The 67737-nt window shown below is 60.9% G+C and overlaps 3 protein-coding genes across 4 annotated transcripts; 1 reads left to right on the forward strand and 2 right to left on the reverse strand.

Annotated features, from left to right (window-relative positions):
• Positions 1-2417: 2417 nt before the first annotated feature.
• On the reverse strand, positions 2418-18695 carry MRGPRD (MAS related GPR family member D). The gene is made up of 8 exons (XM_066252859.1): positions 18606-18695; positions 18276-18439; positions 14359-14439; positions 13939-14017; positions 11773-11904; positions 10781-11026; positions 9533-9549; positions 2418-3372 (listed from the first exon to the last, which is right to left on the reverse strand). Exons 1-8 carry the CDS (start codon positions 18693-18695, stop codon positions 2418-2420), a joined length of 1764 nt encoding a protein of 587 aa, XP_066108956.1.
• MRGPRF (MAS related GPR family member F) lies at positions 18221-26718 on the reverse strand. The gene is made up of 3 exons (XM_066254079.1): positions 26472-26718; positions 23196-23309; positions 18221-20107 (listed from the first exon to the last, which is right to left on the reverse strand). Exons 2-3 carry the CDS (start codon positions 23241-23243, stop codon positions 19124-19126), a joined length of 1032 nt encoding a protein of 343 aa, XP_066110176.1. The 5' UTR covers positions 23244-23309; positions 26472-26718; the 3' UTR covers positions 18221-19123.
• A 13143-nt stretch (positions 26719-39861) lies between these two features.
• TPCN2 (two pore segment channel 2) lies at positions 39862-65715 on the forward strand. Of its 2 annotated transcripts, none has more exons than XM_066252267.1 (25): positions 39862-40035; positions 43053-43117; positions 43867-43943; positions 44336-44513; positions 45822-45938; positions 49578-49684; positions 50255-50327; positions 50774-50876; positions 51985-52050; positions 52436-52500; positions 52960-53057; positions 53582-53663; positions 54189-54275; positions 56522-56641; positions 56782-56841; positions 57082-57210; positions 58349-58398; positions 59956-60055; positions 61633-61704; positions 62796-62872; positions 63298-63379; positions 63455-63537; positions 63921-64002; positions 64390-64487; positions 65097-65715. In XM_066252267.1, the coding sequence occupies exons 1-25, from the start codon at positions 39936-39938 to the stop codon at positions 65173-65175; spliced, it is 2250 nt and encodes a 749-aa protein (XP_066108364.1). In that variant the 5' UTR covers positions 39862-39935; the 3' UTR covers positions 65176-65715. The 2 variants fall into 2 exon arrangements, with proteins under 2 accessions (XP_066108364.1, XP_066108365.1); XM_066252268.1 differs by having other exon boundaries at positions 50777-50876.
• The last annotated feature ends 2022 nt before the right edge of the window (positions 65716-67737 follow it).

Genomic DNA, 67737 nt, shown 5'->3' on the forward strand with positions numbered 1-67737 from the left:
CCCTGCACCTGTTGTAATATCTTCTGCAGAGAAAACAAAGGTAACTTGGTCTTTCCTCAGGGACCAGATTTATCTCTCCGTACTGGTAGGTGGGAGGCATAGACATGCAGCCTCAGGAACAACAGGATGTCTGATACATCGTATTTTCTGCCCAGCAAGCAAACAAATAAAAGTCTAGCATGTTTTATGTACACTCTGCAACATGGAGTGTGGCCCTAACAGAGGTGTCCGGCCAGCACCCGGAACCGGGGGGAACTCCGAGACGAGGTCTGGTTCTGTGCGTTCCAGACCTCATTTCTTCCCCGCCCTGCCCCCCACAGCTGCATGGTGTGCCCCCTCCATACAGCCTCCAGCCCTGCCCAGTGTTTGCTTCCAGGATGCCCGGTGAGTTAGCACAGCGAGTGATGGGGACATTATACGCAAAAGTGACTGTGAACCTCACAGAGCCCAAACTACAGCTCCTACCAACTCGACTTTCCCTTTGCAGACCACCTCCCAGACACCTGTGCCACCTGGCTGAGGTGGGGGGAGACGGAGGGCAAGTTGAAGTAGAAGCAGACCATGGTCTCAACTGAGGTCTGATACCGTCAACTGTATCCAAGCAGAACTGTGTCAATAATTTCTAGGGATCCTCCCAACAGTCTGCTTTGGTCTGGCACTTTGTCTCTGCCCAGGCTGGAGAAGGTGCCGCGGTGCACGGCTTGTGGTAAAAAGGTAGGGGTTGAATCCTAGCCTCTCTCTTTGCTGGCTGTGTGGCGCTGGACAAAACGTTGGCCACTCTGAACCTCACTGCTGTAAAGCAGTATGCAGCCCTCAGTTATTCTTAGAGGCCAAATGAGCAACAATTAAGTGCTCATGGGAGGCCAGGCCAGTGGTGCTCCATCAGACCCTGAGAACTGATCAAGAGCCTGGACCCCGCGTGCCTCTCTGGGACTCCCACACCCGGGGTCTGAGCTGAGATGGGAAGGCAGGTGGTTGGTAAACTGAGGGCACTCGGAGCGTACCTTCTCCTTCCAGGGCTGCACAGCCTGGCTCAGGTCAGTCTAAGACCATGGGGGGAGCCAGGACAGTGGGCTCCAGGTCCGGGCACACGAGTTCCCAGGACTCCCTGCTGCCCACTGCCACTCCCACCTGCAGGCCGGGGGCGGGGGACTGCTGCCTCGGGCTAGCATTTTTTTTTTTTTTTTTTTTAATAATTTATTTATTTATTTATTTTAGAGAGGAGAGGGAGAGACAGAGACAGAGAGAGAGAGAGAGAGAGAGAGAGAGAGAGGAGAGAAGGAGCTGGAAGCATCAACTCCCATATGTGCCCTGACCAGGCTAGCATTTTATAGACGACTCGACTCGTGGGCTTTTCTCGCTCTCTCTGAGGGCCTGACCTTTGCCCCAGATGGCTAGAAGCCTCCCTCTTTCGGGATAAGATCGGGAGGTGCCGACAGGAAGAACAGGCACCCTTCAGCTTCTGACAGGCCTAATAGGATTACACAGCAAGATGCCAGACTGCTGGGCCAGGCTGTGGTCTGGAGAGTGGATCTTTCCACCTCAGCCTTTCCTGCCCCCTCCTCGATGTCCAGGGCAGGCTCCCCGGGGACCTCCTGTCAGGTGCCCCTCCGCGGGAGCCCCCAGCACCAGACAGCAGCAAAGCGCCAGAAGCGTCCACTCCTTGTTCCAACCCAGGAAGGACAGCACAGCGCTGCCCCACATCTCCCTCTGGGCTTTGTCCCCAGAGAGGGAGGAGAGTCTGGGGCAAGCTGAGGGGACCGCCACCTGCACCTCACCTAGTTGCGCGGGTCTCTGGGCGCAAGTCACCTTCAGGTGCTGTCCTGGCTCAGTCCCCGTCCCATCACAGTCAGCTGAGCATCTCCAGGGAGGTCAGGCAGGCGCTCTCCGGGTTCCAGTGTGACCTCTGGGGTGGGGGCTGGGGACGAACTGGCTGCCATGGGTGCAGGGGTGGTATATATAAGTGACCCGAAGGCAAAGGCCAGTGGCCGAGGACCAGGCAGTCTCATGGCCTGCAGCCAGCGACAGCCGAGTCAGGAACGGAGGCATGGTTGACCCACTGCAGACAACGGGTGTGGAGGGCGTCAGCAGGACTCTGGTGGAAGGTGGCCCCGGGGCACTGCGCTTGGGGCCTGCTGGCGCTGCCAGCACGTGCCCAAAGACCAGTGTCGGGCCACACAGTCACAGGAACCACGTTTTAGGGAAAAGAGCTAAGAGAATCTTCTAGGCCAGGGCTGCAAGCTAACCTTGTCCTCTAACCTGGAGGTCCTCCACAAACAAAGAAATCACATTTCTCCTTCCAGCTGAGTGGCCTCGTGAGATCGGGACACGCGTGCAGGGGGAAGATGCAAAGTCCCTGGGGCACCCGCAGCAGGCCAGCCAGGCGCTGGGCTGGGGGGGGGGCAAGCGGGTGGCCCTCAGCCCCCCACCTCGCTGGTGCAGATGGAGGCCTCCCTCCCGTCCGCCTCGGGCGTGTCCCGCAGCGCCCTGCGCAGCACGGCCCCCAGCGGCTCCCGCGCGCCCCGGCGGCTGCCCACCAGGAAGTAGATGAGCGGGTTGGCGCTGCTGCTCATGGCGGAGGACAGGCGCGACAGGCCGCTGTACAGCAGCACCACCTGCTCCTGCAGGCGCAGCCAGAAGAGGAGGAACCAGTAGAGGCCGAGGGGCAGGGCGCAGACCAGGAACACCAGGACCGAGGCCAAGATGACCACGTACAGCCGCGTGGGCCGCCGCCGCCAGCGCTGCGAGCTCCTCCGCACGCGCACGAACAGGATCAAGCTGGATGCGGTCATCACGGGGGTGAAGATGCCCATGATGAGGGCGCTGAGGACCAGGTCCACCGTGAAGCAGGGCGTCCTGGGCGCCTGCCAGAGGTTGGAACAGAAGATGGAGGCCAGCGTGTTGGTCACGAGAGCCAGCGCCCAGAGCCCCGCGCACACGCAGGTCGACAGGCACTGCGTATGGTGGCTCCTGTACCAGACGGGGAAGAGGACGGAGAGGCAGCGCAGCGTGCTGATGGCCGTCAGCAGGCTCAGGCCGGAGGTGTAGGCAAAGTACTTCACCCGCCGCAGCACCTCGTAGGCGACGGACTGCGCGCGCACCTGCGGGAGGGTCTCCAGACAGAGCAGGGAGGCCATGCAGAGCAGGAAGAGGAGGTCGGCCGCCGCCAGGTGGACCACGTAGGTGGTGCAGGGGGTCCTCCGCACGCGGCAGCCCAGCAGCCACACCACCAGGCCGTTGCCTGTGATGCCACACACGCAGCTGAACATGGCCAGGGCGCTCAGGACCCAGTAGGCCACGTCCAGCGTGCTCGTCCCAGGGCTGCTCGAGGTTGATGCCGGGGTCTGGCTGTCGTTCAGAGTCTGGGTCATCCTGTGGGAGGAAGATGGACCAGTCTGAGATTCTGGGCGGCGTGGGCCGGGGGGCTTCTGGGAGTCCCCAACACCGAGTGTCCTGCTTCAGGGCTCTCACACTTTTGGCAACAGGCCACACCCAGGAGGCCCGACCCTTTCCCCTCGCCTGGTGACTCCCATCCCTCCTGAACCTGCCACAAGGTCCTCCATTGCTTGGCAACTGAGCTATTTTAATGCCTGAGGCAAGGCCATGGAGCCATCCTCAGTGCCTGGGGCCAACTTGCTCCAACCCATTGAGCCATGGCTGCAGGAGGAGAAAAGAGAAATATATATAGAGAGAGAAGGGAGGAGGGAAGGGTGGAGAAGCAGATGGTCATTTATCCTGTGTCCCCTGACCCTGAATCGAACCCGGAAGGTTCATACGCTGGGCCGAAACTCGACCACTGAGCCAGCTGGCCAGAGGTTCTCTATTTTGAGTTTAGTTTTTCAATCACAAGGAGGCATTGATTGATTTTTATCAAAGGCTTTTCCAACATCTATTAATATCAATAGTATCATTTTTCACCTATAAATCGTCAAATCCTGTGAATTCTTTTAACAGTGAACTTCAGGGTGCAAAGAGTGGAATTAATTACCCCCTCACTTTGTGGCACTCCAGGATTATCAGGCTGAAGTAAAATAAAATCATTTCTGATTCTTCCTTCATCTCCATCCCAAGGCCTACCCCCCCCCCCCCATGGCATTTGCCTGGGAGTGTTTTAATTTACATAAATGTTGTGAATTAGAATTCTTGCTTTTTTTCCTTTAGTCAACAGTATGTTTTTATGCCCTGGCCTGGTAGTTCAGTGGTCAGAGCATTGTCCAGACATGCTGAGGTCGCAAGTTTGATCCCTGGTCAGGGCGCATACAAGATTCAACCAGTGAATGCATAAATAAGTGGAACAACAAGTCAGTGTTTTTCTCTCTCTCTCTCTGTCTCTCCTTCTTCCTTCTCTCATATCAATCAATAAAAATTAAATAGAAAACAGCCTGACTGGGCGATGGTGCAGTGGATAGAGCGTCTGCCTGGGATGCTGAGGACCCAGGTTTGCTACCTGCTCAATTTTGGTATAACCAACTTCCCTACATTTTTCACCCCAAAATGTGCCTTTTTTTTTCTTTTACAGAGAGAGAGAGTCAGAGAGAGGGATAGACAGGGACAGAGAGATGAGAAGCATCAATCTATTAGTTTTTTGTTGCGTGTCGCAACACCTTAGTTGTTCATTGATTGCTTTTTTTTTTTTTTTTTTTTTTTTTATTCATTTTAGAAAGGAGAGAGAGAGAGAGAAGGGGGGAGGAGCAGGAAGCATCAACTCCCATATGTGCCTTGACCAGGCAAGCCCAGGGTTTCGAACCGGTGACCTCAGCATTTCTAGGTCGACGCTTTATCCACTGCGCCACCACAGGTCAGGCTGATTGCTTTCTTATATGTGCCTTGACCGCGGGCCTTCAGCAGACCGAGTAACCCCTTGCTTGAGCCAGCGACCTTGGGCTCAAGCTGGTGAGCTGTTGCTCAAACCAGATAAGCCCGCGCTCAAGCTGGCGACTTCGGGGTCTTGAACCTGGGTCTTCCGCATCCCAGTCCGACGCTTTACCCACTGCGCCACCGCCTGGTCAGGCCAAAATGTGCCTTTTTGATCTGAAGTCATCCCCTATCCCTAAGTGAAAAAGATATTCTCTTAGATATTTCTCTGTGACTTTGATAGTTTTTCCCATTCAGAGTTTGGTCTTGAATCTGCCCAGAATCTAGTTGTAAGTGGGATAAAGAAAGGATTTTCCCTCCATGCCATGAGCCACTTTCCCCAGCACCGCCTCCTAACTAGCTGGCCTGTCCTGCCCCTGGTGACTTCTCACATTCTTGTTTATTCACGGGGATAGTTTTACACTCTCTGTTCTAATTGGTTTGTCTGTCTGTCCCTACATAGTTAGAAAAATATACATGTGTATATATACAGTTTTTTTTTTTTTTTGCATTTTTCTGAAGCTGGAAACGGGGAGAGACAGTCAGACAGACTCCCGCATGCGCCCGACCGGGATCCACCCGGCACACCCACCAGGGGCGACGCTCTGCCCACCAGGGGGCGATGCTCTGCCCATCCTGGGCATCGCCATGTTGCGACCAGAGCCACTCTAGCGCCTGGGGCAGAGGCCACAGAGCCATCCACAGCGCCCGGGCCATCTTTGCTCCGATGGAGCCTTGGCTGCAGGAGGGGAAGAGAGAGAGACAGAGAGGAAGGCGTGGCGGAGGGGTGGAGAAGCAAATGGGCGCTTCTCCTGTGTGCCCTGGCTGGGAATCGAACCCGGGTCCTCCGCACGCTAGGCCGACGCTCTACCGCTGAGCCAACCGGCCAGGGCCCAGTTTCTTTTTTTTAAGTGAGAAGCAGGGAGGCAGAGAGACTTCCGCATGTGCCCTGCCCGGGATCCACTGGGCAAGTCCTCTCTGGGGCAATGCTCTGCTCATCTGGGACTTGCTCCGTTGCTCACAACCAAGCTCTTTTAGAGCCTGAGGCAAGGCCATGGAACCATCCTCAGCGCCCAGGGCCAACTTGCTCAAGCCATTTGAGCCATGGCTGTGGGAGATGAAGAGAAGAGAAGGAGAGGGGAGAGGGGGTGGAGAAGCAGATAGTCACTTCTCTTGTGTGCCCTGACTGGGAATTGAACCTGAGACTTCCACATGCCAGGTCAATGCTCTACCACTGAGCCAACTAGCCACATATATATATGTGGTCTCATGCAGGCTGAGGGGGTTGTTAGCTGACGGCTGCTCCATAGCTGTCCTTTGCTGAGTTCCATGGCGTTTCGTCCTGTGCACAGTTTAGTTTTCAGCCTAATACTCAAGGGAACCCCCCGGGCGGATTTTTGGAGTCCTTTCTCCTAGTTGGTCACCGCCTTCTCTCTGGTTCTCCGTCTCACAGGTGCCAGCCACGTCCGTCTCCCCAACTGTTCACTTCTGCCTCTGCAGCTCAGGGGGAGCACCACGTCTGTCTGTCTGGCTTTCCCATCCCTGTGCCTCTGCCTAGAAAGCATGTGTGGCGGAAGCTGGGGCCATCACAGGGCTCACCTCTTCTGTTCCTCTTCTCTTCCGACTCCCAGTCCCAGGATGCCTCCGGTCCCAATATCGGGACAGTCGTTTCTTAGGGTCCCTCCAGTTATCTGGTTGTTTCTGGCAAGTGGGCTGGCCCACGACCAGTCCCTCCGTCGTGGCCACAGACAGAGATGCCCTCCGTTACATCCTCCTGTTGTCTGTTGCTGGAGTTGATGTCACAGATTTTTGTTAACCAGGCAATTGTCCTGATGACTCATTTTATCATCTCCATCAATGTGTCTGTTGAATGTTTTGATTTTCCACGCGGCGGTCTTCATTCCTCTGATTTATTCATTTTTTTTCATGTCTTCTAGCGCAGCCCAGAGCATCCAGTACCCTGATGAACGATGACGGGACACGTGTCCTTCTTCCCCATCTTAAACAGGATGTGTCCACAGCCTCACCCTTTGATACGGTGTTTCCTCCAAGTTTGTGGTCTCGTCTTTGATCACGTGGAGAACATTCCTCTGCTAGCTTTCTGACAGTTTTTATCCTACGTGGGTGGTAAAATTTATCACTATTTTTTCTTGTGCATCTACATAATCATTTTTTCCCCTCCTTTAGTCTATTTTTGTGGTGAACAGAGAGTGACAGGCTTTCCAATGCTTAGTCATCCTTTTAGTTCCAGGATGAATCATTCTGTTTGCTCTGTTTCCCCTGCCCGGGAGCTTGGACTTTTTTTTATTTTTTAAAGCAAATTTTCATCCGTCTTCATAAGTGAGTTGGCCCATCACTTTGCCTTCCGGTGCTATCTTTCTTTCTTTTTGTTTTTTTGTTTCAAAGCTGTAAGGTTATCCTTACAGCTTCATAAAAGGACTTGGAGAGATCGCCCCTTTTCTCTGCCCTCTGGAACAGTTTGTATCATGTAAGGATTATCTTTCTTTGAAGGTTTGGCAGAAGGCAGAGCCATCTGGTCTGGTGATTTTCATGTGTGAGTGGATATGCACAGCTTTGGAAAGAAGGAAACCCTACTATAACTCCAGTTTATTTAAGGGTTTAGGGCTGTTTGGTTTTCAATCTCTTCTTGAGTGGAAGTAAGATAATTTTTCTAGAAAATTGTTCACACTTTCTGGTTTCATGTTTATTGGTATAATATTTTTGTAACTTTTAAAAGTTTAATTCTATCTGCTATTTTTTTTTATTCTTTTGTTTCATTTCCTTTATCAGTTTGCTAGAGGCAAACTGTATTTTGAGGGGAAAAAATTTTTTTAAATCATCATGGGCTTGGCCGGGTAGCTCAGTAGGTTAAAGTGTTGTACTGACATACTGGGGTTGAGGGTTTGATTCCCCAGTCAGGGCACATACGGAAAGCGATGTTTCTGTCTCTTTCTCTGTCGCTCTCCCTTTCTCTCTCCCTAACAAGCAATTTAAAATATAAAATCATCCCTGTTGCTATTTTGCTTCCAACCTCCACAAGAGCCCTTTGGCTACAATTGAAAGTCTCTTTTTTAGGTTCAACACAAAGTTAAATAATATTTATCAAACTTATACTATGTACCAGATACATAGTGTTATACACACACACACACATACACATATGCATATATAATGTGCACATATACATACTCATAGCATACACACAGCAATATACATATATGACACATATAAACATAGCACATATACACGTGCACACACACATACACAACGTACATGTATGTATGTCTACACACACAGCACATGCAGCAGTGACCGCAATGGACAAAGCCCGTCCTCAGAGAACTCAGAGTCCAGGAGAAGGATCACACAGTGAGACACAGTTAGTTACTTGCTACCACGGTGGGAGGGAACTAAGAAGTGGGGCTCAGAGCGCGGGTGGGTGCCGGGTGGTCCTGAGGGAGGAGGGCAGCTGGGAGAGCCCAGGTGAAGGGCATGCGGAAGGACCCGCGAGGCTCTTCCCAGAGGGGACCTGTGTCTCCCTGGCCACGCCCTCGCCAATGGGACCCCTCCCAACGCTGCAGGGCTCTGCCAATATGGCCCACTCAGAGGCCACACCAGGGAGGTTTTGGGCAGCTTTCCCAGCAGAGAGGACATACACAAGGCCACCTGCAGACCTTATGACTTGGGACCAACGTCCCTAGCCCACCTCCCCACACACATCGGGCCCAACCTTGCCCTTGTCTGCTCTGAGTTAGGGGTTCCGGGCCTTGGCAGGGAACCTCAGAGCACCCGGGCCTCTTCCCAGCGGCCACTAGGTGTCCACCCTCATTCAGCACTGGCTCAGGGTGGCAGAGGGGCCAGCGGAGAGACACTGCTGCCTCCCTGGAGAGGACGCTCTGAGGGGCGTGGTCGGTTAGCAGGAAGGACGCAGCTTTCCACGTGAAAACTGTTCCTGAGTGGGGGACGGGTGCCCCAGGGGAGCTGCTATGTGAAACTCGAACCGATCACGGCGGGACGAAGGGAGAGAGCGCCAAGGGGCGGGCGGGGCTGGCGATTTAGGTGCGCAGCTCCAGAAGAACCCCAAGGGGGCGACACTCATCAGGGAGACCCCCAAATGCACCGAGGAGCCAGCTGTGGAGTCAGGGAGTGCCATGGCCACTTGAGCGTGTTAGATGTCATAGGGGCAGAGAGATGAGACAAGGAGGCAGAGGTGTCTTCTTGCTCTTTATTGCTACAAGAAAGAGGCCGGGGAGGGCTGGAGTTTGGTTTGAGAGGTGAGGGGACCCGACGTGGCAGAGGGGTGGGCCCAGCAGGGAGCTGGGGTGTCACCGAGAGAAGTGGCTGCGCTTGTGGGGCATGAGGTAGGAGGATGGTGCTGTTCTTCTTTTTGAGCGAAAGCAGAAGGGAGGTCAAAGATTGGGACTGAAGAAGGAGGAGAAGGACTCAGGAGGTCTGAAGAGAGAGAAGCCCTTGTCCCGACTGCTGTGTCCTGAATTGTGTCCCCCTCCAAATTCACCCATCGGTGCCCTGACCTCCAGTGCAATTCTATTTGGAGATGAGACCTCTGAGGAGGTGATTAAGGTTAAATGAGGTCATAAGGGTGGGGCCCTGATCTAATAGGATTAGTGTCCTCTTATAAAGAGACACCAGAGGGTGTCCCCTCCCTCCCTCCCCCCACCATGGGAGGATGGTCATCTAAGGCCAACAAAAGAGCTCTCAGCATGGGCCAAATGGCCAGCACCTTGATCTCAGACTTCCGGTCTCCAGACTGTGAGAAATAAATGTGTGTTGTTTGGCCCCCCCGCCCCCATTTGTGGTATTCCGTTATGGCCGCCTGAGCGACTAATGCACGGACTGAAAGGAACTCCTGACTGGCAAATATTTCCTAATCAGAGCAAACGAGACATGCACGGCGTGAAAATGGGCCACATGGTTCTCAGTGTCCGTCATCTCCACAGTGATGGGACCTGGGCCGTGGTGGTGGGGGGGTGCGTGTCTCCATCACGCTGGAATCAGGTACTGGCACACACACTGGGTGCTCAAAACATGTGGAGTGGTCCCTAGGCTAAAAGTGCTAGCCTGGGTGCCCCGCACCAGGCACCCTGGCCCTCCTTCCCTCTGCATGGTCTTGCCACACTGGTTCAGGGGGCATGTCGCTTGGACTATGAGGCTACAGTAGGCCCGTGTCTCACGTGACCCCTCTCCGTATCCCCCGGGGCCTGCACAGAGCAAACACTCAGTAATGACTCGTTGATGGATGACGGCTGAAAATATAGACTCTATCGCACTAGCTTTTAGTCTACATTCCTGTCCCCTAAAGTCCCGTCTGAATTTTTGTCTGTTCCATCGGAGACTTGTGGAAATAGTTGTGTTTCCCACAACTATTACCATAATTGTCCAGTGCTCCTTGTACTTCCAATATTTAAAACATCGCCCAGATGGAATGCCGACACAATCTTATCTTAAAAGGTTCAAATGGTGAAGAAAAAAATAAGATCTCTGTCCAGCCCTCACCCTGATGTCCCTGTTAATGGTGTGATTGTGTCCTTGAAGGTTTTTTTCTGCACACTTATAATTTTTTTTTTTTTTTTTACATCATGAAAACATATTACCCGGTTGTTTCATAAGCTGCTTTTTAAAAGCCTAAGTGTATGCCTTCTCTTTAAACTGCGTTCCCAAGGGTCTGCATGTCGCACCTTCGTCCTGGCTCTGCCCTCACCCTTGGTGGGGGCTCTCCATGCGGCAGCACCCGTGGGTGATATGACCTTGAGATGGGTGTGAGGCAGACTTCATTAGCCTCGTTTCATTCGAAGGTGCAGGATCAGAGAGGTTGAGACACCTGCTTAAGTCACCCAGCTCACCTGGAGTGCCTGCCCCTGCCACGCTCTCCCGCCTCCACCCAGAGTGAAGACAGGGGGCCTCTTACCTGCTCCCGACGACGTAGCACGCGGTCCTTCAGGGAAGGGTGGCCGTTCCCCTCTGCGCGCTGGTGCTTGGGAGACTTCAGCAGGTCCCCTGGGCCCAGGCCTCGCAGCTGTCTTCCTCGGTGTCCTTCACCCCGGACCTCAGAAGAGCGCTGTCCCCAGCAGGACCCTTCAAGAACCTTGGCCTGGCTCCCTCTGAGAAGCCGGAAGGGGATTGGAGGTATAAATGCAGGGGGGGGGCCCACCCACTGGGAGGCCCGTGGAAGAGCAGGCTGGGGGCTAATGGGCCTGGCCAGGCAAGGCCGGGCTCCAGCTCAGGGCAGGGCTGGCATGCGGGGAAATGGCCGGGGCTGAGGGGCCGTGGGGAGCAGTGGGAGGCTCAGCCTTCTCCGGCACCACCCTGGCAATGCCTCCCTTCCCGGAGGCCGTCTGGGACAGCCCCGGAGCCCTCAGAGCATTAAGAGGCTCTCATCGGGAGCTAGGGTAGGGCGGCGGCGAGAGCAGGGCTCTTGTGGGCTAGGAGAGGTCATTATGTCCGCTCCAGCTGCCTGCACGGTGGGTCAGGGCTCTGGCTAATGGGCTCGCCCAGGCCTTGCACGCTGAGGGATGGGGAGGAAGGCGCACTGGCCCCGGAGTCCAGGACCTTACCTCAAGCCCGAGCCCGAGTTCTGCCCCTTGCTAGCTGGGGACCACGCAGTTTAGGTAACCTCTCTGAGCATCCACATCCTTACTGACATGCATGGACGCCCCCCCCCCCCCCGCCCGCCCTCTCTCAGCTCCCCTCCAGAATCATGGCGGTGTGTATGTGTGTGTGTGATTTTGTGTGTGTGTGTGTGTGTGTGTGATTTCACCCAAATGCTGCGCCAGGCACGTGGGAGGGGCGGGGTTATTTCAGCTCTGAATGGAGACCCTCTCTCACAATGGCCGCGCCCACTCTCGTGCCTGGTAAGTGAAGAATCCGGATGGAACTGGGTCCATCCATTTGACACCTCACCCGAATCGCGCGGCGGGCCAGGCGACCTGCTGGACGCGAGCAGGGGCTGGACGTTCGGAGCCCAAGGAACTGGAACTGCGTATCCATCCGCCGTGCCCCACCCCGGTGAGGAGGGAGGGGGTGTGGGGAGCGCTGGGAGAGAGGAAAGAGGGGGACCACAGACGTTGAAACTGTTACCGACCCCCGACCCCCGTTGGCAGCAGAGATGACTCAGGACAGGGAGGCTCCACTGTGCTCGTGGCCGTCCGCAGGGGATGTGGACCACCCTGATTTTACAGGAACCGCTCAGGCTGTCATAGGCTTTTATTCTGGGCTTGCTGGGCTGGGGCCATCGTGGACATCTTGCGTCCAGGAGGTGTGGCCAGCCTGAGAAGGGGCCAGGACCTCAGAGCTAAGAGACACGGGCAGACGGCCCAATAGAACCCGCGCTTCCGGAAGACAGGGATGCTCACGTTCTTGCACCTCCTGCTCCTGGAAGAGTGCCTGGTGCGGCCGTATGCTCTCGGTTCTCGACCAATTACAGATTCATGGCCGGGGTCCCGGCATCCAGGTGCCTGGATCTAGCTGTTCTCCCAGTTGTCCCCACCTGAACTTTCCAGTAACGCAGGCCAGTCCGGTGTGTGTGTGTGTGTGTGTGTGTGTGTGTGTGTGTTTCAGTGGGTATTCTGTAACTTGCAACCAAGAATCCTGACCAGGGAGGGAACTCACACCTGGGAGAGGCAGAGGCATCACACAAATCTCCATCCTGAGAAGTGAACTTGGCTGGCACTCCGGGGGGTGACACGACGACATACTCTCTGTGCCGGGAGGCAGGTCAGCTCTGCGCCTCCACCACCAGGGTGGCCGTTTTTATTGCTCTAAGCTCTCACGGGAGCCATTCGCCTGAAGTCCGAGGGAGGGCTAAGTCCCTCAGATCTGTGCCTGAGTAGGAACACCCTGATCCAGGGTTTAGATTCAGGGCCTGTGGCTCAGAAGCTGCCTTCAGCTCTCAGCCTGGTGGGTTTGGGTGAGACGGGCGTCCTTCTCTGTCCCCGGGCTCTGCCTGCCGTGCCAGGGCTGGGTGTGTGACTCGGGCCTGGCCGGTGGGTGCCGTCTCTGGGGCTTTGGTTCGAATCATCAGGAAAGGGGCGCTCTCTGCTAGGACTGCTGCGTTCATCAAATAGAAACGAGAACCTGCCATTTATTTATTCCTGAGAATAAATGCAACGCAGACAAAAGCAGAGACGAGACACAGGACACAAAGAGAAGTAACCTCGGGGACATCGTTTGAAGCCCCGCTCTGGCTACGTTTAAGGCGAAGGTCACTTCTGGAACTCCCCGCCCCGCCCCCACCTACCCTCTCTCCGCAGGCTAGATTAAACTCGGGTTTCTGTCCTTGCCACTGAACATCCTGATTGCTGTGGCATAAAAATCCGTCTATAAAACTAATCTATAATCGATCCTCTCTAGTGGCACGAAGCAGAGAAGACTGGCCACCTCCAGCTGGGGCCAGGGGCGGGGGATCGAGGGGCTGGCTGTCCTGGGTTCGCCGGGAAATGTTTGCGGAAATGATGGAAACGTTGTATACACACGGACTCGGAGATGGCAGACGCGAGTCCGCAGGCTGGCGTGTGGGAGATCGTCCGACTGTATAGCAAACGGGTGCCTTTTACTGTGTGTAAGTCAGACCGCAATTAAACCAATTAGAAAGTTCTTTTATTTTTTTGAAGCCATCTGTCTGAGTGGGTAAGCCTCTCCCAGCCTGCGCTGCCAGGAAACTTCGCGTTGGCATTCCGACTCGCTGAGGCAGAGTTTTCCGAGTCTTATTATGCGCACTGTGCCCTGCTGTTTTCTCCAAGCCCCTGCTGGCGGCTTGCCAGCCCCCACTGGCTTCAACAACAATATTTTGCACTTGCACTCAGTTGTCCCAGTTCGGCCAGAGTCTCCGCGGGGCGTTTGCAGGGCTGAGGCCTTGGCGGGACGTCTGAAGGGCCCGTTCCCGTGGACCCGGCTTCTCTCTGTGCCCCGGGAGGCCGGGCCGTGCATGCGCCCTTCCCTCCGCCCCGCCTCCCACTCGGAGCCCATGGTCCCTGGGAAGGAGGGATCCTCTTGGCTGAGGGCTGGGAACCAAGCTGTGCTTATGCCAAACGATCCTGGGCTTGAACATTCTGGCCTCCGGCATAAAACCCGAGAGATCACGAAGCCGCCGAGGGCAGGGACTCGGGAGAGCGGGGCGGGTGCCAGACCGGCATTCTGCTCCCGCTTGCTGATGAGGGAAGAGGGAGGCAGGAAAGAAGGGGCCTCCGCTTTCAGGCTATTGACTGTGCTGTCTGTTGACCACGTGCCCCCCCCCCCCCCCCCCCCCCCCCGCTTCGTTTCAGATGCCGACAGTCTGCGAGGGAGCTGGCCCTTTGGTTTCGGTTGAGTGTGGAATCCACCAGGGACGGCCCTTGGGCCGTGATGGGCGTGTCCTGTCTACTCCACGCACCTCCCCATCCCCAGCTCCTGGTGCTTTGCTGATGGGCTTGGTTGGGTTCCAGGGAAGCAGGATGGTTACCGTGCTGGAGCCTGTGGACGGGGCCCGGGGCTCTGGCCAGGGCTGCGCACCTGCTGGGATTGATTTGGCCCGGGAGCTCCATCTGCGAGCCCGGCTTCCACAGGCGGCGCTCACAGTTGCTGCCACGGAGCCTGCAGTGAGGATTGAACAAGGTCTGTAGGCGGGGCTCTCTGCACAGGGCCCACTGCACATAGTAGGTCTTTGATAAAATAGCACCGGTCCCCTGGGCCTGGGATGGGCTGTTCCCGTGAATGTCCCCCCTTCCGTGGCCACCTTCCTCCCTTCCCTCCAGCCCGAGCTCGGATGCCTGACCGCAGCACTCGGGGAAACTGAGGCACAGCAAAGCCGCGGGCTCCTGGCCTCCCCAAGACTCGCTCTGCCTTTGTCACTCAGCCCTTGCGCTGTCAGAAAGAGCGGGCTTCTCCACGGGTCTGCTTTTGTAGAGAAGGTGGTGACAGGAGGTATGAGAAAGCATCGAGCTCTGCCCTGCCCTGGCCGCCCTGGCCACCCCGCCCCGTCCCCCGTCACCCCCTGCATGTCACGTCCTGTGGGGGTAGAAAGTCGGGCTTGTCTGGCTCCCTACACGCCCCCTCGTTGGCGTGGCGGTACCCACTGCTCGAAACACAGTTCTGTTATTCTGCCGGCCAGAGCTGGTTGGGAAGAATGGTCAGCTCCCTGGCCCCAGACAGTTTCAGGTGAAAACCTGTGAGGCCCAGGGTCTCGTCTCCTGCCTTTTCCAGACACCCAGAAAGAAGGCGGCTTGGTGGGGGGCCGCCCGGGTCCAGCGGTGCTGTTTTGGGGGGTAGGGGTAGGGGCGGGGGCGGAGGACAGCCCATCGCCCCACCCTGGCGTGGCTCCCTGGCCTGCTTTAATAATTAAACACCGAAGGAGGGAGGAGGGAGGTGGTGGAGGCCTGCGGCTTCTGCTCGGCCAGTCATTTGTGCCATCCCCTCCATTAGCCCAGAAGTGAGGTGGTCCAGGGCGTGGGCGGGAGGTGCGTGGGCGGGAGGTGCGCAGACCGTCCTGGGACTGCGGGTGGTGGGCGAAGAGAAAGGCTGCTCCCCAGCATGACTGCAGTGATCGGCACACAAGAGGGGTCCACCGTCTGGGAGAGGCCCAGTGCCCGGGGCTCACCCCCAACCTCCCAGGCCTTGTGCCCGCTAAACGCGGGTTTGTGTTCATGCCCGGCGCGGCCCTTTGCTCACCTCTGGGCCCTGGTAGCGGGTGAGGGCTGCCCGCCCACCCGCGGGGCCTGGGCTCTGAGCCTCGGCAGGGAGGCCCCTTCAAGCTCCCTGGGACGGGGAGGGCAGCTCCCCACAAGTGTTCAAGGCTGGAGTCCTGGGGCAGAAGCTCCTGAGAAAGAGGTGAACTCCAGGCATTGGGGATCTAGGCCCCCAAATGACCCTCTCAGCCGCCTTCAGGCCTGGAAGGCATTTCCCTAGGTGGAATTATCAGGAAGCTATTGGCTGGGTGGATGGATCCTGGCCCACCTCCTCATGTGTGGCAGGACCCCACCTGGCTTCTCTGAGTCCCCAGACGTGACAGATGCAGTGGCCTCCAACCCCGCTCTTCTGCAATTCTCTGAGTGGTGGGGGCAGGGCACCCTCCTGCTGCTGGGAATGGGGGTGGGGCAGGCACCCAGCCTCTGTCACCCGAAGCTCTTGGAATCACATGGGGTCCCCTCTCTCCACAGAGCAGTGGCCTTGCTGGGAAGGGGAGCTCGGGAGCAATGGCCTGCAGGGGCCAGGAGGGACGAGTAAAGATGCCTGGGGGCTGGTCATCAGGGACATGAACGTGGGGGTCAGCCTGCAGCCCCCGTGCTGGGACCACCAGGGTAGGATGCTGGCTGTGGGCGGTGCTGTCCCCTTGATGAGCCGTTCACTCCTGCCCAGGATCGGACATAGGCTGTCCTGCGCTCTCTGCAGAGGAGAGGCCTGCTCTTGACCTGAGCCCCTGGGGCCTCGGCCCTGGTCTCTCCTCAGGCCCCAGCTGTGAGTGGGTTCCCTCAGAGCTTCCACAAGGGGGCCGGGGGCCTGGGCTGGACACCAGGAGCCCAAGGTAGGGCTGACCAGAGCCGAGGGGGCAGTCATACCACTTATCGACCTGGCCCTAGTGGAGGCCATTCCCTGTGAAGTAGGGAGGTGCTGGACACAAGGGGCCAGCCCTGTGTCAGGGGAGCAGAAGGAGATGTAGCCCCCACCCCACCCCAGTGGGACGTAAGGTGCTCCCACAGGCAGGGCTGCGGCAGCCTCACAGGGCCTGGCACCGGGCAGGTGTGAGGAAAACTGGGGTTCCCAGGGCAGGCGGGGTCCTGGGTGGGGGTGACAGAGGGCACTGGAGTCCACCCAGAGGATGGCATGGCTGACTCCAGCGGAGCAACGGACTCCCTGCCAGGAGAGGGAGCACGTCAGGGGGAGGACAGACCAGCCAGGGGAGGACAGACCAGCCAGGGGAGGACAGACCGTCATTGGGGAGGACAGACCGTCATCGGGGAGGACAGACCAGCCAGGGGAGGACAGACCAGCCAGGGGAGGACAGACCGTCGTTGGGAGGACAGACCAGCCAGGGGAGGACAGACCGTCATCAGGGAGGACAGACCAGCCAGGGGAGGATAGACCGTCATCAGGGAGGACAGACCAGCCAGGGGAGGACAGACCAGCCAGGGGAGGACAGTCCAGCCAGGGGAGGACAGACCAGCCAGGGGAGGACAGTCCAGCCAGGGGAGGACAGACCAGCCAGGGGAGGACAGTCCAGCCAGGGGAGGACAGACCATCATCGGGGAGGACAGTCCAGCCAGGGGAGGACAGACCATCATCGGGGAGGACAGTCCAGCCAGGGGAGGACAGACCGTTGTCGGGGAGGACAGTCCAGCCAGGGGAGGACAGTCCAGCCAGGGGAGGACAGACCAGCCAGGGGAGGACAGTCCAGCCAGGGGAGGACAGACCATCATCGGGGAGGACAGTCCAGCCAGGGGAGGACAGACCGTTGTCGGGGAGGACAGTCCAGCCAGGGGAGGACAGTCCAGCCAGGGGAGGACAGACCATCATCGGGGAGGACAGTCCAGCCAGGGGAGGACAGACCGTTGTCGGGGAGGACAGACCATCATCGGGGAGGACAGTCCAGCCAGGGGAGGACAGACCGTTGTCGGGGAGGACAGTCCAGCCAGGGGAGGACAGTCCAGCCAGGGGAGGACAGTCCAGCCAGGGGAGGACAGACCGTCATCGGGGAGGACAGTCCAGCCAGGGGAGGACAGACCGTTGTCGGGGAGGACAGACCATCATCGGGGAGGACAGTCCAGCCAGGGGAGGACAGACCGTTGTCGGGGAGGACAGACCATCATCGGGGAGGACAGTCCAGCCAGGGGAGGACAGACCGTTGTCGGGGAGGACAGTCCAGCCAGGGGAGGACAGTCCAGCCAGGGGAGGACAGTCCAGCCAGGGGAGGACAGACCGTCATCGGGGAGGACAGTCCAGCCAGGGGAGGACAGACCGTTGTCGGGGAGGACAGACCATCATCGGGGAGGACAGTCCAGCCAGGGGAGGACAGACCGTTGTCGGGGAGGACAGTCCAGCCAGGGGAGGACAGTCCAGCCAGGGGAGGACAGACCATCATCGGGGAGGACAGTCCAGCCAGGGGAGGACAGACCGTTGTCGGGGAGGACAGACCATCATCGGGGAGGACAGTCCAGCCAGGGGAGGACAGACCGTTGTCGGGGAGGACAGTCCAGCCAGGGGAGGACAGACTGTTGTCGGGGAGGACAGACCAGCCAGGGGAAGAAGCACAGGAACTGGGGGACAGAGCGGGTCACAGTGTGTGTAGGGTGTGTGTGTGAAAAGGCTGCCGTGAGGCCCCCTGTGGCCTGAGGATACCTCGGTGGGAACGAGACCACAGATAGGACAGAGGTGGTAGGATATAAAATGTTTATTGATGTACATTTATTGTCTTTCATAAAACATCCTTTGGCTACGCTGGGCCACTGTTCTTGGAGGTGGGCTGGAGTGGCCAGGCAGAGCCAGTGCCCACATCTGGGCGGGACTGGGGCCCAGAGACTGCTTGGGTGGCCCGCAGGCGCCGGAGGACCAGGCGCGGCAGCTGGGACACACCACGAGCTCCCGGAGCTGCCGGGGCTGGCTGGCACGGAGCCAGAGAAGAGAGTGACTTACCCACACTGGCTCCAGGTCCTTCCCGTCTCCACCTGCCTGATGCAGCCAGAAACACCCCCGTCAAAGTCACCACGGGGTTCATCAATGGGGCAGGGATGTCACTTGCAGGAAGACTGAGCCACAAGGCAGGTTACCCAGAGCCCTCTCCCAGACAACCCTCCTTCGTTCAGGTCTGCCACCAACACGGGCGGAGCGGACAGAGTGGAGAGGACAGGTATCCCCATGGCGGGGAGATGCCGGTGGCCCGACCGGTGACGATGCTGGCTGGGTCATTTTCAAGGAGGCCTCATTTAAAGGGGCAGGAGGAGGACAGGGCTTGGTGACCCCTCTCCCCTCTTTTCCAGACCAGCCGGGGGTGAGGAGAGCCCGCCACCTGGGGACAGCTTCTGTACAACGGGTCACTGAGGGAGGAGAATGGCCCGGAGCGGCCTGGCGAGGCCACAGCGTCGGTCAGTTTATAGCTGGTCGCTCAGCCCCTTGGCCACTCAGGGAGCCTCCAGCCCGGGGAGAAGGAGGCCTGAGGGGCGAGAGGCAGACTTCCTTCCTTGTGCTCGGGCATCAGGGCAGCTGCCCAGTTCCTGTTCCCTGGCCAAAGGGTCTCTGGAGGCCCCGGCTGCTCGGGCCCCCTGCCTCCCCTCCGGGTGCCCGCCACTCAGGAGGCGTTCCCAGAGGGGCACTGCATCTCCATGGCGACCGTGTTGGGAGTGCCGCCCCCGGCCTCCCCCAGCTCGGCTCCGTCTCGCAGGGCCCGCTGGAAGACCACCCTGAGAGGCTCCCACAGCCGCTGAGACTTGTCCCGCCCGGCCAGGAAGTAGACGAGGGGCTTGGCGCTGCTGTGGATGCAGATGCACAGGTCGGTGACGTACTCAGGGAAGGGGGCCGGGATCTGGAAGACCCAGGAGAGGAACCAGTCGATGCCCAGGTAGATGGAGGACACGAGGAAGACGGAGACCACGGCCAGGACGACGTGGTTGAGCTTGGCGGAGCGCTGGCGCCGCCGGGACCGGCACTCCACGTGCACGATGAGCGCCAGGCAGGGCAGCACCATGAGCGGGCAGAAGACCAGGAAGAGCAGGATGCCCAGAAAGACGTCCATGTGCCTGCAGGCCGCGCCGGAGGCCTGGCGGCTCAGGAACACGCAGAAATAGTTGTGGACGCCAGTGACCAGGAGTGACAGAGCCCAGAGCAGGGCGCACACCACGGCCGACAGGCGCTTGGGCCGCCGGCGCCAGTACCAGGCGGGGAAGACGACGGACAGGCAGCGCTCCGAGCTGATGGCCGGCAGGAGGCTCACGCCCGCCAGGAAGGTGCAGAGCCCCAGGACCCTGGACATGGCGCGGACGTACTCGGCGAAGGGGCCCAGGAAGCCCCCGGTGTTCAGGATGGAGAGCACCGCCTTGCTGAAGAGGTAGCCCACGTCGGCGCCGGCCAGGTGCAGGAAGTAGACGGAGAAGGGGCTCCTCTTGACGGAGAAGCCGAAGACCCAGAGCACCAGCCCGTTGCCCGCCAGGCCGCACAGGCAGAGGAGCAGGAAGATGTAGTTCATGACGGCCGGCGGCGGCAGCATGGCGATCTGCTCGATGGTCAGGAAGCCGCGGCTGTAGAGCTCCGGGGCCTCGCTCACGCCCGGACACATCTGCGCGGGCGCGGAGAGGAGGAGAGACCGGTGAGGCCGGCTGGGACCCTCCCAGAGCTGCAGCACCTGCGTCCGGGGGTGCTGGCCCTCACCACGGCCTGGCAGAACTCCCACGAGAGCAGATGCCTCCCCTGACTCCACAGAGAGCCTCTCCACTCTGGGACCCGGTGTCCGGAGCTAGCAGCCGACAGGAGGGAGGGACGGTGGAAATGACCCGTGGCTAATCAGGGCACGGGGTCACCCACCTGTCAGCACAGACACTGGTCAATGTCCACGCCACGCAAGGCGAGGAAGAGCCTTTTCTGGAGGGAAGGGGACGAGAGAGAGACAGGGCCAGTGAGCGCAGTGCGGTGCCCTGGGTGGCGCCGTGAATCGAACGCCAGCTAACGGAGGGTGTGACACTGGGATGCCCGTGGGAAGGGATGTGCAGACCCTGCACAGGTGACGGCATCGCGCCCCCAGGAGGACGCGCTGTGCTACACACGCGAGAAGATCCAGGCTCTTTGGGGACCAGGCTGCTTGGTGTCTGCAATTTACTTTCACATAGTTGTTGGGGGGGGGGGGAGTCTAGCCAGGGCTACAGAGAGAGAGAGAGAGAGAGAGAGAGAGAGAGAGAACGTGGGGAAAGTTCGACAGTTAATGACCAGCTGAGGGGTGTGTGGTGTGGTGTGGTGTGGTGTGCGTGTGTCATTTCTCCCAGGTTTTGTAGGCCTGCAGCAGTTCACACTGCAATGCGAAATATTTATTAAAACAATAAAGTCGTGGGTAAGTTACAAAACAAAACAAAAACAAAACAACAAAGATTGGGCCTGCCTCACAGTGGGATCAGAGATCCCTGAAGAGTCAGAGGAGGTGTTCTGCTGGGCCAGGGGGACCCCCTGGGATCTGGACCCGGTCCAGGGGTCCCCAGGGAAGGGGGGAGGAGACTGGAGGCAGCGCCTACGTATCAAGCTGGAGGGAAGCACCTGAGTATTTTAATAGTCGGTCTGACTGTTCGAATGCATCCAGGCGCCTGTCAGCCCTGCCTCGGGGTCCTGGCGGGCAAACAGATGTGTGGGTCAGATTGGTCAGGTGCAGGAAACAGATCAGTGTGGTGGGGGGCGTGGGGGCAAGCCGGAGAGCACCCCTCCCCCCGAGGAAGTGGGCAGCTGCTCTGCTCCAGCCCTGACCATCCTTCCCCCGCCCCCAAAGAAGCCAGAGGTCTCGATCGCAATGTGACTATCCTGACCTTTAAACGTTCACATTTCAGAAATGCTGTGCGGGCCAAACACAACACATCTACACTGTTGACTTCAGTCCCAGCTTGTTGATGTTGACTTTGACCTCTCACTCCAAGCGCAGCGGCTGCCCCGAGTGAGCAAGCCTGTCAGTCCGAGTCCCACACCCGGGCAGACATCACTAATCTATCTCAGCACTGTCGACCACACAGCCCGAACCTGACCTTGGCCCTGGCCCCTGCTCCCCACCCCCCTCCCTCCCCTTCTAAGGCCGGGTGTCAGTTCCCGTGGCTCCTGACTCTCCAAAACAAAACAAAAACAAAAACTAAACAATCAGAATGAAAAACACCCAAGCCCAACGGGAAAGTGCTCGGGGCAGGTCAGCCCTGCTTCCTGCCGAGGGGCCCCCAGCTCTCTGGCAGGGAGCTCAGGCCTGAGGGGTGGCTCTCTGGGCCTGACACCCCGTAATAAACGAGGAGGGGGGCTTTTGAGTCGGGCCACGGGGAATCGACAAGCGGGGACTGGAGGGTGTTGGCCAGATTTGGGGGAACCTTCAGGAGGTCAGGGCAAGCGCTGGAAGGGGCTTCCAGTCATCACCCATCACCCTCGAAGTACTTTTATTGGTTCAACATCTCCGTCCGTCCGTCCGTCAACCCCTCAGCTTGCTCTTTACTCAGACTTCCCTGCGGTGGCTTGGACCACTCCGGGCCACAGAGCAGCCTCTTATCAGCCTCCTCTCGGTCGGGGAATCAGACCTAGTCACTCGTGAGACCCGGAGCCCACACAAGCCCGTGGAGGGCCCGCTGCGACCCCTGGGTGGACTGAGCTGAGGGGCTGGGTCTGACTGGCTCACGCGGTGCCTCTCCGGCCTGCAGTCCCGGAGTCCTGGCTCTCTCCGGCCTGCAGGCCCTTCCTGGTCCTCGGAGCCAGGAGTCAGAGCGGGACAGCTGGTGAGTCACTGGGCGTGGAGCTGCCACCCCCAGACGCCGCCTTGTAGAATGCCCGCTCCAGAGCTGCCCGCCCCTCCCCGGCTCTGTCTTCCATCGGGGATTTCTGGAGCACCCCCCCTCTCTCCAGCCAGTCTCATCTCTGTCCCCTGTGGCTGCCACTTCACACTGGTCACTATCAGGAGGGGTGGGGGGGGATTCCCGGATCTGGAGGTCAGGGCCCTGGGCAGGAGGCCAAGCTCTGCCCTGACCTCCAGGCTCCCCACAGCCGAGCCACGACGGTGGAGGGGCCTCCATTCCCTCCGATGTGGACGGGCTGCACTACGGATGCTCGAAGCTCCTCCCACCTGGGGCGTGCTTTGCCTGAATGCAGGAAGCCATTCCAGAGTGTTCAAAGACCTCCCAGCAGAAGGGGTCCCGGGGCTGGGGGCTGTCTGGGTCTTGTCTCAGCCATGGCCGGTGTCTGAAGACAGGAGGCAAATGTGACTAAGACCCTGGCCTGAGGTGACACTGGCAGGGTGAGTTGGAGCAGGCAACGCTCCAGAGGGCACATGCCAGCAGGGCCAGCTCGGAGCCAGGCTCCCCAGGTGGCCGTGGGAAGCAGCCGATCACCCCTTCTCTGCAGGGGAGAGATAGAGGTCTCTGGTTTGGTAACAACACCCTCCCCCCCACCACGGGATCCAAGGGTGTCCGGTCCCCTGTGCTTGCCTCACTGTTGAGGACACTGGGGATCTGAGGGACCCCGTGACCAGTGTCTGGCCACACAGCCCTGAGGGGCCTTGCTGCCCACCTGTCGTTCCTCGCTAGAGGACGGCCCTGGGAGGTGGGGAGATGCTGGCCGGGTCTGCCTCCTCCCCCGCACCTGCCCCACCCACCGGGGGCGTGGAGCGTCCGCCTGTGCTGGGCACCGCCTCTGCCACTTGCCTTGTTCCTGTTGGTGGGATGGGTCTCCCAGGAGCAGTTTCCAGCCATCTCCAGGCTTGGGAAGTCTGGATTCCTCACGACTCTGCTCGCAGCTCACCGACCAGCACACCCCGCCTGGCAAAAGCAGGAAGGGCCACATCAGGGCAGCCGTGCCCTCCACCCCTTCCCAACCCCCTGCCCCCAGCCCCCTAGGACTCTCTTCTTAGAGGAAAGGCTGGCAAGCAATCGCCCAGCTTCCTGAGAGGCGGGGCCGTGCGAGAGCCGCGGGGATCATTCTGCTGAGTCCAGAGCAGGTCACCCTCCTGCGAGGGTGCCTCATTCACCCCTGCTGACACGCTGTGAGACCTCCGTGGGAGCCACACATATTTCCTGGGTCCCTCCTTTGTGCTCAGCCCATGGTGGGACACGGGTTCCTGGCAGTCAGTCCCAGAAGGCAGGGAGGCTTCCTGGAGGAGGCAGTCTTGGACTGGGCCTTGTGTTTGTAATGTGCTAAGATGTGTTTGGTCTTTCCCCTCTAGGTGCCTCGCAGGCAGGACAGCTCAGCCATCGTCAGCATCACCGTCACCACCATCAATGCCCCTGTCAATGAATGCCCGCCGGAAGCTGAGCACGGTGCCAGCTGGCCTACCACCCTCACCTTGTTTGGTCCTTGCCAGCTCTGAGGCAGGCATTGTCATTCTCCTTTGCTGGGGGCACCCAGGCTCAGGGAGGTGAGTCCACCTACCCGGGGCACCGGCCATAACCACTGCACATGCTGTAGCTTTGCAGGCTTGTGGGCAGTCGGAACTCCAGCAGCTGTGAGGGGGCAAGCCAGGCGGCCTCTGCCATGGCCCAGGTCCTTGGCCGGCAGAGGGGCGGCCGGACTCAGCCAGGGTGACCCGTCGGGGAGGCCTGGGAGTTGTGACAGTCTGGGACGAGGCTTTCCTGCCAGAGACCGGCTCACCCTCGCAGAGCTCACAGGTCCTTCCGGTCCGGGCCCCCCACCCTGAGCTCTGCCTCCGCAGGCCAGCACCCCTCCCTCCTACTGAGCAGGTGGGGAAATGGGCCGTGTGCAGAGAACGGGTCTTGTTGCCGCACAGCCTTGCTGAAGGCTGCTAGGCCCCTCCTCAGCTGGAGGAAGCCCCCGGCAGCGCCCAAGCCTTTAGGACTCCCCCGGAATTCCTTCTTCCACAGGCCGGGGGGGGGGCACCACAGGCAGCCTCCTCCACCTCCCCAGCTCGGGGGGCGGGGCATCAGGCATGCCCATCATTGGCCAGAAAGCTGGCCATCAGCGTGGGCTGCCAGCCCCTCCTTAACCCTTGCTACCACTCAGCCCACCCGGCAGAGAGGGCAGCCCCCAAGAACGCATTGGCTGGACCACGCCGCCCTGGACAGCAGCCTGGTACAGAGTGGGGGCTGTGTGGGTGCCCCAGTGAGGTGAATCACCGGGGTGGGGGGGAGCCCAGCAGACAAGAATAAGGGAGTTTGCGATGCACAGGCAGTGTGGGTTTGCAGGTCACGGTAAGGGCGAGTGTGCAACGTAACCCCCTCCCACCACGTCTGGACTCCAGTTGGGCCACGGTCCCCACTGCCGTGGGCAGGCCTCTTGTTTCTGCAGGTGCTGGGGCCTTGCTCAAGCTCTCTGGCGCCTGCCTGAGCCCGAAACCTACCATCTCCCCCGTCCTTTCTGGCCCCGGGGACACCCCCTGCACCGGGCCCCTTCCTCTCTGTGCCCTTCCAGGCATGCACCTCCCCTCAGGTCCGGGCTCCTGGTGTGGACCCCAGGGACGTCCCGACCCCGGAGAGCCTGCCCTTTTCCCGGGGCAGGTTAGACGCCCCACCACTCAGGTGTCCCCAAGGGCGGCTGGCTGGGACATGCCCCTGATGCCTGACTTGGAGCGGGCATGAGGTAGCTGCCGGGGCTCCGAGCTCGCCTCTGCCGGTGGATTCGGTGGGGGGGGTGCCCTGGTGTGTCCCTGAGCTGCTCGGGAAGAGCCATTGCACTCACGCAGAGAGTGCTAGAAGCCGAGTGGACCCCAGATGGGCCATAAAAAGACATGTGTGTGGCATGTGCACGGGACATGTGTGCGTGCGTGGGAGTGCGCGCTCCTCAGGTTGGGGTCTGGCTGGCCTGCGACGGAGCTGGCTTCCGCTGAAGTGGACAAAGGAAAGAAAAAAACCCAGCTGCCAGCTCAGCCCAGTCCTGAGCCTCCCCTCAAAGCACGGGCCCAAGGGCGGCCCGGACGGCCACCTGTCTGTCTCCTCCGGCCTCCGGAGCGCTCACCCCTCTCACCCCACCCCTGCCCCAGCCCCAGCCCCAGCCTATGCCGGGGGCCCCACGCAAGCCGGTCTTCCAGGTGGCCCAGGTGGGGACCAGCAGACCCCAGGTCTCCAATCAGTCCCCAGGCTGCCACTTGGGCTGGACCAGAGAGCATGAGCTGTCACTGTCCCTGACAAGGAATCTGCATTTTCTCACTCGGGCCACCTCCCACCCCCACCCCCAGGAGTCCTCTGCTAACAACTCGGACCGAAGAGGCTCATCTGGGGGGAGTGAGACTTTCCGGGAGATTTCACGGACGGCCTCCCTCCCATGCCAACTCCACATCAGGCGTCTCGGGCCAGGGAAGAGGTGGGACACGGTGGTCCAGCCTCCCGGGGCTGCCGAGGCTGGGCCCTCGGTGTCCACGCCGGGAGTGGGGGGGTGGCCCCATGCCCAGCCCCGAGCTCAGCTTTGAGGGAAGGAGGGAGCGTGGCAGTGGGGCGTGTACCGTGTGCGTGACAGTTGTGGGAGCCATCTCACCGAGCTTGGGACGCTGCCTGCTGGGTGTTCCCTCCCCACCCTTCCAGGCTCAGACAGCTGCTGGGGAGGGTGGTGGAGGGATGGAGGGGAAGCCCCCGCCCACCGGAGGACGGAGCGGACACTGGACAGGGAGGACAGCTTGGGGGTTGGGGCTGCCGGGACACCGGGGCCCGCCCCGCAGGAGGGGGCCTCTCAGTGGTCCCCGTGTTCCTGGGATGGGACTGCCGGGACACCGGGGCCTGCCCCGCAGGAGGGGGCCTCTCAGTGGTCCCCGTGTTCCTGGGATGGGACTACCGGAGCCTCCAGAATGCCGCAGGAGGCCCTCGGGGGGTGACAGCCCTCTCTGGGGTCTCAGGGCTCCGGCTTGGGGCAGTGTGGTTTCCGGGAGCTGTCTGCCCAGACGGTGCCCACCTCGCCCTCCTTCCCTACCCAGCCTTCGCCCTGCAGCCCGGTTCCTGGACCTCCTCCCTTCTCCGGCCCGAGGCCCCATGGAGTACCTGCAGCTGTCCTGATCCTGACCCTCCAGGCTCCCTCGGTGCCCTTCGCCTCCGGCCGGCTGTGACCCACGGGGCGGCAGGCCAGCGCAGAGCCCGGCTGGCCGGAGCCTCAGAAAACAAGAGCCCGGAGCGCGGAGAGCCCTCGGCTGCTGCTGGGGAAGACGGCTTTGGAAGCAGAACCCGCCCCAAACCCAATTCCAGGCCCGGCAGGAGGAGGAGGGGAGGAGAGGCGGGGGAGGAGGGGCCCAGCCCCGAGAGCCGGGATGAGGCTTCGGGAAGGAATGCCCTGCTCATGAGCCCCCCCCCCCCGCCCAGCCCCACTGGGAACTCATCTCTCTGCCTGGTGACGTCAGGTTGGCCCGAGCACTGTGGCCGGAGTCCAGCCGCTAATCTCCCGTGCATCCTGGAGAGAGGGGAGCGCCCGCTGTCCACTTTCCCGGTGCCTTCCACCCGCTCCCACTGGGCCCGTTGGGGCGCAGGCCCAGGAAAGGCGGGTCCCCACCGGTTGTTCAAATGGGCTGGGGGGGGGCGATCCTGAGAAGCCAGGAGACAGGCAGGCGAGGTAGACTTGGCAGCGGACAGACGGACGAACAGATGCAGGGAAGCCACCCAGGTGGCACTCGGCTCTCTCTCCCGCCCGAGGAGACTCTGCCCAGCGCCCTCTGCGGGCTCAGGGGTCCAGGAATTCCCTTCTCCCGGCCCTAATGGCAATCAGATGGCCCGAGTGGAAAATCACCGTGCTCGCCTGGGCCGAGCTGGGAACTGGCGGCCCCTGTGTGTCCTGTGTGTGCGCTGTTCCCGGGGAGGATGAGTCAAGCTCCACTCCCCCCACAGACCCCCGCGGGGTCCTGGGGCACCAAGCCAAAGCCTGGGGTGGTGGTGCAGGCGCCCCGGGGGTGGCATGGGGACAGGGGTGGGTGGGTGGGTGCGGACAAGTGGCTTCCCAGGGAGCCCCTCGGGAAGGCCCCTCCTGTTCTTGGCCAAATTCTCACGGCCCAGGGAGCCTGAGGGAATTCCAGCTGGTGCTTTCCCTGCAGGAATGGACGGTGCCCAACTGTGTGTGCGGGGGCCTCTGTGGGCACTTTAAAAGAGAGCCCGGAAATTGGGTTTCCCCCTACCTGCCCCGGGAGCTAGCTGCAGGCCTCTGCCCCTGGAGGGACCTGATGTCGGCCGGCCGAGCGCAAACCTCAGAGCGAGGCGGGGGGCGACTTGTTCCCCGTGTGGCCCGGCTGGCCTGTGGGGGCGGGGGGCCCCGGGCTGAAGGAAGGCGGAAGGATGCTGAAGCTCACGGCCATGCGTGAAGCTCATGCAGGCAGCCGGCAGGCGTGCCCCTCCCCTCCTTCCCTGGGCGGCCAGCTGGGGCCCAGCTGGACCACTTGTTTATGTGGGGAGGCCAAGGAAACCTACGGCGAGGCTGGAGGAGGCTGAGTTCAGGCAAGGTCCGAAAGTAATTGCATTTGGACACTTAAAAGGAGTGGTGTGAAGTGGGCAGTGCCCTGCGAGGCCCACCGCCTTATTTGGTGTGGAAATCTGTTTCCTTCCAAGCTAATAAGAGGTGCTTGTGAGCAGGAGAGCCTTCCTTCACCGGGTGTGCTGCTGTGGCCGCCCAGTGTCCCCAGCCCGGAGGCTGGGCTCTGCAGGGACAGCAGAGAAAGCCCACAGGCTGGCACCTGCGGCTTCCCGGGCCTTGGTTTAATGGCCTGTCGCCTGGGGAAAGGAATGACCCACAGAGTCGCGGTGAGGAAGGGGTCAGATCTTTGTGCTTCTCAGAAAGGCCCTGCCCCGAAACTTTATTTTTAATCGGCCCCTGCCTCACAGATGGACTCTGTGGTCCGACAGCCCACCCCACGCCCTGCTCAGGCCAGGACCCTCCTCTGCTGGGGGTTCCTGGGGACAGGAGGCCTGGCTCTGGGCAGGGGCTGTCTGCTGCCAGGGCCCTTCTGTGCTCCCTGGATGACAGGTGGCCACGGAGCGGAGCCCCTGCCCCCTCCCCTCCCCCTGTGGATGGTCAGAGCGCCTGCTGGGCGTGACGCACTCTGCTCCAGGCTGGGGAGCAGCTGAAGGCAGGCTGGGAGGCAGACCAGAACCAGATGAACCGAACACGCCTACAACCACACCTGAGCCGAAGACACCAAGGCGGCCAGGAGATCGAGGCAGCTTCTCTGAGGACGTGACGATGGAGCTCACAAGGAAAATCGGGCAGGAGCGTTTCAGGTGAGAAGGGGAAGGAAGGCATCTCAGCAGACGAAATGGGACGAGCAAAGGTCCTGGGGCAGGAAGGCACACTGCACAGGTGCATGGGGGCTGCATGGGGGCTGCATGCAGCTGAGGGGATGCAGGGAGGACGAGGCAGGTGAGGCGCCTCAGCTGGCAGCTCTGATCAGTGCACCATGTCCAAGATCTCACACTCCTTGTCACCTTTCTGCTAGCCTCGGTCCCATCTGTCAGAGGACAGGAGCAGTGAGGATAATGCCACAGCTACCACTTAGTGGGTCCTTGGAGCTAGGACCTTGATAAATCGAGTCATTTAATCCTCACAACACTCCCACTTCACAGATTCATCCAGCACGTGTTTCCTGAGTACCTACTATGTGCCAGGCACTGTTCTAGGCCCTGGGAATCCAATGATGAATGAAACGGAGAGAGATTCCCGCCTGCACAGTGCCCACGTTCTGGAAATGAGGAAACCAAGGCCCAGGGAGTAATTCTGTGTATCTGTTAGACAGCCCCCACACCCCAATCTTGGGACCTGCGCTGGGGGTCTGGGACCCACATCTCCAGCACTGGGCGTGGAAACATCGAGATACGGGGAGAGCTCTGGAGTCCTGGGATCTGACTCTGGCTCTGCCCCTGACAGCTGAGGGACACTGCGCCTCAGGATCCCCGGCCGTGCTGTGGAGAGGGTCGTGCGAGGGGATGACACTTGAGCTCCATGCCCCATCCTGACCTTCTGCTTTCGCTCTGATGGGCTGGTCCTTCTTTTTTCTCAGGAGGTGATAAGGCAAATGTGGGCATGGCCTGAGTGTCCCGAGTCAATACTTGAGGCTTTTCGGATTCAACCCTTGAGATAAAAACGTCTCTCCAAGGTCTAGCTAGCTTTCTTGCTGGGGACAGGTGAGTGAGACCCTCCCTCGTCTCCTTACCCCTCCTCCAACCAGGCTGGAGCCTCTGTGATGGAAGCTGCATCTTGGGACTCTCTGAAGAACCTTATAGTCTCCTCTGTCCCACATGTGGGAGACTGTTCATTTGTCTATCCATCATCCATCCACCATCCACCCATCCATCCATCATCCACTCATCATCCATCATCCATCCATCCATCCATCCATCCATTCATCCATCATCCACTCATCATCCATCATCTATCCATCCATCCATCCATCCATCCATCCATCCATCCATCCATCTGTCCATCCATCCATCATCCACTCATTATCCATCATCCATCCATCCATCCATCCATCCATCCATCATCCACTCATCATCCATCATCCATCCATCCATCCATTCATCCATCATCCACTCATCATCCATCATCCATCCATCCATCCATTCATCCATCATCCACTCATCATCCATCATCTATCCATCCATCCATCCATCCATCCATCCATCCATCCATCTGTCCATCCATCCATCATCCACTCATTATCCATCATCCATCCATCCATCCATCCATCCATCCATCCATCTACCCATCATCATTTCATCACATATTCATCTATCATTCCTTCCATCATTTACCCATTTATTCATTCATTATCCATCCATCCATCCATCCATCCATTGTTCATTGATGTATTCATTCTTATCTTCCTTTAACACAGGGGTCCCCAAACTTTTTACACAGGGGGCCAGTTCACTGTCCCTCAGACTGTTGGAGGGCCAGACTATAAAAAAAACTATGAGCCTGACCAGGTGGTGGCGCAGTGGATAGAGCGTCGGACTGGGGTGCGGAAGGACCCAGGTTCGAGACCCCGAGGTGGCCAGCTTGAGCGCGGGCTCATATGGCTTGAGCAAAGAGCTCACCAGCTTGGACCCAAGGTCGCTGGCTCCAGCAGGGGGTTACTCGGTCTGCTGAAGGCCCGCGGTCAAGGCACATGTGAGAAAGCAATCAATGAACAACTAAGAAGTCGCAACGCGCAACGAGAAACTGATGATTGATGCTTCTCATCTCTCTCCGTTCCTGTCTGTCTGTCCCTGTCTATCTCTGCCTCTGTAAAAATAAAAAAAACAAACAAAAAAAAACTATGAACAAATCCCTATGCACACTGCACATATCTTATTTTAAAGTAAAAAAACAAAATGAGAACAAATACAATATTTAAAATAAAGAACAAGTAAACTTAAATCAACAAACTGACCAGTATTTCAATGGGAACTATGCTCCTCTCACTGACCACCAATGAAAGAGGTGCCCCTTCTGGAAGTGCGGTGGGGGCCGGATAAATGGCCTCAGGGGGCCACATGCGGCCCGCGGGCCGTAGTTTGGGGACCCCTGCTTTAACACATATCAATAGTTACTGAATACCAACAATGTTGATCCTGGGGAAAGACTAGTGGAAGAGCCAGACATGAGAGGGAGGAAGAACACGGGATAAACAGAAACAAATGAACAGGACTCCAAATGAGAGCATTGCAGCGAGGAAGACCAACAGTGGCGCTGATAGAAAATTATACTGCGGGAGAGGAGAAGGCATGTCAGAGGCTGAATAATGGCCTCCTGAAGATGTTGATGTCCTAATCCCCAGATCCTGAGAGTATGTGACCTTCCATGGCAAAAGGGACTTTGCGGCATTGCCGAAGTGAAGGATTTTGAGATTGGGGGATTATCTTGGATAATCCAGGTGGGCCCCATGTGATCGTAAGTGTCCTTATCAGAGAGGGGCAGGAGTGTCCGAGTGAGATGGGACAATGGAAGACAACCAGGAGGCCAGGCAGGGGACGTGATAAGCTAACCAGGAGGCCAGGGAAGACCTACCCGTGAACCCTGCGCAGGTGTCCCAGGCGAGGGGGAAGAGACGGCCTACGACCAGCAGCCAGGGCGGTGGTCAGACCCTCATGGGGACCGGTGTCAGGACTCCTGATTTGGGGGAAAGCAGGAGGGAGGGAGGCCGGGGATGACGCCGCCCCGAACCCTGAGCGCTCCCAGTTGGGAGCTCTGCCCAGGCCGGCCAGCAGTGCCGAATACGGGCAGATAATATGAAAACCTGCCTTGACTCCACCTCAAATGAGCCACACTTTTCCCTGGGACGCGTGCAAAAGGACAGAGACTTGTTCTCCAGCCCGAGCGATTTGGTGTCTGTTGGTGGGAGGCCAGGTTTCCTAAACGTTTCTGGCAGAAGTAGCTGCTATCCAGATGAAACGCACGGACAGCGGTTACTCCTGGTACAGCAGTTTGACCTGGAATCTGCCCCGTGGCCTTGTTCCATCTGCCAACTGACACTGTGTGCCTCGTGGTATGTGCATACTGCAAGTCATTGAAAAACCCCACAAAACACACTGGGATCTTTTAAAAAAATTATCTAAGATAAAATTTGCCACTTTAACCATGTCTAAGTGCACAACGCAGGATTATTAGGTACATCCAGTTTGTCGTGCAAGCCACCCCCACCCACCCTCCAAATCCAGAATTCTTTATCTCACAAAGCTGAAACTGTCTCCGTTAAACACTTATAAACACCAGCTCTCCCCACTGTCCCCTTCCCTAGCCCCTGGCTGGTCCTCTACTGACCCAGTGTGAGGACCTGGCACACCGGAGACACTTGATGTGGGACCAGCGTCCCCAGTGTCGCACACTCAGCCGGCTCTGAAGGGGAGCAGAAGGTCCCCTGGCATCATTGTCTGAGTGGCTTCCTGGTTACTGGCTCCGAGGGGCTCGCAAGGTCCGTCTGGCCCCTGAGCTGGGTGGGGGCTTCTCCTCCGTCTTGCAGGACAGACCTTGACCCTGAACCACCAGGTTCCCTGGCCTCCCCGGCCTGGATGACCACAAGTCCCTCTGTGGCCAAGCATCCAGGGGCCGCCCCTTCCAGGCTCCCTGGTTCTGGTTGTCTCTTTCCCTTGAACCCGCACCCCGCCGAAAAGCCCTGGGCAACCGGCCTGGCAGGAGGGCCAAATCTGGGCTGTGCTCCAGTCATGGGGTCGGCTTCCTGCCCTGACCGGCTGCTGCCTCTCGCTCATCCACAGCTCACCTTCCCTGTGGCCGTGATGTGGGCCTCCCGCTGAGCCCCTTTCTGTGCTGGGGCACCCCCAGGCTTTTCTCCCTGCCTGGGGTCCATTATCTGAGGGCCAGGGTGCTTTAAGTCACCGTGGGATGCAAACAGCCACCGCGGAGCAAGGGGCCCCCACCCACAGCCTCTCTCCAGGCCCAGAGATGGCAGCCTGCCAGCCTGTTTGTGTCGGGTGACCGCCCTCCCCTGGCACCTGTCCCAAGTTCCTCCTGAGGGGTCTGCCTCCCGCTCCTGTGACCCAGCCCCCTCTGCCCACCACCCTTTAAGAGCACAAGTCCTGTGTTGTGTCTCTCTCATCTGCTTGTGACCCTCCTGCCACCTTCTCATTGCTCTCAGAACAAGACGCACCCCTCAACGGGGATGCCACGCCCCACAGGGTCTCTGCTGCCTCCCCCTCTCCCCTCAAGCTCACTGTCCTCTGCCCCAGCCACACCCTCTCCATGGCATCATACCTCCTCCTGCCCCACCCCATGGTCAACTCCTCCTTATCCTTCAGACCTCAGCTAAAAATGTCACCTCCTCCCAGAGGCCCTTCCTGATCACCTTCTCTGAAGATGGCCGGCCCTGTGTGTGCTGTTCAGAATCGAAACATAATCTGCTTACCATAAAATTTACCTTTCTAAGGCATACAATTCGCTATTTTTTTTGTATATTCACAAGATTGTGCCACCATCCACCACTCTAACTTTAGAACCCTTTCATCACCCCCAAAAGAAACCCTGTGCCTGGCAGGCATCACTCCTACCCTCCACGCCCTGCCCCCCACCCTTGGCCCTGCTGCTTCCTGTCCTTGAGATTTACATTATCTGGCGTTCACGTAAGTGGGCCTGTGCACGTGACCTTTTGCATCTAGCTTCTTCCACCGAGTATCATGATTTGTAAGACTCAGCCTTTCATTCCTTTTCATAGTTGAGTAATATGCCATCATGTGGCTGTGCCCAGCCCATCAGTCCCTTCCTGGCACGGATCCAGTGTGTGCTGTCCCTTCTCTGAGGGTTCTTCCCACTTCCCATCCGCTTGACCAGACGGCCCCTCCGAGAGGGAAGGCCTGGCCATGCTCCTGGCCCTGCCCGGGGCCTGGCTGGAGCCGGGGATGTTGAGCTGTTGGGCAGATAAAGGTGTGGGGGTTGGTCTCAGCCTCAGAGACTGGTGGTGCCCATAGGTAGTGTCATGGAACTCACCCATCCATCTTGCTATCTCTGTGCTGGGAGCTCTGTGCTTTACCAGTGGCCACTGGCTAATGACCAGCATTGCAGGGGGCAGAGAGAACACCTGACTTCATTGCCCCAAGGGCCCAAAAGACCGACCCCAGTAGCTACCAGCTGATAATGCACCTTCCATGGCTTCCTGCTTGTCCCTGACCTACTTCTCGGGATCGACTTTCAAACCAGCAGCTCCTCAGGTTCTGTTTCGGGGGCTCCCAGTCCAGGAAGATGTTTGCGCCTCATTCACACATCCCGGCTGCAAGCCTTGGACGACCCAGCCGTCACCCCAGGCCCCCTGTAGGCCTCTGCCCAGAGCTGCCCCCCAGCCCCCCAGGCCTCTGGGCTTGGCCTTCAGTCCTCCTCCGCTGCAGCCTCTTCCTTGCGGACTCTTTTTTTTTTTTTTTTTGTATTTTTCTGAAGCTGGAAACGGGAAGAGACAGTCAGACAGACTCCCACATGCGCCCGACCGGGATCCACCCGGCACGCCCACCAGGGGGTGACGCTCTGCCCACCAGGGGGCGATGCTCTGCCCCTCCAGGGCGTCGCTCTGTTGCGACCAGAGCCACTCTAGCGCCTGGGGCAGAAGCCAAGGAGCCATCCCCAGCGCCCGGGCCATCTTTGCTCCAATGGAGCCTCGGCTGTGGGAGGGGAAGAGAGAGACAGAGAGGAAGGAGAGGGGGAGGGGTGGAGAAGCAGATGGGTGCTTCTCCTGTGTGCCCTGGCCGGGAATCGAACCCGGGACTTCTGCACGCCAGGCCGACGCTCTACCACTGAGCCAACCGGCCAGGGCCTCTTCCTTGCTGACTCTTATCACCCAGACCCCTCCACCCCACCCAGCTGCCACCGGAAGCCAGTTCACAACACAACAAATGATCCCGACCTTCCCCAGGTTCCTGTCGCTTGTGTCATGTAAGAGTGTTCAAAATGACGAGCACAGCCCGTGCTGGCCTGGGGAGGATTTGGGGTTGCACATACTCGCCCCCAGCGCCTGGGCGAGGGGGGCTTGCTCACCAAGTCCTGTCCAGTCTCGGACCAGGCTTCGCCCACTGGGGCCCTCCTGGCTGTGTGACCTTGGATGACGCGCATGGCCTCTCTGCGTCTCAGTTCCCCAAGAGCAGCAGAGGATGATGGCTGGGCTGCTCCAGGCCGTGGCTTCGAGGCTGACGCGAGACAGAGATTTCAGAATCCTTTGTGATCTTAGAACACTGGGCCACTATTCTCCCAGAGACGGTGGAGAAGAAGTGGGCGAGAGAGCAGCGGCGGGGGCTGAGGCCCTACTGTGCGCCCTGTCTCGCTGCAAACCCCCCCCTTTTTTTTTTTTTTTTTTTTACAGAGGCAGAGATAGACAGGGACAGACAGACAGGAACGGAGAGAGATGAGAAGCATCAATCATAAGTTTCTCGTTGCGCGTTGCGACTTCTTAGTTGTTCATTTATTGCTTTCTCACACGTGCCTTGACCGCGGGTCTTCAGCAGACCGAGTAACCCCCTGCTGGAGCCAGCGACCTTGGGTCCAAGCTGGTGAGCTTTGCTTAAGCCAGATGAGCCCGCGCTCAAGCTGGCGACCTCGGGGTCTCAAACCTGGGTCCTTCCACATCCCAGTCCAACGCTCTATCCACTGCGCCACCAGCTGGTCAGGCTGCAAACCCCCTTTTGCGCGGGCAGCAGCTGAGGCCCGGCGAGGTGTTGGGGCTGCCTGAGCTCAGGAGGACTGGGTTGGGGGCTTGGGGATTTGGGTTTTTTTTGGGGGTGGGGTGGGGGATACAGAGTGATGCCTTTTCCACGCCACCACGTGGTTGGGTGATTTTCCTTTTTCCCCTCACCTGCTTTTAGAAACCGTTTGATCGCCTTTCGTATCAGTCAACCACAGGGCCTACCCAGGACAGCTCCTGGCACGTAGTTGTGCTCAATAGTTGTGCAGACGATGGAGTGAATAGAAACCGGGAAGCTATCTTTAGAAAGCCCCCACGTGGGCACATGCCCATGCTCACGCAGAGGAAACCCAGCCTCGCCGTGGGCGGTGGGCCGTGATGTACCCAGGAAGGCAATGAACATGACGAGAGCCTACAGCGGGCCCAGGGTGCCCCTCTTGGAACCTCCTAGGCGTCCCTGCAGTCACACCAGGAAGTTTCTGTCATTTCCTCTACAAAACAGAGCGGGAGCCAAACACGGAGGTGGCTGGCACTCTGCCCACAGCTCGGGCACATGTTGGGGAGCCGAGGGCAGGGGCATTTCTGACGTTCAAACCAAATTTGGAGCCACCTCTGGGTGCGTACCTTGGGGGGGGGCAAAAAGCTCTCTGCTGATGGCGCAAGCCTCCAACAGTGGCCCTGCTGTGACACGACACGGAGAGGTGGCCAGGCCGAGCCAGGCAGTGTCTGTCCCCACCAAGAGGCTGCTCTTCTCCACTGCAGGCTCCCGGGGACACCACTGAGAAGGCAGCTGCGTTGTGCTGGGCGGATTCGTCCTTTATGGTGTGTGTGTGTGTGTGTGTGTGTGTGTGCGCGCGCGCAGCGGGGGGTGGGGGGTGGGGCGGGGACAGGAGGGCACTGTGCCCTTATGAATCTCAGGTTTGTTTTCTTGGCCGGTGGCGGGGGGCAGGGCAGGGACTGGACTTCCTGCCAAAGACCCCCTTTCTCAGCTACTCTGCAAACCGCACAGGCTCTGACTCTGCCTGGTCACTTCCTCTGGGCTGGCCTCACTTGCAGAAGGAAGCTGCTGCTTTTATGGCCGCAAGTCAAGCCCACACCAGCGGCCCCTTCATCCCATCCCAAGCGGGTCCCGTGCTCCTAGACTCGGTGGATGGTGGGCCAGGGCTGTTTTCAGATGTGACGCCTCCAGCCCACTCGGTGGGGAAGAGGGACAGCTGTCTTAGCTCACAGGGTGGATCTGACAACCAGGTCAGAAGTGTGGCTTGGGAGATAACCTTCGGGGCACACGTGTGAACATTAAAACAAAGCCTTTCTTGTCACCTGTGGCGATAGGTAGCCTTCTAAGATGGCTCCACCTCCTGGTGCTCTAACATGGGGTTCCTCTCTCCTCCACGGAGCCTGGACCTGGTGACTCGCCTCCCACCAATGGGACCCAGCAAGAGTGACGGGATGCCTCTCTGGAGATGAGATTATGAAGGACGGTGATTTTCCTCTTGTTATCCCTCTTTCTCCGTCTTTTCTTGCTTGTTCCTTCCAATGGAGCCAGCTGCTATATGTCCTGAGCTGCCCTGTGGAGTGGTCCGTGTGGCTGGGAACTGAGACCCTCACTCTATCCAACAGCCCATGAGGGGCTGCATCCAGCCAGCAGCCCCTGAGCGGGCCCGGACCCCCACGCTGAGCCTGGTGGTGGCTGAAGCAGCCTGGCCCACACCCTGACCAGCAGCCTGTGGCACACGCCACGCCGGAGGCTTCCGGCTGAGCCACACGCGGGCTCCATCCAGTTTAAGGAGAGCTGGCAGGTAACAAACGTTGTTTTAAACCCTGAAATTTGGTGGCTATTTGTTCTGGTCACATAAAGGCCATGCTGGCCTGTCTCTGGGTTCATTTCCAGACCAGCACTGCTCCGTCCACACTGACTGCTCCGCCAGCACCCCCGGGCCTGGGAGACCCACCCACAGGACTGCTGTGAGGATTCAGACACCCAGAGGGCCCCGCCAGTCCTTTCTCTCCTTGTGGGTGCCCCTACGTACTGGACTGACATACCAAAAGCTAGGGATGGACAGAGCCCGGAGGCCGTCTGTCTGCACCCCAAGGACAGCATGCTGGCATCTGAAGGTCAGGCCCACCTGCTGGCCCAAGCTGGACCCCTCCCCGACCTCTCGTTTTGTGAGAGCTCCTTCTATTATACCCCAGCATCCACACCAGCCTCGACACCAATGCCACGAAGTCGGTGACACCGCTTACACTGTGCCCAACCCCACGTGGGACTCTGTGAGTTTGTACCCAAACATCAAGGGAGCTCTTTAATTGCAGTAAGACATCTCCCAGGCCATGATGGGCCATTTTCGCTATGAGCGGTGTGCAGCTATTATTTCCTTTTTCTCAGAATAAAAATATCTTACTTTGTTGAGTTTTAAAGTGTTAAAACAAACAAACAAACACACCTCAAACCCATGAACACATCCCATGACTTCTTTCTGCCCTCCTGGGAAGCCACGCTCCTGCCCTCTGAGCTGTACCATCTTTCAAATATTTGCCAACCAGTGCGCTCACTGACTTCATGGCCACTTTCATTGGCATCTCTTCTAATGAGGAGGGGCTTTGTCTCAAGCATTCATCCTTGATACTTCCTTTTTTGTGAACTTCTGGTTCATGTTCTTTGCTCCTTTCCTATCTGTGGAGAATTTAGTTTTGTTTTTGTTTCTGTTTTTTTTTTTAAATTTTCTTTTATTATTCAATGACAGGAGGGGAGGCAGAGACAGACTCTTGCATGTGCCCTGACCAGGATCCACCCGCAAGCCCCCTACGGGGCTGTGGTGCTCTGCCCATGTGGGGCCACTGCTTCACTGCTTGGCAACCAAGCTATTTTTACTGCCTGAGGTGAGGCCATGGAGCCACCCTCAGCACCCAGGGCCAACTTGCTCAAACCGAGCCATGGCTATGGGAGGAGGACAAGGAGAGAGAGAGAGAGAGAAAGAGAGAGAGAAAGAGAGAGAGAGAGAGAGAGAGAGAGAGAGAGAGAGAAGGGGGAGGGGTAGAGAAGCATATGGATGCGAAGCAGATGGGTGCTTCTCCTGTGTTCCCTGACCAGAATCAAACCCAGAACTTCCACATGCTGGGCAGGTGCTCTACCGCTGAGCCAACTCACCAGAGCCCTTAATTTTTTCGTACCTGATTTTTCCGAGCTCTCTGGGAGGCACAATTTTGGGCCCTACAGCTCTACCCACTGGCATTGGGCCTGTGGTTACAACGGGTTAGAGGCAAAAGGGATTTTGTAGATGTAATTAAAGTTACTAATTATCTGATCTTAAATGCTGTAAGGAGATGATCCTGGGTTATCCAAGGTGCCCAGTGCAATCACATGAGCCCTTAATAGCAAAGAGATGTGGCTGGCGGGGAAGTCAGAGAGGTGGAGGCATCTTACGGTGTTCTGAAGGATTTCTTCTGGAGCATGAGAAGGATCCAATGTGCTCTTGCTCGCTTTGAGGATGGAGGGGGCCCCAGCGAAGGAATGCAGTGGTCTCTAGGAGCCAAGGGTGTTCCCTGGCCAATGTTCAGCAATGGGACCTCAGTCCTAGCTCCATGGCAGTGCCTTCTGCCAGCCACCTGCTTGAGCCTGCTCCCGGTGCTGACACCTCGTAAGGCCCTGCGATGAGAACCTGGCCGAGCGGCTGGACTTCGGACCTCCAGGACTGAGAGAGAACACGGGGGAGGGGGTGGGGTGGGGTGGGGGTGGGGTGTCTAAGTCAAGTTCGTGGCACTAGATCACAGCAGCAATAGAAACCGAGCTCTTTCTACATGGATGTTGCACACGCTTTTTATACATGTTGTAAATATTTTTTCAAGTGTGTCATTTGTCTTTTAGACTTCTCACCCTCAATTCTATTTAATCCTCCCAATTTCATTTTCAGAGTGCCATTCTGGGAGGTGTCCTTTGCGGTCACCGCCACCTACTCAACACACATGCAAAACAGATTCCTTGGCCAGCCAAGCCCAGAGTTGTTGATTCAGTAGGTCTGGGAGGGCCCAGGAATTTGCATTTCTAACCAGTGCCGAGGTGCTGCTGACGCTGCAGGGCCCCCGGGGACCATTCTCTGAGAACACACCTCCAGACACTAGGAGGTTCCTTAGGGCCCCTCCCAAGTGGAAGAAAGTTAAGCCCCAACCTCTCAGGGGAGGGGCGCTGTAAAAGCACGCCTCTTTAGACTAGAACTCCGTCCTCATTGGCTGGTAGCGAAGGACACCCCCTACGTCACAGTGCTGTTCGCTCCTCCTCCCGAACTCCATGGGCGGGGGGGGACAGTGCGCCTGCGCAGTGGAGCTCGGACGCTCTAGTTCTGAGCTTCTTTTGAGGGTCCCGGCAGTGCACGGCGATCCCATGGCGGAGTCGGAACCGCTCCTGAGCCGGGCCCGCGGCGGCAGTGGGCCCGACTGCCCGCCTGGCTTGCCCGCCTCCCGCAGTGTCCACGTCGGTCCTGGTAAGCGGCAGCCTGGGGAGGGGACCGGTCTGCGCGGGGTGGTTCGTGGGGGTCCCGCAGCCCTCGCCGTGTCGCTGCTGTCACGGAGGGCATGCCCCAGCTGGCCAGCCGAGATCCGAGGGGCCCGGGCAGCGCGGGGCACGAGGCCAGCCGCCTTCCGGAGGGCGAGGCGCTGTGCCCTGCGACCCCGGTCCTGGTGCGGAGTTGGGGACGCTGGCGGTGGCGGAGGCGGTCGGGTGCTGCGGAGCCGTGTCTTTCCCGGACCAGTCGGGCGGAGAGGGCATCGTGGTCCTCGCTTGGCTCCCCTGGTCCAACAGCCCGGGGTAGCCAGCCCTCTGCAGCTGCCTTCGGAGTGCCGGGGGTGGACCCAGACCATGTGCTTTCCGTGGACCTCCTTGGTGATTCCTAGGAGGCAGCAGCTCCATTTCCCCCCGGTTCTTACAGGGACTTGGGGTGGGGGGAAACTGCGGCACAGAGAGGATCGTTCCCTTACCCAAGGTCACACAGCCAAGAAGTGGCCCAGGTGGGATTCGAACCCACCGACAGTGAACTTGCGAGTACTTTTGCTCTACCTTCTCATTCCTGATCCCAGGAAGCTTCCCAGCGGCTGGTCCCCTTCAGCTTGGAGTGGGGGCAGGCCTCACGAGACTGGGCGGCTTCCTCCCTTTGCCCTCAGCATTTTCCTTCTGGCCTTCCTGTTTCCCCCGCAGAGAGATTGCTGAAGTTCAAGGAGGCAGGAGGTCTGGGAGGGTGGAGCCCATCCATCACCTGAAGAGCCTCAGCCTGGTGTTACAGTTGAGGAAACTGAGGCTCAGAGAGTCTCCGGGACCTATCCAAGGTCATAGCCCCGAGGTCCAGTGCTGTGCAGCTAGCCTCATGCAGGGTGCTCCTTTCCTCTGTCCGGGAGGGCTTGGCAGTGTGTGCCCACCCATGGAATATCACTGGTGGGTCTTGACAGGAGAGATGAGAACACTTAGAAGCCGAGGTGGTGGCCGGCCTGCCCATCTCAGAGATTGTCCCTGGAAAGTTCTTCATGTGCCAGGCCTCTTAAGGCTCTGGACAGGGACCCATGGTGGCATTCAGGGGTCACAGACGTTGTATCTGGAGGTCTGGATGCCTTTCTGTGCTGCCACTCCCTGGCAGTGACCTGGGCAGGTTGTCTAACTTCTCTGAGTCTCCATAAATGGGGCATAGTTACAGATGCTGCCCGGAGGGGCATTGAGTTTTCAGAGGGAATCCACGGAATGCCTACCACAGCACAGGGCCGGGCCAGCGTGGGAACGGCTACTGATGCCCGTTCGGGGAAGAGTCCCATGATCAGCGCAGGCCCCGGCAGATGAGACTGGCACTGTAGGGACAGGAGCCAGAGAGTGGGGCGGGCCTTTTGTACAGATGCTGCCGCCTCAGCACGGACTTCTGAGAATGTGAACAGCATCTCCCTGCCAGGCTGCCCGGGCGGCAGTGGGGACTGAGAATGGCTCATTCAGTCTCTGCCCAGCCCTCCTTGTGTGCGTGGCTCCCAGATGGGGCCCTGTGTTTGGGATTGCATGGTCCGCTGTCAGATTCTCCTGCCAGCCAGGGTGGGGCACGGCTGCTGCTGGGTGTCCTGCTGACCCCAGGGAACCCTGAGGTCGGGTCCTTCTGCCTCAGCCCCACCTAATGGGCCACCGCCACAGACTGACCGTAGTAGTGGTTTTTTTCTTCTCCTTGCTCTTACTGGTTATGAAAAAGTTGGGGAACCTGGGTTTGCTATGCTATAAAAGGGGCTTTTTAATAGTAACAGTAATAGCAAGTGTGATGGAGTTACCATACAGCAGCCTATTTAGTCTGCCCACTAGTCTTGTGGCAGAGGGTCTTCGAGGAACTGAGGCACAGAGCGGTTAAGGGGCTTGCCCAGGGTCACATGGGGAGCTGGTTAGGTTGTGCAGCCTGGAGCCTGGAGCAAGAGGGGGTTTTAGACCCGGATGTTGGTTGGGCGGGAAGACTGGTCCAAGGCCGGGGTGGGATGCCATATACAGGCCGCTGTTGTCCTCTGTCCTCTGTCCCACCCCGACATTCCTACTTGCTGTGGTCAGTGGGGGGCTGGGCGTGCTGACAGGCAGTTTCCCCCCAGGGCGATGAGCCCCTGGACCACCAAGGTGGAAGGCAGTGCTCCTGGGAGGGCTCACGCCCTGTGTAAGGGCTTGGGGGCCTTGGAGAGCTTGGCCTTCAAGGAGCCAAGTTCAGGATGAGTGACAGGGAGGGTACCGGGTGAGGAAGCAAGAGGAGAGGAGGCTGGTGGGCAGAGGTGGGCGCACAGAGTGCCAGGCCAGGGTGGAGCCTTTCTCCTGTAGCAGTGGGATCCCACGGACACTGTGGTATGCTTCTGAGGGTTTGTGACGGGATCCCTCTGGTTTCTGTTGGATTGGAAAGGGAGGCTGGTGTTGGAGGCTGCAGAGCAGGGTGGGATGGGCCTTCCTGAGGTTTGGTGCCCCAAGGGCCTGGTGAGCTCAAGTAGCCCTACCGGAATTTTACAAACCAACCACCGAAAGCCAGGTGAGAGTGTTGGATGAGCGCCAGATAGTTCCCGGGGTGCTCAATACCATTGGCCCGTGATGGCTTGCCTGGGACTAAGCCCCTTCAGCTGTACCCCAGTCCAGGGCCTGGAGCGAACCTGGGCCCCTGGCCACCTGTCTCTTCTTGTCTTGGAAGCTATATACCCTTTGATCTCTCCAGGCTGAGATTCCATTTCTTCCCACCTCCCCTCCGGGATTTGGTCACGTGGGGCCAGAGCACCGTGTGTACAACAAAAAGACCCTTTACCCATTCAGACGCTGCCCCACCCAGGGCACAGCGGGTGGGGGGTGGGGTGGTCTTGTGGGCGGGGGCAGGCATGCGGCAGGGTGAAAGGCTTCTCCTTCAGGCGCCTTGGAAAAGAACAGAGCCACGTTCTTCCCTTGGTCTCTGTCATCCTGCAGCGGTGAGTGCCATGTGAACACGCTGTCTTCACCCAGCATGTTGGGTCTTTCTGCCCCCAGGTGCCGTGGCCGGGCGAGATCTATGCTTTGACCAGGCTGTGGTCTTTATCGAGGACGGCCTCCAGGTGGGCAGCGCCTGCTCCCGGTGGGCCTGGGCTTGTTCGGGGCTGCGGGGCTGGGTGACGGCTGCCCTGCCCGGACGGCCCCTTTCCTCCTCGCCATTATGGGCCAAGGCTGAGGCTGGCAGACGGCGTGGTCATCGTGACCGATGACCGAGCTGAGTGCCGTCTCCTCCAGTCCTCCCGAAACGTGAGTGCTGGGGTCTCTTCTGAGTCCCCAGTCACTTGCTTTATCAATATGCTACCTACTGCACCCCAAGGTTCAGCCACCCCATCCCAGGTCCTGTCAGAGATGCCCCAGGATGACAAGACCAGCCCCTGCCTACAGGTGACATGCAGGCTGTCTTAGGGAAATAGAACTTGGAAGTGGGCGGTGCCCACGTGTAGAATAAGCAGGTGGCATCCTGGGAGTGACACGGCTGAAGCCAGGGAGAGGGCGTGGGCCCTGCCCAGAGGAGGCAGCCGGTGAGCACACAGAGGGCACAGCTGTGTGTTCAGAAAACGAGTGCCCTTCGTGGACCCCTGCCGGGGGGGGGGGTCTGGCTCTCGGGATGCTCTCCTCCCGGGCAAACCTTAAGCGTGGCACCGTGGGACAGGGCTGTGTCATGATGGAGCACCTTGCCCGCATGCTGAGCAGCAGCTCACCGGCAGCCCACAGCCTGTCTCCTTGCCACGGGCCGGCAGGCGGCTGGCTGCGCCTGAGGCCCCGGGGGGTTCCCCACTAAGGTTCCCCTTTGTGAACCGTTCCCTTCCAGTACCGCTCCATTCACCACCGCATGGACGCCAGGTCGATGTGGCTCTACCGACGGTACTACTCGCACGCGTGCCAGTGGTGAGGACGCGCACCTCCGGGTGGCGGGGTTCCCGGAGCCTGGCTGGTGGGGGCGGGGGGAGGCTGGCCTGGGTCCAGGTGGGCTCCCTGTCCCCATACTGGAGAAGGTCCCATCGCCCTCTTTCCTGGAAAGGAGCTGGCCCACGGACAGAAGGGCCTCTCTGGCGAGAGTTCCTTTCCAGAACACTCCGGTCACCCACGTCAGTGGAGTTTCGACTCGGTTAGCGTGACCAGACCACGCACGCTCGAGTGGCCGCGAGCAGGAAGTGCGGCTGCACCCTGGGGCCGAGGCGGCAGTCTGCTGCTCTCTGGGTGGGCTGCTCCGCCTGCTGACGGCTCTCTGGCCTGCAGGGTGACTGGTTCTTACGTCGGGACCTGTTTCCCATTCCCAGGATGCTGAGCTGCGTCATTTTCTTGATCCTGGCTCTGGCTTTCGTTGAGGCCCCTTCCTCGTTCACCAGCACCGCGGATGTCCGCTACCGCACGGCGCCCTGGGACCCGCCCTGCGGCCTGACGGAGAGCGTGGAGGTGCTCTGCCTGCTGGTCTTCGTGGCCGACCTCTCCGTGAAGGTGAGACGGGCGCCCGCCCAGTGCGGCTGCTGCTTCTCCGACTTGTTTTTGACGTCTCGGGAGCTGGCCGCGTTTTCTCCTGCCTGGCTCTCTGACCCGCTGGACGGAGGCCTGGGTTTCTTAGGGAATGCTGGGCCTTGAGGCAGAGACTGCGTCCCTCCCAGAGTGTAAACTGAGTCTGGGTGGGGCCGGCAAGGGCGCACAGCCTCAGAGGACCTCGGGAGAGGCTGAGGGTCGGACAGTGAGGAGACCCAGACCTGACAGCAGGGGACTGGTGGTCCGCCCCATGGCCCACCCTCCCGCCCGGAGGAGCTGGCTGAGGGTGGACAGGGGTCTGTTTCCCACACAGAGCTGCCATGCGTCCGGCTCTGGATTCTGTCTGTGACCCGCGTCCTTCCAGCAGCTGGTGCTGGGTCCTGCCCACTCAGAGCTGCTGAGCCGCGTGGGAGCCTCAGAGCCTGGAGACGCAGGGGCTGGGTCGTGCTGTGGGCCACGGCTCTGTCTGGGCTCCCAGTGTGGCCACTCCCTGCCCGCTGGGTCTGGGTCATGTGGTGCCTTTGGCTTGACTGGCAGTCCTGCTGTAGGAGGGGTGGGTCAGCCTTGGGGTGCTGACTGAGAGGGGCGTGGGTGTGGGTGTGGGTGTGTGTGTGTGACTGAAGGCCCCGGGCAGTTTCTTATTTCTTCTTTTCAGCCCATTCTGTGGTTCCAGGTCTTGGGGGGGGATTTTAAACTGGAACTGAAACTGGTGAGAAGTTCACATTAGCATGTTTAGAATGGTTGGTCTATTTGTCTGGGAAGTCTCAAAAGGTGAACAGAGAGCAGGGTTTTGTCTGCAAGCTGTGACCTCTGAAGGCGCCAGTGAAGGTAGGAAGTGGCAGTTTGGCGAGGACAGAGTCGGCGACAAGAGCCCACCCTCCCAGGCGACCTCGGCCTGGCGGCAAAGGCACATGCCCGCCCCCGTCAGCTCCGGTCTCTGCTTCCTGGTCCTTTCTGCAAGGAGGGCCGTGCCCCTGCGTGCTCCCGCACGAGCCGCATTGATGATTGGATGAGCAGAGCGCTGGGGAGGCGTCAGGGACGAGGAAGCAGCGCCCGGCTGTCAGGTGCCCGGCTCCAGGTCACTAGCTGCCTGAGCTCACTCTCGAGGCACGCGGAGACCACACTGCTCGCCGAGGTGCCCTGCGCTCTGACCGCTCGGCCTTGCCAGCCTTGCCGTGTGCACCGGCGGCCTTGTCTGGCCACTGGGCCGGTGTCTGCGTGGCCACTCGCCTACCGGCCCGCTCACCCGCTCACCCGCTGTCTCTCTTGCAGACCTACCTGGTTGGGTGGGCTCAGTTCCGGAAGAGCCTCTGGCTGCTGGCTTACCTCGTGGTGCTGGTCGCGTCTCTCATGGACTGGCTGGTGTCGCTGAGCCTCGTCTGTCAGGAGGTAGGTGGGGAGGTGGTTCCGAGGCGGAGCAGGGAGCTCCGGGCAGGCCGCAGGGAGCTCTGGGCTGGCTGCAGCGTCTGGCCGCCCAGGTGAATGGGGGACAGGGGTCCCAAGGCCGTGTACCCATCCCGCCCACCGGCCCACTCCGCCCGCCCTGCAGAGCCCATTGCGTAGGTGACCCTGAGGCCTGGAGCAGGCACTGGGACTTGGGAGCACATTCCAGGGCCCCCGATTCCTGCCTCACTCCTTCTCAGCCGAGTCCTCAACTTGGCTGGGTCCCTACGAAGGGCACCAGCCCGGGGCCTCCCCCTAGCCTCAACCCCCAGCTCTGTGGCCCCGACCTTAGAAACCCCACGTGAGCTGGTGGCCCCGGCCTCTCGGGCGCGGCACCTTCCTCCCCCCTCGGGGCCCCTGGAAGCACCCACTCCGATCTGGTCGAGCAGAGCTGGGAAAAGCTGGTTTGGGGACATCCTTATCCGTCAGGGCTGGTCAGGACACTGAAGCCCAGAGGCTCACCAGGTGCTATATGGAGGGACTGTAACAGAGGGACTTCAGCAGGTGTTGAGTAATGGAAGGGGCAACAGGGGGACCCAGCGGAACTCAGAGAGAGCTGCAGAAACGCCCCCCCTTCCTGGGCTCCTACAGTAGGACCTGCCCTCTGACCTCTGGGCAGGAGGGGGCACTGCCCGGCTGGGGCTGATGCGGCCGGCCTTGAGGCTCGATGAGATTGTTTCTGGGAGCACCAAGAGCAGGGGAGGCTGGCAGCCCCCGGCGCTGCAGGCACACAGGGGAAGTGAGAGGGCCCCAGTCCCCTCCTCCTGCCTGCCGCCCTCCGGTGCCCCACTGGCAGAGGGGAGGGGAGCAGCGGATGAAGGAGACAGGTCAGGGGCGGTCCCAGCATCTCACGTCCTCTCCTTCCCTGACTGGGTGCTGCCCTCCTTCCCACAAAGGAAGAGCCCCCCCCCCCCCAAGGCAATAGGGACCAGCGCAGCCTCTGCTGCTGGCTCTGTGTCTGACTAACGTCCTACTTTCCATCTTACCGGTCACTTGACATTCTGTTACTCTAAGCCTCGGTTGTGAGCCCCCCCCCCATCCTTATGAAATTAGCAGGAGGAAAGTTGGTTAATATATACAAACGTGTGTTTATGTTGCTGCTGGGTCCTAACTGAAATTCACAACTTCCTCCTGCTCCCCACGCCTGTGCTCCTGGCCTGTCGGGAGTCTTGTCCTAGTGGGGCACCCATACTCTCTCCTGAGGGGCCTGGGTCCTCGGTGGTCCCGCCTTTTGGATTACTGGATTTTTCTGGTAGTTTTTCCTGTTGGATGTGCCTGGGTAGGTCCCTGCCGGAGACGCCCCACCCTTGCCACTCTGCATGGTAGTGCCCCCATCCGTCCTTGGTCATTGGAACTGTCCCCCCTGCCGGCACCCAGCCCCTTGTCATGAACACTTTTGCTGTGTCCCTGGTGGACGCATCCCCTTAGAAACGGGCAGTTCCTGACCAGTGGCCCGGAGCTGTGGGCTGGGAGGGGAAGTGTTGTAACACAGGGCCGGCCGTGTGCAGGTGTGGGCGTTCTGGAGGGCCCCCCTGCACTGCTGGGCTGTCGGGGGACTGTGGGCGAGGGGTCGCGGTATGGCAAGCGAGTGCCGTGAGCTGTGCCCTGCCACGGCGTCGGTTCCGAGGCTCGGATGGTGGTCCTGGGAGAGGCCGCTGGGGCAGGGCCGATCAGTGGGAACTCTCCTGGGCGTTGGGGACCCTCGTGGAGGTCTGGGGGCCTCTGACCTGCTTGAGTCCAGTCTCACGTCCAGGTCTACCCAATGGACCCTCGTCCGCCCCCAGCTTGTGGCTGAGTGGGTCGGGTCACACGTGGGCTGCTGGTCACGCGATGGCCATGGTCCCGGCTCTGCTGTGGCTGCTTCCCACAGGAGACCAGTTGTCAGTAGGTTGTCGGTGGCTTTTCCCCGAAGCCCTGGGACCTGGGCTGCAGTTCTCAGGGTGGCCTTGCCAGGGCTCAGCAGGCACTGGGCTGGATCCTCCATGCGGGTGAGCCACGTGGTCGCACCCTCCCCCTTTGTAAGGCCTGCGTGTCCCTGCATCTGAGCCCCGCTGTGGCCCCAGTGCCGGGAAACCCTCGGGGGTTGGGTCACCGTGTCTGGGGAAGCGCCACTCTGGTCCGTGTCTGACCACAGCCACGGGTTTGAGGCCCTGGGGGGTACCGGTGGGACCATCTGCTCCTGCTTGGCCTGGAGGGCGGCTGAAGGACTCCTGAGCTGGGCCCTGGATGGGAGCTTGCAGGCCATGGCAGCGAGCAGATAGTGGGGGAGCGGGTGTCCATTACTGCTCTGTCCTAGCCTGGTGGTGCTGTGTCGGGCCCTGGGGCCCTTCTGCAGCGGAGGGGTGCAGCCCAGGGCGGGGCGGGGGGTCCTCGGGATGGGCCTTCTGTGGGCGTTCCGGAGGGCCGGCCGTGCGCAGGTGCGGCCGGGCCCCTGTGCCTACGGCCTCTCCTGACCGGGTGTGTAACGGATCTGGGAGTGCCCAGGGGAGGGGCCCAGGGAGTGCTTGAGGGGGTGGCTCGGACACCCCCGACGGCAGGGATGGGCGCAGCCAGCCAGCTGAGGTCACTGGTGGGCTGCGTGCTATTCCGGCGCAGGGTGAGGGGCGGCCCGGGGCGCGGCTGGAGTGGGTCTCCAGGCAGCCCTGCGCTCTTGGGCAAGGAGGTGACACGGTTGCCCATGTTCTAAGACCAGACGCCCCGTAGGATGTGAGTCCAGGGCTGAGAGCTTGGACTAGAGATTGAACTTGGGGGTCCAGAGCATGAGCGCGGTCCTGACAACCACAGGTCACCAGGGCGTGAGGCCAGAGCGCGGGGAGGCGGAGGCTCGGGTCGGGCGGGGAGGAGATGGCCACGGCGCTGGGTGGAGGGAGAGACGGTTGTCCGTGCCCAGTGCCAGGGGACCGAAGACATCGTGGGCTCTGAGGCCTGCAGGTCACCATGCGTGGGTAGAACGCCCTGGGCAGGAGGACTGACTGGCTGGGACAGGAGCAGGGACACGTGGGGTAAGGGAAGGGCGAGTGTCACTTTTGTGTGAGTGGAAGGTGTTGGAACTTGTGGTGTGTTGATCGTGAAAGAGGGAGGAAGGGTGTCAGAGGGAGCCCTTGGCAGGCTGGGGGTCCTGGGGGGTGGCGGGGGCTCAGGGCCCTTTGGTTCTGATGGGGGGGGGGTGAGAGGGCGTGTGTGCCTGTGTAGAATGTGTGTATGTCTTTGTGTGTAGAGCATTGCATGTGCGTGTGTGTGGAGGGTGTGTGTGTGTGCACACGAGGAGGGTGCAGACTTCCTGCACAGCCTGCTTCTCTGAGGGAGGGTGAGGCCAGAGCCAGAGAAGTGGGTGGGGGGAGGGAGGCTGCGGGGAGAGGGGCGTGGCATAGCCTCCCCGTGGCGGGAGACAGCCCCATGGCTGAGCCACAGGGAGGCAGCCTGCTCTGGGAGGGGCCTGGTATGTCTGCGGGTCCTGTATCCAGGGACAGTGAGGATGTCGTGAGTGTGAAGCCAGGGCCGTGACCAGGAGCCGGGGAGCAGCTGAGCCGTGTGCCCACCTCGGGTGGCAGGTGTGGGGGGCCTTCAGTGTCCCGTCTCTTCCAGCCCCTGCGCGTCCGCCGGCTCCTGCGGCCCTTCTTCCTGCTGCAGAACTCCTCCATGATGAAGAAGACGCTCAAGTGCATCCAGTGGTCGCTGCCGGAGATGGCCAGGTGGGCTCTGGGCCAGGCTCTCCTGCCGCTGTGGGGGCACCTGGGGCTCCCGGGCCTGGTCCGCGGTCAGGGGGGCCCCACTGGGTGCTTTGCCCCTCCGGCCCCTCCTCTGGCTGCTGTGGGTGGTCAGGCACCCTCGCTCCTGGTCCTGGCAGCCCTCGGCGGCCGGGCGCAGCCCAGACAGCTGCCGAGTCCTGCGGGTGCCCCCTCCCTCCGGCTCTTTCCGTTTCACCCTGGCTGTCCGCTCGCCCCCCAGCTCCCTCCCCAGTGGCTCATGTGGCTGACCCCTCACCGTCCAGCCCCGGGGGGGTGGAACTGGGCTTTCCCCTTCGAGTCCCTGGGGTCCCTTGGATCCCTGGGACATGCCCCTGGGCTGGGGATTGTCTCTGCCAAAGAAAGAGGCTCAGTGAGGGCAGGACCCCCTGGCTGGGCACACGGCAGGCTGTGCGGCAGAGGAAGGGCCCCCCAGGGCCGGTGTGGGGAGCTCCCTGGGCGGCCGGGTCCCGGAGCCCCAGCCTGTTCGGCACGTGGGCGTCTTCGCGGTGCTGAGTGCCGCTGTCCACCCTCCAGCGTCGTGCTGCTGCTGGTTCTCCACCTCTGCGTCTTCACCATGTTCGGGATGCTGCTCTTCACGGGCGAGAAGGTACCAGCCTGTCCGCCCTGCGCTGTCTGCTCGGCTCGGCCGAGCGGCTGGCCCTCTGTTAATCAGCCTCGTGGGAACTCACTGGGCAGTTGTTGGGGCAGCAGAGAGGGGGACCACCTGCCCTCCTCACGCCAGGGTCCAGGTGTCTTTCTTCAAATGGCCATGGCGTCCCACTGCTCCCGTGAGGGTGCGCGTCACCTGGGCCTCCCGGGCTCGTGGATTGCTCTGCCTCTGCCTGCCCCTCCCCCCTCCCCAATCACTGTCTGGCTTTGAGCTCAGAGCCTGCAGGGAAATGACAGGCAGACGCGAGGTGGGGTGGCTGAGCCCACCACAGTGGGTGGCCCTTGCCTGGTCCGGTGGGTCCGGACCGGGCGTTCTGCCGGCCTACGGCCTTAGATGGCGGGGAGACCCGTTGGGCTCCTCAGAGCGGCCACACCTGTTCTCAGCAGGACGATGGGCAGGACAGGGAGAGGCTGACCTACTTCCGCAACCTGCCCGAGTCGCTGACGTCGCTCCTGGTGCTGCTGACCACCGCCAACAACCCCGACGGTGCGTGAGCCCCGGGCCGGACCTGGGCTGGGGGTGGCGAGCGGGGCGGGGCCGGGAGCGTGGGTTATGCTGAGCCCACACAGCCCAGCAGGGTCTGAGGCCTCCACTTAGCAGCTGGACAAACTGGGTGACCTTGGGGTCCCTCCATCCTGCCCTTCCTTCCTTTATCGCACCCCCCTTTTTAAATTCATTGATTTTCGAGAGAAAGGAAGGGAGATAGAAACATCAGTCGGTTGTTCCACTTATTTATGCATGCATCGGTTGATTCTTGTGTGGGCCCTGACCAGGGATTGAACTTGCAGCCTTGGTGTATCTGGACGATGCTCTAACCCACTGAGCTACCCAGCCAGGGCCCTTTTTCCTTCGTAACTACCGTCCTTTCTTCTTCCCTTTTTCTCTTACTTTCTCGCTCCTTCCTTTTTCCTCTGTTCCCTCTGTCTCCTCTTTCCCCTTCTCTCCTGACTCCTCTGAGGAGCTAAACATGAACAGTGTTCTTTAAGAGGTGACAAGAGGACTGTGTGCAGGGGGTTCCCCCGGTGGCCTCCTGTGAGGCCCGACCGTGTCCCCAGCTGTGGGGTATGGCTCAGCAGCAGTGTGTATGAGGCACTGGGGTCCTGGGTGGCCATGACGCTCGCTTGGGTGGCTGATGGGGCCTCCGTCTGCTTGGGCAGGGGGGTGGCCAGGATGGGCCCATAGTCCTCTAAGGCTTCTGTGTGGCCCGGCCGCTGGGCTGGTGTTTTTCATCTTTGGGCTCAGGATGGTCACTGGCCACAGAGACCTTCCCTGGAGGGCAACCCTTGGCTTCCACGCCCAGAGCTATGCAGCGGGACCCTGAGCACTGTCCCCTCGATCCCGAGAGTCCCGGCGAGTCACTCTGTGGGGAGTGGTCGCAGGGAGGGAGGCAGATGCCAGCTCAGCGTCAGGGGTGAGCGCCCAGAAAGGTGGTGAGCTCCCCAGGACCAGGGCTATGCGAGCAGAGAGGCATGAGGCTGGGGTTGGGACCGGGCGGCCTCCCAGCTGCGGAGAAGGCAAAGGGTGTTGGTCACGCAGGAGTGGGACCAGCGCTGAGGCTGTAAACGTGCTTCCGTCTCCCCGATTCCTTTCTCAGTGATGGTTCCGGCGTATTCCAAGAACCGGGCCTACGCCATCTTCTTCATCCTTTTCACCCTGATAGGTGAGTCCAGGCGGCTCTGTGGGGGTCCCTCGGGGTCAGATTCTGTCCCTGTGGCAGGATCGCGAATGCTCAGGGACCCTGTGACTGTGACCTTACTGTGGTCCACTCCATGGTTTGCAGTCTGTGACCCCTGATGACCTCTGTCCTCAGCGGCCTCGGCTGGGCAGGCCTGGCGGAACTGGCGTGTGTAGACGAGGACAGGGAGCCGGGGTGAGGGACGCGCCCAGGTCCCACGCCCTGCTCCGGGATGTCGCCCGCCCTTGTTGCTAGCACCCCCCGGGTCTGCTGTGTCTGTGTGACCCTCTGTGCTCTGGGCCCGGGCCCTGGCCCTAGGTGTCCGAAGCTGTGGCTCCCCACTGACCGCGGTGGCTTTTTCTTCTTGAAGGAAGCTTGTTTTTGATGAACCTGCTGACAGCCATCATCTACAATCAGTTCCGGGGCTACTTGCTGGTGAGCCAAGTGGCCGTCACTGGAGGCCCCAGGGCGTGACCAGAGCTGAGGAGTCTGGCTGGGAGGGCTGTGGCCGGTCAGGCGTCCGGGGTGGGGTGGGTGGGGTCCACAGTGATCTCTGCACTGCCCTCTGGCTCCCTCTTGTGGATGTGCGGGGGGCTGTGTCACATCCTGCTCCCCACCTGTCAGAGACGGTCCCCAGGGCCACGCAGGGGTTCCTTCCCTGGCCACCCTTCCTTCAAACGGACCCCACACCTTCTGCGTGGGAGAGCTGGCACCCCGAGGACACTGAGAGGGAACGCAGGCCCCGGCAAGGGGCGCGGCCGGTGGCTGTCGAGCTCCTTCCTGCAGAAACCGTCCTGGGAGTCTGTGACCCTTCCTCTGACGCCCGACGCCAGGGCGGGGGGCTGCTCCCGGGCTGGGGGTGGGCCGGGCCGCTCAGAGGCACCCTCCTTGCAGAAATCAGTGCAGGCCTCTCTGTTCCGGAAGCGGCTGGGGATCCGGGCCGCCTACGAGATCCTGTACACAGCGGGAGAGGGGGAGGCCCACGTGCGGGGGTGAGTGCCGGGGCTCCGGGACCCCCTTTCCCTGGGTCAGTGCCGCTGCCAGCTGGGGGGTGGGCCGTGGTGGTCATCAGGTGCTTGGGAAGGGCCACTATGCCGTCACGAGCTGGTGCGTCCCCTGCTCCTGTCGTTCCTGGACCTGAGTTAACGCCTTTGTCCGTGTGGCCCCTGTGGCCCTGGGCTGTGAGGGGTTCGGCGGCTCTGCCTGTTCACCCACCAGCACCCTCCTCTTTCCTCGCCCTTAAATCGGGTGTCGGGAACAGAGGGACCCGGCCACGTCTCCACTTGGCCCCTGGTCTGGGGGGGTGTCCGTGTGGAAGGCTCCAGCCCTGGCTGGGCGTGGCAACGGTGGTCTCGGATGTTAGACGGCGGGGTGGTGTGAGGCGCCTGTGGTCAGCTCCTCCTGTGGAGGCCCTTGTCACCGTCCAGGGCCGTGCAGTTCAGGACAGAGGTCGGGGTGACCGCGGGCACTGAGGTGGAAGGCTTGTCACTGGGGTGTGGGTGATTTTTCCCCACAGAGTTGGGGTGAAGGCCCAGGACCTCCTGCAGGTGCTTCAGAAGGTCCAGGTGGACAGTCCCCACAAGCAGGCCATCATGGAGGTATCAGTCCCCAGCCTCCCCAACCTCCCCAGTTCCCTGGCCTCCCCGGCCTCCCCGGTCTCCCAGTCTCCCCGTCTCCCCGCCTCCCTGGTCTCCCTGCCTCCCCGGCCTTCCCGCCTCCCCGGCCTCCCCATCTCCCCGCCTCCCCGGTCTCCCGGCCTCCCCGGTCTCCCCGGCCTCCCGGTCTCCCCAGCCTTCCCGCCTCCCCGGCCTCCCCGGTCTCCCCGCCTCCCCGGCCTCCCCGGCCTCCCGGTCTCCCCGGCCTCCCGGCCTCCCCGGTCTCCCGGCCTCCCCGATGTCCCGGCCTCCCGGCCTCCCCAGTCTCCCGGCCTCCCCGCCTCCCCGGCCTCCCCGGCCTCCCGGCCTCCCCGATGTCCGGCCTGTGCTGCTGGCCTCCTCTGGTCACTTGAGAGCAGCTGGGGCTGGGCCAGTCCGGGTGGAGCTGGGGCGGCCCACCCTCTGGCTCTGGGCTCTTCCTGTCCTCGGCCCTGGCTGGCCCCGCTGACCTGTGCCTCTGCTCTGCAGAAGGTGTGCTCCTATGGTGGTGGCCTGCTGTCAGCTGACGAGTTTCAGAAACTCTTCAATGAGTTTGACAAAACCGTGCCAAAAGAGGTAACTGCAGCCAGACAAGCATCCCCCCTCTGGGGCCGGGGCTCCCCAGGGTCAGCGGGGGAGTTGGCAGTGTCCGTGGGTGTCAGCCACCTGGGTGACTTAGGGACCAGTGCCAGGACAGGCCTGCCCAGGGATTCCGGCCCCGAGGATGGCCTGTGGGGACGGAGGGGGTTGGCTGTTGGAAACTGGGTGGGTTTGACTGACCCTGTGAAATCCACAGAGGAGCCTTCCAAGCGGCTTTCTCTGTCTCCCTGACAAACTCTTGCCTTCTCCTGAGTCCCTCCCCGGGAGGTCCCTGAGTTTGTCCCCAGCCTTGCTCTTCTGTCCTGACACTGATCTGTAAAGTCACCAGGTGGATCTCGGCATGCAGCTCGCACTGTGCAGAAGGCCCACGGCCTCTGTCTCATGTCGTGGTTTTCTGGAGGGGTGGCGGAGGTGCTGGGAGACAGCTGAGGGTCACAGGCCGTGTGGGGGCAGGGGAGGGGGCTGCTGTTCCCGCTGCTCGGTCTTGAGAGAAGGGATGAGGGCGGAGGTGGAGTTCGCCACCTCCTGGCTGGACTCCTCACAGCTCGGCGTTCCTGACGAGCCAGCTCAGCTGCAGTAACACATGCCATGTCTGGGGTGGCTTCGCCAGCTGGATGTATTATCCCTCCGTCCTGGAGGCTGGAAGAAAGTCCGAGATTGGGGTGTCGGCCAGGCTGGCTCCTTTGGAGGCCTCTGTCCCGGGCGTGTAGATGGCCGTCCTCTCCCCGTGTCCCCAGGTGTGGTCCCCAGTGTGTCTGTGTACTGAGCTCTCCTTATGAGGACTCCAGTTCTTGGTGTGGTGACACCCTCCTCCCCCACGTGCGGATTGCAGGGGGCAGGCCGGCGCCGACCAGCGCGCCCTCCCGAGGCGTCTCTCCCGTGTCCTCCACCGAGGAAGCCTGAGTTGGGCTCACGGCGTGGTGGAGTGGGCGGTGTGTGTGTGGGGGCCTGGGGGCCGAGGGGCCGTAAGTGCCAGGTCGCATGGCCAGCGGGGGTCCCGCTCAGAGGAGCCACGCTGTTGGTCGCAGGCTCAGTGTCTGTGCCCTGCAGTTGCAGGCGTCTCTGTGAACCTGAGAAACACTCCGTTCTGACGTCGACACGCGGTGACATGACTTTCACTCTGCCGCAGTGTCTTCCGGGACTTTCCGTGTCCGTGAGGATGAAGTGTTCTCTCTCCGCCTCTCTGATACAGTGGCCGTGGGTCACGTTGGGCTGCTGAGCCCCTGAGGTGGGAGTGTGGTGAAGAGCACCAGGGTTTGACTTGGTGTGATGTAAATTAAATAGCCAGTGCAGTCAGTGGCCCTGCAGGGGACAGCCGGGTGTGGACACACTCATGCCATGTCACTGCTGTGTCCACGTCTCTCCGAGGCACGTTAGGGTGTCTCCCCTGTTTGCTGTCACGCTCGGAGCTGCAGTGATCGACCGGCGCCTCTCCTGAGGGTTTGGACGTCCGCGTTTATTGCACATCGTCCCCCATCCCTTCCTACTCCTGTCTACGGTGTCCTTGTGTCTGTGTCAGGCTTTCCTAGTTTCAGCATATTTTTTATCTGTATTTTTGCACACAACACTTTTTCTTTTGAGTGAGAGGAGGGAAGATAGGCAGACTCCTGAATGTGCCCTGACCGGGATCCACCCGGCAACCCCTATCTGGGGCTGCTGCTTGCAACTGAGCTACTTTTAGCACCTGAGGCAGAGGCCCCAAGGAGCCATCCTTAGTGCCCGGGGCTGATGTGCTTGAATCAATTGAGCCGTGGCTGTGGGAGGAGAGGAGAGAGAGAGAGAGGGAAGGGGTAGGGGTGGAGAAGCAGATGAGCACTTCTCCTGTGTGCCCTGAGTGGGAATCGAACCTGGGACTTCCACACACCACATCAATGCTCTACTGCTGAGCCAACCGGCCAGGGCCACGACACACTTTGCGCATTGTGGTAAATGCTTTGCGCACACTTCAGAGGACTGCGTGCTGTTCCCTCACGGTTTCCGTGCACTGTCGGGAGCCGTTCAGGTTACTTCTGCCCCGCTGGTGGTGCTGTAAGGACTGGGATGATGTCTCCGTGCGTGAAACCGTTTCTGGGTTTGAGGTGATTTCCTTGGGCCGGATAGACTGGGGTAGGAGCTCAGGAAGAGAAATGCTGAACCCCAGAGTAACAGGGTACGGGCCTTGCGGGGCTCCCAGTGGCGGCGGCCGCCGCTGGCCCCGTGTCTGAGCTGCGTTCTCTTCCCAGCACCCGCCGCAGCCCGAGTACCGGTCCCCGTTCCTGCGGACCGCCCAGTTCCTCTTTGGCCACCGCTACTTCGACTACCTGGGGAACTTCGTCGTCCTGGCGAACCTCGTGTCCATTTGTGTGAGTGTGGGCGGGTCCCTTGGCCGGGGGGGGTGGGTGGTGGTGGTGCCTGGTCTCCTGCCCGTCCTCCTGACCGTGGCCTTGTGAGCGGGCGCGGCGCTGGGCCGGGCTGGCGAGCCCCTTCCTCTCTGGCTCTGTAGGTGTTCCTGGTGGTGGATGCAGACATCCTGCCCCAGTACCGAGACGACTTCGTCCTGGGGGTGAGCTCTGGGACCGCCCAGCGGTCTGGCCTCTGCCGGGGTGACAGGAGACAAGCAGCCCTGGGTCTGCTGGGAGGCACGGCTCTTCTAGTGCCGAGCGACTCGTTCTCCCACTGGGACGGCGGGGGAGGGTCGTGGAGAGAAAGAGGCTGAGCGGCAGCATGTGGCTGGCGCGGGGCGGGGGGCAGGGAGGCCAGTGGCCCTGGGACTGAACGCCGGGCACCTGTCGGCCTCTTCCAGATCCTCAACTGCGTCTTCATCCTGTACTACCTGGCGGAGATGCTGCTCAAGGTGTTCGCGCTGGGCCTGCTGGGGTACCTGTCCTATCCCAGCAACCTGTTCGACGGCCTCCTCACCGTCATCCTGCTGGTAAGGTCTGGCACGGCCGGGCGCTGGCTCTCCAGTGGGTGGGGTCTGCACGGGCTTTGTACTGTGTCCACACCGGGCCGCCCCCGAGGACAGGGCCACAGAACCGGGGCTGCTGCCTCTAGGGACCAGGGGGCGGGCTCTCCCCAGCGAGCTGCGTGGGTGTGTGGGGGGGAGTGGGGGGGGGCACAGGCACCGGGGCTGCTGCCTCCAGGGACCAGGGGGCGGGCTCTCCCCAGCGAGCTGCGTGGGTGTGTGGGGGGGAGTGGGGGGGGGCACAGGCACCGGGGCTGCTGCCTCCAGGGGCCAGGGGGCGGGCTTTCCCCAGCGAGCTGCGTGGGTATGTGTGGGGGTGGGGGGGGCACAGGAACCGGGGCTGCTGCCTCCAGGGGCCAGGGGGCGGGCTCTCCCCAGCAAGCTGCGTGGGTGTGTGTGTGGGGGCGGGGGGGGGGGGGCACAGGAACCGGGGCTGCTGCCTGCAGGGGCCAGGGGGTGGGCTCTCCCCAGTGAGCTGCGTGGGTGTGTGTGTGTGGGGACGGGGGGCTACAGGAGTTCCTGCAGCACCTAAGCCTGGAGGGGTCGGAGCAGGGGGCCCCTTGATGGAACCTGCAGCCTCACTGGTCACCCCAGTCCCCGGCACAGCCTCCGATGCCACTAAGGACAGTGGGACCTTGACATGGTGGGGCGGGTCCTCAGGCACTAGGTGTCCTTGGGGTATGTCCCATATCCTCCTGAGAGCCAGCGGTGGGAACAAGGGGTCTCGCCGTGTGTCACGGCAGCGGTCTGGGTATGACACGTGTTCATGTTTGCTGACGAGATCCCTGGACCCTGTGGGACAGGAGCGAAGGTCATTCTTTTGGCCTGTTTTTGATCAAGTGGCTTCTCTCGCCTGGGACTCGGCCACCCCGGGCCGAGCACAGGCCCTGATTTCCGAGACCATAGTGTCTTTCTCAGCTACAGGAAGTCCCTACATTTGGAACCAACCCATGGTGGGGGGGGGGCCAAGGGCTGGCTCCGATCTCTCCCGAAACCCCCTTTGGAGGGAACACGCTCGCTGGGCTGACCAGGCTCTGTCCTTCACCCGGAAGCCGCTGGGGTTAGCCGTGCTGTAGCGGGGCCTTCTTTTCTTTTGTGATTCAAGGTTTTGGAGATCTCAACTCTGGCTGTGTACCGCTTCCCACACCGGGGCTGGTATGTGACTGAAGAACCCAGGGCGGCTGCAGCCACCCACACATGCCCGCGAGCGCCCCGGGGAAGGGTGTCCTGTGGCCGCCCGGCCGGCCTGCTCACTCGCTTGCTCGGGCTGCGGGGACTGCAGGGTGGAACGCCCGGTGGTTAAGGAAGGGGGCTGATCGGAGCTCTGCTGACCCCCCCCCCCCCGCCCCCCGGTCCCCCTGCCGGGCTCCTCTGGCTTCTAACTTGCCTTCAGAACACAGTTCCCAGAGCGGTGACGGGAGCTGTCAGGGTGTCCCAGTGGGCCCAGCCCCCAGCACTGGGCGTGAACCTGGCCCAGGTGGACTGGGTGCAACAGAAGGCCGCTGCCCGCGCTGGGTGACCCAAGGGCACTGGAAGTCCTGTGGCTGGGTCTGGGCACCCGTGTTGCGCCCGGTGAGGTGACGGGCCGGTCTCAGCTCGCCGCTCTCACGCCGCTGGTTGAGCCCCGGTTCAACCTCCTGGTGGTGGCCGCAGAGAGGGATGGACGTTGGGGCCGGGATCCCAGGACACCTTGCCGTGCAGCTCGTGGCCACCATCGGGTCGTGCTGCCCGGAACACGGCTGCCCCAGCTAGCATGCATGTGGCCTCGGGCCCTCCTGGCCCTGGTGGGTGGGCATCGCCGGTGGGTGCCTTCATCTTAGCTGGGCAGCTGGGACGGCTCCACTCAGGGAGAGGGGTGTGGGCTCACGCTGGTCGGGGTCAGCTCTGTGGGAGCCGTGGGCGGGGTTTATCTTGAGAGACAGGTGGGCCTGGCGCAGTGGTTGGTGGCCGAGGGGCTGGGGCCCGGCCTTAGGGGCGGTGAGGCTGCTGGCCACACGTCTGTGGGGCCAGCTCTCCTGTGTCTAAAGTGCACTTTCGTCTGGAAATTATGGCACTGACGTTCTAGCTGGGAATGGACTTACATTCAAATAGAAGTGAGGGCAGGGTGAGGCCACAAGGGACACCAAGGGGCTGGACAGGGACAGGACAGGGTTAGAGGGTGGGGGACGGGATAGGATTAGGGGAAGGAGTCAGGGAATAGGACATGTGGTTAAGGGTTGGGATGAGTTCGGGCTGGTGGGCAAGGGAGAGGGTCACGGGTCAGAAGACAGGGAGAGGAAGAGGTCAGGAGAAAGGGTCAGAGGGAGGGGTCAGGGAGTCGGATACGTAAATAGGGGCTGTAGGTTAGAGATGGGGTCAGGGGCCAAGCCTGCCTGATCTGCTGGGGCCTCCAGGGTCTGGAACGTCAGCGGTGTCCTGTGTAGATGGAGGGTCAGCTAGTCCCATGTCCCTGTGAGGGGCCGTGCTGTGTAAGGTGCCGTGACCAGTGCTGCCCCGGGGCGGCGAGTGCGGGCTCCAGGCTCTGACCTTCGGCCACCGCGGACGGAGGGCTTCGAGCCCGCGCTGGCTTCGGGCCGAGTTCCCGTCGGTCCCCTCGCTCTCTGCTTCCTTGCGCTAGCCTGTCTGTCTGTCTGTCTGTCGGCCACGTGGGTCCCGGCTTCTCGCTGCTGGCCTCCCCGGCCCCTCCCGACCGTGTCCTGTGTGTCTGTCCAGGAAGCCGGAGATGCAGGGCCTGCTGTCGCTGTGGGACATGCTCCGCCTGGTGAACATGCTCATTGTGTTCCGGTTCCTGCGCATCATCCCCAGCATGAAGGTCGGTGGCGTGCCGCCCGCCCTCGCCACCTGTGCTGCGCTCTGCCCACAGTGCTCCTCGTTCCAGGGCAGGGGAGAGCCGGGCGAGGGGCTCGGGCGCTGGGCCAGCACGGCGGGGCTGCTGCCAGGCCCTCGGCCAGCCGCAGGGGGAGCCTCGAGCTCCTCGGGGACCTGGCTGTGTGCGGACTGTGTGCTCCTGGTGCCCGCAGGCTCCAAAGGGCCCTTAGTGGCCACTGGTGACGAGGGGCAGAGGCGGGCTGGACGGCACTGCTCACTTCCTGGGCTGGTGCAGGAGGGGCTTGTGACTACCTCCGAGCTCGGTTCCTCGCGTGTGCCCGTTGGGGTGCCGTCACCCCTGGAGGGCGGTGGGAGGTGGTCGGGTCTCAGGCCAGCCCCTCCTGCATGGAGGCGGGCTTCATTTTCCTAAGAACTTTTTAGGAGAAAAGACCTGAGGACAGACCCTGGGCTGAGTGCAGGCCCTTCCCCGCACACACCCTCCTCCCTGCCAGGCTGTCGTCTGTCCCACCGGGGTCCCCCACGCACACCCTCCTCCCTGCCAGGCTGTCGTCTGTCCCACCGGGGTCCCCCACGCACACCCTCCTCCCTGCCAGGCTGTCGTCTGTCCCACTGGGGTCCCCCACGCACCCTCCTCCCTGCCAGGCTGTCGTCTGTCCCACCAGGGTCCCTGTGACCCAGCTCAGGCCCTGGGCGCAGCTGGGGGCTGTGCTGAAGCCTCGGAGCACGCCGCACACCTGCACCCGTGACCACACACAAGTGAACACTAGTCATACATGTGCACACAGTCTACCTAACCACACACATGTAACCACACACATAATAAGTCACATACATGCACACAACACAACCACCCACATATGAATACTCATGTAATAATGTGATCACACATCATCACAGACGTGATTATACATGTACACATCCAGCAGTTTGTATACACATGACCATAACACAATCATAGATAACGCACATACATGCAACCACATACATGCATGTACCCAATGCACACAGCTATGTACACAGGAAAGTTGCATGCACACACCCCACACATGCACACAAGCATATGCACACACATGCACACGTGTACATTCATATGCACAGTCCTGTGCGCGTATGCACACACACTGGCTTCCACCTGCTAGCATCACGTTATGACGTCCTGACAGACCCGGTGGTGTGTGAGGGGGCAGCCTGCACCCGGGGTTCCTGGCTGTGTTCTGAGGCCCCTTTCTCAGTCTCGGTCCCGAGGGGCTGACCTGGAAGCCCCCAGACCAGAGCAGCTGACCCAGACTCAGCAGGCGGGTGGGTGGTGGGCGTGTCCTGCACACGGGGCTTCCCCACAGGGACTTGGGACCCAGACCCTCCTACAGGCTGGGTGGGGGAGGGGAAGTGTCTGGGTGGGTGTGCGCGAGTGTGAGTGTGAAGGGGAGGCTGTGTGGTGTGTGTACAGCTGTGTGGGTTGGGGTTCACTCGCCTGCCTTCCCAGGGGAGGGTGGTGGGCAGGGGTGGTGCCCCTCAGCCGGACCGGAGGGACTCAGGGCTCTGCTCTCTTTCCGTCCTCAGCTGATGGCTGTGGTGGCCAGCACCATCCTGAGCCTGGTCAGAAACATGCGGGCTTTCGGCGGGATCCTGGTGGTGAGTCTGCCCTCCGGCGGGGTCCAGAGCGTGGGCGCTGAGTGGGCGCTGGCCGCTCTGGAGGGGGCGGGGCCTGTGAGGGCGGCCGCAGGGGTGCAGGTGTGAGAGGCATGGGCCAGGCCAGGAGGCCACAGCGTCCCCTCTGTGCCAGAGAGCCTTCGGTCACTTTCACATCCCTCCTGTTCCTGGGTTAAAAAAAAGTGTAGGAGACACCAGGGGCCCCAGGTGACGTGTTGGTCAGCTCTCTTCTTTCCAGGGGGGCTTTCAGGACCTCCCTCACAGAGAGGCGGTGCCCCCGCCCCAGGGGCACCCTGCCCTGGAGGTGCTGTGGGCTCAGCCCTGGCCCAGCCCGTCAGGGCCATGAGCGGGTGGGGGCCCTGGTGCTGCCCCAGGCACAAGGCCCAGTGGCCAGAGGCACGGTGACACAGGCAAGAGCTAGAGAGCTTTTGTCCTTTATTTTGAACAGCATCTTGGGGGGGTGGGGAGCCTCCTGGGAGGGGAGCCCCCTGCACTCTGTGTTGTGACTGGATGCTAGAAATTCAGCATTGCTGCTTCGGGTACTACCCCCCGCCCAAACACCCCTATTCGCACATCAGAGGAAACTGAGGCCCCGGGCTGGGTTAGCCTAGCCTGGGACCAACCCTTCACCAACCCCCCGGGACATGAGGGACAGGCCAGGGGCGACCGGCTCTCTTGGCTGCCCCCTGGTGGATGTGGGGAGCGTGGTGGGACTTCCTCCTGGAGAAGCCACCATCCCCACCCTTCCCTGGGACCGGCTTCTCGCCCTGTTGTTAGTGGGGTCCTCACCCCTGTCCCTGCCACACCTGTCCTGGAGGAGGGGCACGCAGCCTTGTCCTCCCCCTGGGCTCCAGTTTATCTTTGTCCCCCCTGTGGTGGCTCCTCTCCTCCTCTCCTCCAGCCTCTGGGGCAGGTCCAGGATGGGGTGCCTGGGAGCAGAGCCCCCGTGTTCCCAGTGTGTGTGGGGTATACAGTGCCCATGGTGGGGGGACCTGGCCAGGCTGGGGACCCTCCCAGGCCAGGCAGGCTCTCTGGTCCGTCTGCGGGCGGTGCTTAGCGGCTGACCCTTCCAGGTCGTGTACTATGTCTTCGCCATCGTGGGCATCAGCCTGTTCCGGGGCGCCATCGTGGCCCCTCCTGGAAACAGCAGGTGGGAGGGGTCACAGGTGCCAAAGGCACGCGGAGAGGGTGTGGGGGTGGTGCGGGGGTGGGAGCCTCAGCCGCTGTGCGGGTCCGCTTCCCGGGAGGGCCCCTCTTCCTTCTTTTCCTCCTTGCTCCCCGCCCGGCCCCCTTCTCCCACCCCGCCCCACGTCGGCCCTCGAGGCCAGGCCCTGTGCTGGGGGAGGGGGAGAGGGGGTGGGCAGTGGAGAGCTGACCGCAGCCCCGGAGCTCCAGGGGGCACCTCCCCGGCCACTCTCCTGTGCCCACAGCCCGGGCCTCCCCGTGGCCCTCTCAGAACCCCGGAGGTTGGGGGACATTTCTCCTCTTGCCCATTTCCCTGGGGCTGGGGGGGGGGGCTGAGAGGGCCGCACACTGTGCTCGTCCCGCCCGCTCTGACCGCTGGCCTGTCCCCAGCCTGGCCCCTGACAACGGCTCCGCCCCCTGCGGGAGCTACGAGCAGCTGGAGTACTACGCCAACAACTTCGATGACTTTGCGGTGAGCCCCGCCCCTGGGCCCCGCCCCCGGCCTTCCCTGCCTCCTGCCCCCCTGGATAATGTCCGCTGCCCACAGGCCGCCCTGGTCACGCTGTGGAATGTGATGGTGGTGAACAATTGGCAGGTGTTCCTGGAAGCCTATGGGCGCTACTCAGGCCCGTGAGTAAGCCGCCCCGCGCTCCCCGCCCCCCATTGTTGTGGGGGTGTGGGAGGGTGCGCTCCCTCCCCCCATCGTTGCTGTGGGGGGCGGTGGGAGGGGCAGAGGCCCTGGGGAACTCCGCAGTGTGGGGGCTCTTCTGAGGGGACTGGCCTAGGGTTGGGGGGACTGGCCTAGAGTTGGGGGTCAGGTGGGGGAGCTGAGTGGAGCTCAGCCAGGAGCTCAGGCCAGCCCAGGGGAGGGTCCTGGGTTCCAGCCCCAGCTCCGCCTCTCATCGGCGCTCCTGCCTGGAGACCTGTCCCAGACGCTCTGTGGCGGCCGTGTTCCTGGAACGATCTCACCGCGCTCACAGTGGGCCCTGGGCGGATCTCCTTGTCCTGTGCAGGTGGTCGAAGATCTATTTTGTGTTGTGGTGGCTGGTGTCCTCTGTCATCTGGGTCAACCTGTTTCTGGCTCTGATTCTGGAGGTACGGAGACCCCGGCCCGCCCGCCTGGACCTGGCTGGGAGTCCGGCTGGGCTGGGGTGGCCCTGAGCTCTGGCTCCGTCCTCCCGCGGGGCTCAGCGCAGCTCCCCTGGTTGCTGGGAGGGTCCTAGAACACCCCTGACTTCTGACCTGTGGGCGTTCTCGGTCCCGGGGCTGGGACCGGAGGAGGGTTGGGGAAGGGCTGTCGGAGTGCGGCTTGGGCATGTGGTTCCTGCAGGGGCTGGTGGCCTTGCTGGCTCTGGACAAGGGTGTCCAGGTGAGCTTCCCGCCTCCCGGCAGTGGATACCAGGCTGGGGTGGGGCGAGGCTGGTTTCCTGCAGGGCCGGCGCCCACGCCCACTGGCCTCCTTCTTCCCCTCCCACTCACCAGAACTTCCTTCACAAGTGGGACCGCCGAGGTCACGTGCAGGCGCTCCCTAGGAACCTGGAGACCACCCGGGAGTTAGCCACTATGGACTTCTTATTCAGGTGCGTGGGTAGGGGGAGCCTCCGTTTGACCCTTGGGTGAGGAGGGTGGGGTGGAGAGGCAGGAAGCTGGTCGCCAATGTCTTCTGTGACGGCGACACCCCCACATGCCCCGGGCCTTGGCCTCGCTCCTGCCGTGCTCGGACCTGGGGTTGGCATGAACTCCACCCTGTCCACGTTGATCATCACATTTGAGGAAACATCCTTCAGGGTCTGTTCGTCTCCAGGTGGGGATGTGGGCAGGTCGCCCGAGGAAACCGTCCTGTTTCTCTCTGTGGAAATTGTTCCTCCACTAGTGCACAAGGGTGACAGTCATCGTAGGGACAGCCCAGCTCCGGGTAGCCCGGTCTGCCTCGTGGGCTCTGGCTGCCCTGTCACCGCTGTGCTGTGTCCAGCGCCAGCGGCCCACCTGGGCTTTTAAGGGTGCACCCACACGTACCGAAGATGTGTCTGAGTGCCTAGTCATTGGTCCTAGCCACGCCCCTGTCTCCGAGGGTGTCCTGCACAGGGAACATGGACGTGGCTTCCCCAAGCTCCGCACGCTCGCTTCTCTGGAAGGGCCTGGCTTCCTGTCCACCCCGAACCCCATACACCTTCTCCCCACGTCTGCAGGGAGGTGCTGGAGGAGCCGACGGAGGAGGAGCTGATGGAGAAGCTGAAACACCACCACCACCTGCAGCTGTGCAGGTGACGTCCGGGGGCGCCTTCCTGGCTGCGGCTGTGGATGGCAAGGCCGCCCCGGGGACCGCGGCCCGGAGGAGACTCTGCCTGGGACAGAGCCATTCCGCCCACCCGAGGCTGCGACAGAACCCGGGTCCCCGCGCACTGCCGAGCGGAACCATCGGCAGTCTCTTCCTGAAGTGTCTCGGGACGGCTGGTGCTCCGGGCAGTGGTCACGCCACGCCACTTTCCTATGTGAGCTGCTTTTACTTGTCTTAAGTGCGGAAAGAGGGTGAGCCCACGGGGACCTTTAAGACGGTTCCGAAAAGCAGGAAGCAGCGGCCTCCCCTCGTGCCCTGTGATTTCCGTGGTGCCTTCGCTGCTGGCGGCTCATGGACCAGAGGCCCCTGTGGGGCCCGCAGAGGCCGGCCGGCAGCTCTCTGGGACGTTAGGTTTGGGATCGTGGTGGTCTCACATGACGTGGACCTCGACTATTTTATTATTGTGTGAATGTGATGGGCTGTGTTTCTTTATGGGTCAGAATGCTAATATCAATGAGTCTTTCAAAGAACGAGGCTCTTTTCCGTACTTGCGGCTCCAGCCCTGCCTCCCGGGAGCGGGCTGCCAGGGAGGGTGTAGGCTGCTCACCGCACACGGCTGTATCCTCTGGCACGGGGTCGTCTGCCTGGGGTGGGGGGCACCTTTTTCTGATTTGTTTAAAGGCACATGTAAGTCAGCGGTGGCCCTACGGTGTGTCCTCAGGGTGTGGCAGGGGTGGCAGGCCACGTTTCAACTTGATCACCACAGATCCAAACGATGGATGGTTTTCTCCATGACGTGCTGACTCAGCGATTACCTGTAGCTCCTTGAGGCCTCTGTTGAGGACTGGAGGCTCCATGGGAAAGGATGCTGAGATGGATTAGTGATGTCTGCCTTGGGCACTACTAGGACCAGGGGAATGCAGGTGATGGATTAGTGATGTCTGCCATGGGCACTGCAGGGGCGTGGGGGTGCAGGTGCTGACTCCTCCCTGGGAAGTGATCTCCTCAATCTTCTCTGTTGGGGAAGTGGGAGGTCATGACTGCAGTGCTTGGGTTTTGTAAACCCTGGCGGTGTTTTATGTGTCCTCTGTGCATGTCGTAGTTTACCTGCAGTCCCGGGCATTTCCCCCTATCCCACAGGCTTGGGGGACTTTTGGGGGTTGTCAGGAACACTCCCAGCCCTGTCCCTTTGGCAGGCTGCCTTTTCAGAAGGTAGGTTTAGGCTGGGAAGGATGTCATGGAGTAGTGGGCTAGAGGTCCACACCCACCTGGCCTGGCAGGGCCCTTGTGTCTGGGACAAGGTGAGGGTCCCCCTGGACTGCTGCTCTCAGCTCCACAGGTTCCACCCCCAGGTGTTAGCACCATCTAGTGGTGGGAGTGGGTTTCACTGACCTCGTTTTAAATGCAAGCTGGACCCTGTGAGCCCTGCCCTCTCTCTGGGATAGCTCATGTCCCCCACCCCCTTCCTGGCCAGAGCACTCGCGGGGTGGGATGTCCCATGCACATGCCACCTCTGGCACCATGAGTCACCCCTGTCCCATTTCATGGCTGTGTGCAGAGAAGCCTCCTTGGTTTTTGCTGTCACGAGGCAGATAATTCCTAACGATCTGCTCTGGGCTCAGGGATACAGTGCTGGTCAGAGAGGCTGGCCCCGCCCTTGGGATGGGTGACCGAAGCTGGAGCGGTCACTCTGGAGCCTTCTGACCATGAGCGGGGCTCCTGCTGGCGCTCTGGGCGGTCCCCTCTGTTAGTTTCAAAGGGTGTCAGTGAGAACTGTGGCCAAACTGAGCTCAGGTGTGGCTGCTGGTTCAGGGCGTGGGGCCGCTGGGACGTCCCTGCCCCCGCCCCCGCCTCCCTGGGCCCTGCCTGCTTGCTCAGGGCCCCCTTGCCGGGCGGAAGCAGACCCGTTTGAGAAGGGTGGTGCTCTCACCTCCCGGCATGCGGCTCTTGTGGTCCCTGTGGGTTTTTGTGGCAGGTGACCCTGGCCACCCCTCCGCACGCTGGCCGGGCACCGGGTACAGGGCCTCTGTCATCACCCAGCACTGTGGCAGAAGTCAAGGACAGCCGGGCTGGGACTGCCCCTGGGACCTGACGTGTAAAAGGCAGACTGGAAGACACTTCGCAGACAGCACGGAAGAGCAAACGCTGATAAACTCGATGCCCTGACAGCGTCTTTCTTTAAAAGACACTGTAGACAGGCGAGCCACGCCCTGGGAACACGTACTGGTAAGGGGGATAACTGATTAAGGACATGTCTGCCCCACATAAAGAGTTCCTACAAATTCACGAGAAAAAGGCAAAACGACAGGGAAAGGAATCGAGCCAGAACTGGCTTTTCACAGAGAAGCCAACAGGTCCCGCGGTCATGTGACGAGATGTTGGCTCAGTCACACCAGTCGTGAGCGATGTGCAGAGTGAGACCACACTGCCGTACCTTTCACTGTGTCGAGAAGGTCAGACTGGAGCAGCTCTGACCCCGTGAGCGGTTGGAACTTTTAGATGAACTTGGAGGAAACTTAGACACCCCCTCTTGGGGAAAATAATTGGCGTCG

The sequence above is a fragment of the Saccopteryx bilineata genome, chromosome 1 (assembly GCF_036850765.1).
Source record: "Saccopteryx bilineata isolate mSacBil1 chromosome 1, mSacBil1_pri_phased_curated, whole genome shotgun sequence".
Classification (NCBI taxonomy): Eukaryota; Metazoa; Chordata; class Mammalia; order Chiroptera; family Emballonuridae; genus Saccopteryx; species Saccopteryx bilineata.

Bases quoted from the DNA above. Each gene is read 5' to 3' on its own strand.
- MRGPRF (XM_066254079.1), bottom strand. From the start codon at position 23,243: ATGGCTGGAAACTGCTCCTGGGAGACCCATCCCACCAACAGGAACAAG. The intron at 20,108-23,195 runs GCAAGTGGCAGA...GCGCCCGCGCAG, and splicing joins ATCCCACCAACAGGAACAAG to ATGTGTCCGGGCGTGAGCGA.
- MRGPRD (XM_066252859.1), bottom strand. From the start codon at position 18,695: ATGGGGATACCTGTCCTCTCCACTCTGTCCGCTCCGCCCGTGTTGGTG. The intron at 14,440-18,275 runs GTAGCCAAAGGA...TCCTCACTGCAG, and splicing joins TCCAAGAACAGTGGCCCAGC to GCTCCGTGGCAGCAACTGTG. The intron at 11,027-11,772 runs GTGAGGTGTCAA...CGGGCCTCCCAG, and splicing joins TGGCCCGCCGCGCGATTCGG to TGGGTGGGCCCCCCCCCTGC.
- TPCN2 (XM_066252267.1), top strand. From the start codon at position 39,936: ATGGCGGAGTCGGAACCGCTCCTGAGCCGGGCCCGCGGCGGCAGTGGG. The intron at 43,118-43,866 runs GTGGGCAGCGCC...GTTCCCTTCCAG, and splicing joins TTATCGAGGACGGCCTCCAG to TACCGCTCCATTCACCACCG. The intron at 57,211-58,348 runs GTAAGGTCTGGC...TTGTGATTCAAG, and splicing joins TCCTCACCGTCATCCTGCTG to GTTTTGGAGATCTCAACTCT.